The sequence below is a fragment of the Misgurnus anguillicaudatus genome, chromosome 5 (assembly GCF_027580225.2).
Source record: "Misgurnus anguillicaudatus chromosome 5, ASM2758022v2, whole genome shotgun sequence".
NCBI lineage: Eukaryota > Metazoa > Chordata > Actinopteri > Cypriniformes > Cobitidae > Misgurnus > Misgurnus anguillicaudatus.
Window position 1 is genome coordinate 2315379 of NC_073341.2, and position 66044 is coordinate 2381422.

The 66044-nt window shown below is 37.7% G+C and overlaps 1 protein-coding gene and 3 long non-coding RNA genes across 6 annotated transcripts; 2 read left to right on the top strand and 2 right to left on the bottom strand.

The window, feature by feature from the left end:
- Window positions 1–1972: 1972 nt before the first annotated feature.
- On the bottom strand, window positions 1973–3842 carry LOC141363886 (uncharacterized). Of its 2 annotated transcripts, XR_012369486.1 has the most exons (4): window positions 3734–3771; window positions 3410–3551; window positions 3119–3248; window positions 1973–2983 (listed from the first exon to the last, which is right to left on the bottom strand). It is a non-coding gene; the product is annotated as an uncharacterized lncRNA (long non-coding RNA). The 2 variants fall into 2 exon arrangements; XR_012369485.1 differs by having other exon boundaries at window positions 1979–2983; window positions 3410–3842.
- A 4495-nt stretch (window positions 3843–8337) lies between these two features.
- LOC141363887 (uncharacterized) lies at window positions 8338–11655 on the top strand. Its single transcript, XR_012369487.1, has 4 exons — window positions 8338–9686; window positions 9998–10110; window positions 10224–10303; window positions 11365–11655. It is a non-coding gene; the product is annotated as an uncharacterized lncRNA (long non-coding RNA).
- Window positions 11656–14828: 3173 nt separating this feature from the next.
- Window positions 14829–15407, bottom strand: LOC129413405 (uncharacterized). The gene is made up of 3 exons (XR_008633916.2): window positions 15272–15407; window positions 15088–15192; window positions 14829–14874 (listed from the first exon to the last, which is right to left on the bottom strand). It is a non-coding gene; the product is annotated as an uncharacterized lncRNA (long non-coding RNA).
- A 5942-nt stretch (window positions 15408–21349) lies between these two features.
- brpf1 (bromodomain and PHD finger containing, 1) lies at window positions 21350–55025 on the top strand. 2 transcript variants are annotated; one of them, XM_073867406.1, is made up of 16 exons: window positions 21351–21546; window positions 23326–24089; window positions 25998–26187; window positions 30914–31201; window positions 37351–37865; window positions 41100–41274; window positions 41356–41487; window positions 43368–43496; window positions 45654–46005; window positions 48032–48325; window positions 48740–49012; window positions 50761–50905; window positions 51291–51427; window positions 51524–51639; window positions 51858–52012; window positions 54103–55025. In XM_073867406.1, exons 2-16 carry the CDS (start codon window positions 23371–23373, stop codon window positions 54284–54286), a joined length of 3804 nt encoding a protein of 1267 aa, XP_073723507.1. In that variant the 5' UTR covers window positions 21351–21546; window positions 23326–23370; the 3' UTR covers window positions 54287–55025. The 2 variants fall into 2 exon arrangements, with proteins under 2 accessions (XP_073723506.1, XP_073723507.1); XM_073867405.1 differs by having other exon boundaries at window positions 21350–21546; window positions 41100–41487.
- Window positions 55026–66044: the final 11019 nt, after the last annotated feature.

A 66044-nucleotide genomic window follows, 5' to 3' on the forward strand; every position in this document is an offset into this window, starting at 1 on the left:
CTCACTATGTAGTCTCTCTCCCAGTGCAATGGCTTAGATCGTAATGGATCTTGGAAACAGTAACCAGTTAAAGGTGGTGTGTGTAGAATTTAGCAGTATCTAGTGGTGAGATTGCCACAGACAACTCACTTTTCAATTTTAAAACTCATATGGTAGCTGTCGCAGGACAAACATGTCATCGTCTCAGACAACGTAGGGAAGAAACGTGCTCTGTAGAGCAGTTTGTACGTTTAGGGCTACTGTAGAGATATGATGGCGACTTCCATATAAGGGGACCCGCGGTGTATGGAGATGAAAATAGGTAATAAAATCAATTCAGTTCATTATGTAAGGTCCTTATACACCACTGATAACATACTTATTTATATTATTGTCAAGGTCCCTTTTAAAAGTAACACAATGCACCTTTAACATATACAGCATTCGATTCGACTTGAAAATGACTACATTTCCTATAATGCCTCTAGTGCACTAAAGGATACGGAAGTCACAATAATCAAACTGCCGGTGTAACATGATGGACTACGTGAGATCTTTGATTTGTCTTGTGGAGCTGTATATAATAAAGTGAGGTATTTTTTATCTGAACTAACACTTAGATTTCACTCGTTGTTATACAACACACGATTACCAGTTTGTTTGTTACTGTTTTCTGTGATGTCATTTTTTGTTTTTATGCTGTAAGTACTATTATATTCTCTGTTGTCATTTAAAGCTAAACATAACGGCTAGCATGCCGGTTTACAGTGAACCAAGCATCATGTATAGGTAAGGGTTAAAATCAACTAGATATTGGAATCTTTCAAAATCAACTAGATGTTGGAATCTTTTAAAATAAATAAATAAGGTCAGATGTTTTGCGTACAACACAATAAATCAACATTAGTTGGTAATGATAGCAAAGTGTATCTTTATAGTATATACTGATTTATACATCTTATATTATGGTGTAACAAAACCAACTTCGCTTTAAGAATATACCTAGATGCTTCTGTGAGGGTATTTAAGTTGTAAGACTCATCAGTTAGCCTATGTCTTTAGTGATTGTCTTACTTTTTTATTTGACCATTTTAAAATAAAAAGTTTACTTGTGTTTTTATACATTGAAGAAATCATGCACATCGCTTTGTCAGCACCGAAGAAGTAGATGCTATTCTGGGTAAAGAGTAGTGTGAGTTTAATACACTTTATTAAAAAAACTTAACAGTTTACATAGCCAACAAATGTGTAAGGAGTTTGATTTTTAACTTTTGTCTTATAGACATTACTAACGGAGAACAGCAGAGACGGTAACATTAGGGCATCAAAGCATGTAATGAAGTAAGATTGTGTGTGTTCATAGACTCTATGCACTGTCACTTCCGCGTTTTGTCTCAGTTGTACTGTAGCTTCCGGCGCAGCGCTTATTGCATACTGTTTTAATAAGCGCTGTCAGCATGTCATTTTACACTCGCTGCTTGCAAGAGCTTCCCCGGATTACGGTGAACGACGTCAATCGAGTTGTGAGGTTGGCATCTGTCACTCCTTCTAGTAAAAAGGAGAAATGATTTAAATGGTACATTTCGAGTTACATCGACAACTTTGAGGGTAAGTATTCACAAGCATACAAACTAGCTAGGTAACGTTTGTAAACGTTCCTTAGAGTCAGAGTTTTGTTTTCTACCTATTTTACCTTTTCAGATTGTCTGTTTTTATATTTTTGCAAGTGGTGTTATCATGTTAATACACTGTAACTGTCACTTTGTGCATTTTTCAGTTTCTAATAAGGATCAGGTAACAGGAGAGATAAGTGTGAAGGCGACTTGTTTCAGATCTGAAGAAGACAGAGAAGCCACATAGAGAGTAGGCAGACAAACATAGACATGAATGATGACATGTTGTTCATATTTTAAGTTTATTGTCTTATTAAATTTATAACAATTTCTTTAGTACATGTATGCAAGTATCTTAAGTAAATGTTTAGCACTTTAAAAGCTAAATAAGTCATTGTTTATGCAAATGCTCGATAATTTGGGGTCTTTTAATTGACATTTTGTCATTTCTGTCATTGTCCATTTTTTTTTTATGAAATGTACTAAAATTTCTTCTTTAGTACCTCCTATGATAAACTTGAGAACGTGTAAGTGTACTCAACTGTGCAATTTTTTAGACATCAACAATATAAATTAAAACACACCTTTAAGATACTATCTCTCAAAACCTAAAGTAAACTCAAACCCTACTTTTAGACAAAAATGTGTTTAAGTTTACTACAATTGGTAACTACATACATTTCAGTTCATATTCATGGTCTCTCAAAGCAGAATACACAGTTGAATACACTTAGATGTTCTTAAGATTTTCCATAAATGATGACAGAATTTTCATTTTTGGGTGAACTATACCTTTACAAGCTGTATCAAAGTTATTTACATGTTTACATTAGTGGCGCACAGCTGTATCAAAGTTATTTACATACATTAGTGGTGCACTTTACAAGCTTTTTGAAAGTTGTTTATATTTTCATGTTTACAGAAACACTGTATCAGTTATGTACATGTTGTTTACAGAAACTGTATGAAAGTTATTTACATGTTTACATTAGTGGTGTACATTAAAACTGCATCAAAATTACTTATTTACATTGCTGCATTACAGTTTTTACATTAGCATTGTGAAAGAAATGCTTCTGTTACTCGAATACAAAAACATACATAGCAAATACATTTAATTTACATAGGATTCTCTGCCAATCAAAATGTATCCATCTCATACAAAGTCTTTAATCCGTTGCCCATGCTTTTACCAAGGGCCCATTCTGGTAGTTGACAAGAAGGCAAGCAACAGTGTATAGCTGGTTTATGCTTCGTGTGATTGAAAGAGGGATGACAGCATCAAACAGTTTGTGTTGCTTCACCCTGCGGATGATACCCTCAACGTGGACCCTCAGACGAGCAATGGACTGCGTCTTCCTTACCTCATCAGCCGACATTAGGGAGTGACCCTGTTAAAATAAAATGCAAAAAACAGTTTACATTCATAAAAAGTACTACATTTGTGTTCCTTACCCGTCCCCACACATAATATATATTTATAATGTAAATAAATTATAGGAAGAAATAAAAAATTATATATTTACAGATGCATTGCCTGTTGCTCCAACTTCACCACTTCTTGTAGCTGCTTTTGCCCTTGTCACACGAACCATTCTGTTGGTTGCAGGCTCAATGAGTCTCCAGAACGCCATGACATGACTGTAGGTCACAAACCTACATAAAACGTTGGGCATGTTTGAGATAATATACATCTAAGGTAATGTAAGCCCAACAGTTTTAGCTAACTTTCATAACGAAATGTAAAAATCACACCATGTCTTAATATGTCATCTTATAATAATGATATTAAAGCATCTGGTAATTTCCTATCTTACCTAGTAAAGAACCGTATGTCATCGTCAGCTGCAGCAAAACGCCCCAAGCAAAAACTGTGACGGACAGACAGCTCTTCCACCTACTTCTTCAAGCGCTCCACCTCCTTTCGGAGTTCTTCAGTTTGATCTAAAGAAAGATCGACTGCCGCCGGAACGGGACATGAACAGTAATCATGTTCGCACCTTAAAGCGTGTTGAACTCATAACTAAAATGTTGTATAAATATAACAAACTAAAACTATTTTGTAACTAAGGTTGATAATATGTATAATATTATAAATCGCAATCGCTAGTTAGTTGAAAATGACAAAAAGACCACACTACCACCACGTCTTGCTATCGGATAATGCTAGACCGGAAGCCAACGTAAAACTGAGATTTTGGCGGAAATACGTAGGCAGTCAGGCGTGCATAGAGTCTATTGAATGTATCTAATTTGTTTGTCTTAATATTATTAAATATTAAATTAAATACAAAAGCACTAAAAGTCTCAGTGTTTCGGCTAAGGAATGTGAGCATGTTTTAAAATGTTTTAGGTACTTGTATTTCAGGTACATTAATAAATACTAGAGTTGATAAGTTCTTTCTGGAAGTCTGAAAACTATACTAAACCTAATATACTAATAACCTAAAGTTAAAAGTCTCAGTTTTTAGACAGGCAATGTTTTGTAATATGTGTCTTTTTGTCTTTACTTATGCTGTACTTATTAGTATGATGAAAGCAACGCTCCATGGAGCGACTGACTAAGGCATAACGGAAGCGAAGGAATGTCTCTCCTGACCTATGGAGACCTCCACTAATGACTTTAGGATGGAGGGTCTTGAGATAATCGTATTAGGACGCTAATGATTTGCGAGTTAAAACAAAAACATTTCATCTTTGTTCAAATAACCCCGGCCAACCAGCGGACATCTCTCTCTCAGGACTGCAGCTTGAAGGAAAGGACCACACTCTGGGTATGTATCAGTATTATCACAGAGTGTATTGAACAATTTATTTGAAAAACATAATTTCTGTTTTGAGAATCAGGTCATCTTCACAAAAATGCAGAATTGGACATTTAAAATGACGCATTGTTTTTTACTCTCTGGAGAAAATACACCAAAAATGTTTATCTTGACAGAATTCATTGTTCATTATTCTTCTAGATTGTATTTCATCTACCGCCGTGAAAAAACTTTTTTATTCTGTTGATACTTTTGAAAATGTTTTTTAACCATACATAGTGCTAAGATTTTTAGAGGAAGTTAAATTTAAACATATTTTCTAGTCTTACTTTATTTAATTACAGTTTATTTTCACCATAAATATAGCTTAAGAAGCCAGGATGATGTTAAAAAGAAAATAAACTTAATTTCTTTGATCATTTCATCTAAAAATTTGTGTTTAATGAAACTATTCAATGAGAGGATTTCACAATATATATCGCGAGCCGCATTGGGCTATCCATGTTTGTGATTTTCGTAACTCTGATTTTCCCGGCTTTTATTATATATATTGGGGCCCCAACTTATATAATTTATGATGGGAGCACGGAATGTGGTTTTAACAATGGCCACTTGTGTAAACACTGTTTTTATTGTTTCAGCATAGGAGGACATGATTTAAGGGGCCCCGGAGATAACCCTGGTCATAAACATGTCAATGCTATGTGACCGTTCCGGTTAAAAGTTCAACGTGTCGATTAACCCTGCCAGAGGCCGGAAGCTTTGTAATGTTCCAGCTTGGATTAATAGGGTAGGAGTACATGATTTAACGTGCCCCGGAGATAACCCCGGTCATAAACATGTCAACGCTATGTGACCGTTCCGGTTAAAAGATCAACGCGTCGATTAACCCTGTCAGAGGCCGGAAGCTTTGTAATGTTCCAGCTTGGATTAATAGGGTAGGAGTACATGATTTAACGTGCCCCGGAGATAACCCCGGTCATAAACATGTCAACGCTATGTGACTGTTCCGGTTAAAAGTTCAACGCTTCGTGGGCGGTCCGGTAAAAAGTTCAATGCTTCGTGGGCGGTCCGGTCAAAAGTTCATGACGTGGGTGGTCCGGTCAAAAGGTTAGTCCCTCCCTCAGAGGTCAAAGGTTAACCCCTCCCTCGCAGGTCAAAAGGTTAGCCCCTCCCCTAAGGTCAAAGGTTAGCCCCTCCCCTGAGGTCACAGGTCACCATCAATCATTTTGACAGTATGTCCCCCATATTTACTACTGTGCCCTTTTTTCACTTGAGCATCTGCCCCCTGTGCAGGTCTTTGTGCAGGTCCCTGCTTGCAACAAAAATATCTACATGTATTGATATTGTCCTACAGCAGGGGTCTTCAACTACTTTTCTTCGGGGGCCAGATTTTAAAATTGTTAATATGACGCGGGCCAAACTTTTACCCCTATTTTTACTTTTGATATATTTTTTACTTTTACCATATATGTGTGTGTGTTGTTGTCATTTTTGTTACTTTTGTTGTACTATATTTGAAAAAAAACATATTAAAAACATGCATTTTCAAAAAAAATTAAATTAAAAGCCTTTTAATTGCTGAAAACTCATATTTTCTTTATTAATATTTAAAAACAATTGCAGTTTAACATGTAAGAGCCAAATGTTAATAGTAAAAGTGTAAAAGATCAACACTCCTAAACATATTTTGTTTATAACTGTTTACTTTCATTAATTGTTACATGTCAAGTATTCACAACATATAGCCAGTCTTCTCCTAATGAGTAAAATTGCACTACATGTTTTCTTTTTTAATATTTTATAGATACATGAGCTAAACAGCCTTTCCATTGTACATTACATACAGATATAAATGTCGGAAGTTCGCCCCCTAGTGGCAGTCGTGACGAAAATGTAGTTTAATCGTAAATCTGTCATGGGAGAGAACCTTTAATCTACGAATATATGTATTAATAATTTACTTACCAGTAATTAGAGTATTCAAGTGTTACTGATAAAGTAAAACAAAAAATAATTAATAATTTTAACTTTGCACACAGTTTTGATTGGAACACACTGAAATACATCACTTCCGGTCGCCGCGTCACATGCATGTAGTCGCATAACGTTATTTTCTTGAATGCATCCAAAGCTCAAATTGGATAAGATAATTACGCACCCGCAGATGGTTGGCACCACACACAGCCCCTTTCTGTGTTGTCTTGTACAGTGGTAAGGTAAAAGTAACCACGCTGAATTTAAATCAGACTATGGTCGTTTCTCAATAAGGCTGCAGCCTCCGGAGGTCACATTTTGCATACGTCATTAAGTCTAATTTCAGAATTTAACAATTATAAAGTTGACTATTATTCTTACTTAAACGTAAATTGTTGTAATATGCTTATGATTTGTGAATGTAATGCTCAGTTAACTTAAACTTGATGACGAATGAAGCCTGCATATGCGACCTCCGGAGGCTGCAGCCTTCCGATTGAAAAACGGCCAAGGTGACCAGCGGGCCGGATAAAGATGATTGGCGGGCCGCATTTGGCCCGCGGGCCGCCAGTTGACTAGCCCTGTCCTACAGGTAGTGATCACCAGCTGTAATGTGTCAGTGTAAATCCTGTAAAAGTAGAGGTGTTTCTAATAAAAAGAACCATATATATATATATATATATATATATATATATATATATATATATATATATATATATATATATATATATATATATATATATATATATATATATATAGTTTGATTGTGTGCGTGGGGCTACAAGAAATTGTGCCCAGGGGCCTCCGAATTCTTAATCCGGGCCTGATCGAGACGGGTGCTCGCTCGCAGCACGCCTCGGCCGCCTACGAGCGTCTGTGGTCAGGGTGATGTTAGGCACGCTGACTCTGCGAAGGCCGGGCATCAGCTCCTTCACAGCTTCCCGATCTGGTGTGGACAGATCAGAAAAGCATACATTGGATGAATCCGCCATTAGATCGCCAACGAAGGGAGGTTTAAGTAAACAGACGGTAAGAAATGCTCACCGACTGGTGATGCTAGCGGGCTATATGCTAACACTGGGTGATACTAGTGATAAAATCATATCGCTTAGTAATACAATTCAGTAATCGTCAAGGTAAAGTATTCCTAAGATAAACGAATAAGTTATATTATATAGATAGGAACAAGATAGTGAAAAAATAGGATTTAGCTGATAAGCTTAACGGAGCTCCGGGCTTGCGACTCCTCATCTCTCTCCAGTTAAAAACTGCACAATCTAACCATACCTATGAGCTTTGAATTTATACTTACAACTGTGAAATTAAATTAAGTCTCCATGACAACATACCAGGCAAATATAGCAAAGTTTGTACAATTCATTTTTCTGTGCATATGAGTTAAGCAAGCTAAATAAGAGAAAAAAAGGGAGAATCTTCTATTGCTAATATGACTCCCATTACGAAAACTTTAGGTGTAACTGAGTGGATGGTAAACAACTGACATTGTGCTGCCATTATTTTGACCTTGATGTTTGATTCCACAGTCAATGCCGTAATGTTGTTGAGGGAGCCCCTTTAAAAATAAATTGCAAAGTTTAAAAGCCGAGATGTGTGATAGAGTCTTGCTTGGTGGTTTGTAGAGTGTTCAAGTTGTAAGGGTGACATAGCAAATAAAGTAATAATAGCCCAAGTTTTGACAAAAATGAATAATTAATAAAAAAAATGCAGATGAATGTCCTTTTTAAATTATTACCTTAACATCCTGGCCTGTTCATTTTGTCAATGGTCCTGAAACAATGTGCTGTGCAACAGACCTGGTAAAACTGCATCAGTAACTTCTAGAAGTACTGGAACATGCACAACGAGTTCTGTTGAGGAACACATTGTTTTTAAGATGTAGAAGTCTTAGGAACATGACTGGGAAACAGCAGTAGTACAAAACAATTAAAACAATTGACCTTTCGCCGGCCCCTCCCCCAAAACTGCCATTGTACAATCACACATCACAGCAACCGTTACTATGTGAGCAGGTCCGACAAACATTGACTCAAAGCAAGATGGTGAAGCGGTGCGCTCACGGCGTTTGTAAATCGGATACAAGATACCCCGAGAGATTGTCTGGAGGAGTTGTGTTCTTTCCATTCCCAAAGCCGAAAACACAACGTGAGCGGTGTCTAGGCCTGGGGCGGTAACCGGATTACCAACATACCGCGGTCACGTGACCCATGCCGCGGGTCTAAGCTCCTCACCGTCATAACCGCAAAAAAAAAAACTTGAAACATTGGCCTGCACTTGTGTATACAGTATGTGGGGATGTTATACACGCAGCTTGTTAACAACCACAACTTGTTAACTGAATATTAAATTATATGATTTTAATATTAAATTTTCATTGAGTAGAAATACAGGTGACGTTGTCTGTCACTCGTTAAAAGTAATACAAACATTTTATCTAATTTGAACGTGCAAACAGCCTCAACAGATCAACAACAGAATCAGGTTTCATACATTATCAAATTTTCACGCAACATAAAGAGCACGCGATCAGTTTGGATTAATATCCAAAGAGGTTAGATTGTCTCTTTTTCATCTAGCCTACAACAGTGGCCATTTCTAAAGCAGGACACATTTCAAAAAGTTTTGCGTCTTCTTTCTCTGTTTGTGGAAAAAGACAGATGTTTATGGTAAAGGGTCGAGGAAAGAAGCGGTCTGTTCGAGCACGCGAGACAGAGGCGGACTGCCCAGGTGCGCGCGAGACAGACGCGGACTGCCCGGGTGCGCGCGAGACAGACGGACTGCATCATCTTGCACACACACACACACACGCGTCTCCGTGCGGCTTCCCAGCTATACTCAAGCACAGAGACATATGCAGTACAAGTGATCTCTCATACAAATGGTTATTTTAATTTACCAGACCGTCAGGGCAGCAATAATTTGCGTCATTTACAAGCCATTCACAAATTAAGGATAGAAAAGTGGCAAAATGTCTGTAGGCACGTGTGGACACGCACAATGCGTTAACATTTTTTTAACTCATAATATTAATTGTTCAAGTTGTTGAATGTTGAAATTGAAGAAATGTGGAAGAAAATAATATTTAGTTTACATGTTCCTTAAGTAATTTGCACGTGTTTTGTATTGAAGATAAATAAATCATGCATGTTATTTAACTCGTTGTCTTGCCAATAAACCGCAAAAACGCGGGAATTCGTTGATTTTCCGACCGCGGTAAAAAAAAAATACAAACCGGCCCAGCCCTAGCGGTGTCTACAATGGATAAAACAGTGGACGGCCCCACTCCCAGTTAAATGTGTCGAATATTACGAAGCATAAATACGTCTGCTCAAAGGTAAGGCTCACAGCTAACTAGTTACAGTGTTGTCTAGATCTACGAACTACAGGCAAGAACACAAATTGGACCAAAGTTCTGATTATAATGAATATAATTGCCAGAATGTTAACATACTCTCTAAGCTAAGTTTAATGACTTCTTTAGCCAACATTAGTTAACATGTTAGCTACCGCTAACATTAGCTACATTAGCTGCTGTTGTGTTGGGACTTTGAGCTCCCCAACTTCTTTTTCGTCAGTTTACAACAAAGTCGAACATAGCGCCCTAACAAGCAACTTTAAATAATTTTGTTTTTAACTTTCATGTAGCATTTTATGAATGGAAAACCTACCCGTGAGTTTCCCAATCCCGTAAATGCCGTTCAAAGGCCTAACCCAGCTAGGGTTGAGCTTGGAGGCTGTCGAAAGTCCCCCAAAAAACGGTAGGCCAATTTATAAATACTAATGGTAATAGTGCTTATCAACATGTTACATTTATATATTACTGTAAATAAGTTAAAGAGTAATGATGCTCTTGTACAAAATGTGTGTGCAGACGCAGAGTCTGTGTGCAGAATGCCTCCGATGGTCCCACCTCTACTACTGATGCAGGAGAACAACATGCTGTTGAAAGTGGTGAGTGAAATGCATTTTTTCACAGTACTACTGGCGTAAATGTATTTATTGTTTTCCATTTTCAGCTTAACTTTTGCCAAAAGCAACTCAGTGGTGTAACTCTTAAAAAATGAACAGTAAAATGTAATCCATATATAAGCTGTAATATAGAATATATTAGAATGTTGAAGTAACTTGCTGTTCTAATGTTAACCAAACAATAGAACAAATAAGAATCACATAATATAGTAGTTAAAGAAGAATACATCAAGCTTGCACTTAATTTGTTCCCATTTTGCAACATCAAAGTGTATTCTCTCTAGGTGGTAGTCTTTTTCACATTTAACAAAGAAATCACACCAGGACATACCTGTGAGACCAAGCTGCCCCATTATTTGATAATGATAGGCATGGCACTCTTTTAATTTATAGCAGCCATCAGCCTTCTTGCAAAGGTAGGGACACTCTGTGAAGCTATTCTTGGAAGGACACTTAATTTCTAAAAGCCCGTAGTTTGAGCTTTCACTCCCTCTCTCTATCGCCTTACGGTCAGGTGACGTACCAAGGTGTGGGGCATTGGGATTTACAACAAAACCACATGGATACACTAGATGACCTGTGACCTTGGTGTAATGTATCGCTGCCATAGGCTCTTGTTCTATCCCTCTTTTCATGGCCTTAGTTTGAACTGATCCTGTGCTTTTTAAACTTTTAGCTAGTTTTTCATGGTCAGCTTTCCTAGAGCAGATTCTGTGAAAAGAAGTTGATGTGATTCGGCCAGACCTTGCGTTAAACCATAAGTTGTTTGTGCTCTGTTCTCTGGTGTCCTGTTCCAGAGCTATAGAATCAGGCAAAGAAATGTTCAGTTCTGTGTAACGATGCATGGCACGTTCATTCAGCACTGTGCAGAAGCTGGTAGGTTGGGATGGCAGGGGAAAGTTGGGCAGGTCATCTGGTTGTCTAATTGTAACTGCTCCAGGGTCAACACAAGGCTCTCAAATTTGATGAACCATTGGCAGCTGTAAAAGGTGAGAACAATTAATTATAATCATTAGTGTGCAAACATATTTATTTCTTTACAGATAGTCCAGAGCACCCCCCACTTCCTGGATGCCAGCTGGAAAAGGAGCCTGAGGAGGAACAGTCCTGTCAGAGCACTGAAAAGGAGAAGGAATTGGAAGCAGAAAACAACAACATTAAATTGCAATTGTCTTTACAAGAAACTGAATTAAAAAGCCTTAAAGCACAAATTGGCACATTTAAAAAGAAAACTCTAACCCCTGAACTTCTTCAAAGCAGTGAAATCCACAAGATGTTGAAATACAGTAAAGGGTTTACATATGAACGATTCAATCAACGGTGCACAATATTTGACATTCACACACCCCTCAAATAAATGTACCCCTAAACTACAAGCACAATGATTGGTAAATAGCAGAGATGGCCCTCCGTACCCAGTTGCTGGGCCCTCCGTACCCAGTTGCTGTTTGTTTTAATGAAACTCCGCAACAACAAAGACTTAAAAAGCCTTGCCTTCAGATTTAATATAAACATGCAAGCAGCAAGTAATATAATATTTTTAATTCTTGGATTTATTATATGTTTGATGTATTAGGTGAATTACCAATTTGGCCTCACAGAGACGTCATAACACAAAACATGCCAGAAACGTACAAAGTAGACTACCCGAACACATATGCAATATTAGACTGCACTGAGCTAAAAATGGAAAGGCCAACATGACTGGTGTTGCAAAGCCAGAGCTATTCAAACTACAAAAGTACAAACACACTAAAATCACTAGTTGCCTGTGACCCCTGTGGTGCTGTGATTTTTTCCTCTGCCCTGTTTACAGGAGCAATGTCCGACAAGGAGCTAGTCAGACAGTGTGGCATCCTTCCGCTACTAGAGAAACTTATAGACAGTGGCTATTTGCAGAAAGGGGATGGCATTGTGGCTGATAATGGCTTTTTAATCAAGGAAGAGATGCAGGCACTTGGACTGCAGTTAAACCTGCCACCGTTTTCAAGGTCTAAGAGGCAAATGCCTGCTGGGGATGTGCTGGTGACAAAGCGCATTGCAAAGCACAGGGTGCATGTAGAGAGGGCCATCGCTAAGATAAAAAAGTTCAAGATAGTGTCGGGCAAAATTCCTAATACACGGTTAGGGATTGTAAATCACATCTAGTATGCTTTCAAACTTCCAGCCACACATACTAAAGTAAGAGTCAGTCAGGGATAGTTTAAACTGTTATTTTTACTGCATTTTGTAAGCCTGCAATAGTCCTATAAACAGATTTCAGGATACTATGTGGTTCAATCCTTGTTTAATGTGTTTTTGTGTCTGTGTGTATGTCAATAACACCGGTAAGCATTTGCCTCGATAGTAGTCGTGTCTCTTTCGCTGCAAATTTTTATATTGTGAATATATCCCTCTACTGCATACTGTAACCCCTTTTACCTCGATCTGGAGGATATCGCGGAGGTATTGCTCCAAAAGAGGTCACTGACATGCCCGGTATACCTCTTTCCGTCATGGCAATCGGTCACGCCGGTCATTTGTTTGTCGGTCGAAAAGAGCAATGCAACCACATACCAATTGTTCTTGAAGGAAAAGACTCTGTATTTGTGCCCATGAGGCACGACAGAGCCTGAGATTTGATTTTATAGTCAGAGTCTCACACTGCTCCCCACAATGGGATGCCATGTCAACATCTGTAGGAACATTCCAACCACATGCCAATTCCTCTTGAAGGCGATGATTTAGTCCAAAGGTACTTGAGGTGTGTCAGGGTCTGAGATTTGATTTCATGGTAGCCTGCTGTGGGGAGAAGTGTGAGACTGTCTCCACATCCGAAGGGACATCCGCATACACTGCTAGAAAAATGGATTTTGGATTATGCAGGCAAAATTTATAAAATGGTATCCTTCTGTGATGTTTTGTTAAATGGTAGTTGCAGACATTTTTAGGCATCTTTGTTGCCTTAAGTGATCACTGTACTAAAATAGATCTTAATGTAAATGCATAAAAAGGAAATTAGACAATAAATACCCAAAATGGCTTTTTCATGTGTGTCAAGGGTGACATCTCCATGAGAAACTTGTTTAAATTCCTCTAGCGCCTGCTGATTAACTCTCTCATTGTGGTGATGTAAAATGTTACGCATAAGGAAGATGTGGCTTCCTGGGGAGAGAGAGTTCATGAAATAGTTGTTCTTTCGCATGTTAGAGAACAGCTGCTCAGTTGTCTGAGAGTTGATCCACCCACACAACTCTGGCACAAGTCCAATAACTCTTAGAGCATCCTTTTCATCTTTTGTGTTGTACTGGTGAAAAGTGTCATACAGTGCATAGTGCTCTACAGCAGTGGTTTTCAAACGGGGGGCCGCGAGATGGTGCCAGGGGGGCCCCAGTTTTATGACATTTTATAAAATACATTAATTTATCATGAATTTCTGTGTAATTAAACCTAAAAAATAATAAGCCAACTAACCAACAGCACTACTAGGTATACTTTTAAATTAAAATATTACATTTTAAAACTGTTTCTGTCATAAATTTTCTTTCGGGGGGCCGCAAAAAAAAGCACTGATACAAGGGGAAAAAGTTTGGGAACCACTGCTCTACAGAACCAGTTGCTGGATGGCCATTAGGATCAGGTGGGTCTTTTTTCAACATCAACCATGGCAAATTTCTTTTTAGTTCCTCTCTCTTGGCAGATGCAATATTCTCTGGGGTAGCTGCAGCCACTCTTCCTTCATAAGGACTGAAGGGCAGTCTCTCTGGTTCCCAAAGGTTGGTGTGAGTTACTAATCCTCGTGCAAAATCATAAATGACAATGTTTGGAAAGTGTTGAATATCTGCATAATCATGTGGACTTTCAGCTCTTATGTTAAATTTGACAGAGTTCACAATGCCACAAGGACACATGATCCCTGGCCAGCCACCTTAAAATAGAAAAACACAAATGATTAGCATGGCCATTAACCTAGGTGTGTTCAAGTATATTTGCAACTCATAGTGACAGGTTTGCAACAATTCCATATTTTCTTATGTCATTTCATAAGTACATAAATATATAACATAAATGATAGAAATATATGAGAAAGACACTTACCGGATGCTACCCAAACTTTCTGAAACACCTTGTCATTGGTGCTCCTCGTCTTCATTTCCTCCCTAAAACGAAGGAGAAGATCCATTTTGAAGCTCTTTGAATCAACTCTTTTACAAGTTTCCTCAATGCATCAACCTGTGTAAATGCAGATGCAACAGCAGCCATTAATCAAAAAGGCAAATACATTACCATAATCTTCCTTGGTTTTTGGCTTTTAGTTAATTGCTGAATGTTTTTGAAAGAGCTTTCAGATTCAGCTTAGTAGACATAAGTATAGAATGTCTATAAATAAATAATGCATTGCTTTCACATTTACATAAAATGTTACAATTTACCTTTAGATCCATAAGTTCACTTGACAGCTGTTCCTCTGAAATATCAATGTCTACTTGTTCTGTGACAGACCTCTTTGCTTTGAGTTTGGCATACTCATTTTGCATATGAAGGTGAAACTTTAAATGGATTTTCACGGTTACCTTTTAAGATGAAAACAAAAGCTTTTTTAAATATTATTGCATTTAATACAGTATGTGACCATTCAAATTATATACACAACCATCAATGGCACTTAAAAAAAATCAAACATATACATAATTACAAAGCATTGAAGACAGAGACAGATCTTGGAAAAATTTTCTAATTGGCTACAGAATACTTCACTTACAGAACCATTCATATCTATAACTTACTTTTTAAAAAGCCTCTGCAAATCATTTCTTGGTCAACAGATTGCCAAAATTCTTCTATATCAACGTGACCTTCAAACTGTGGAGGGGGATCCTCAATATCACTCACTGCAAGACATTACATTTAGTGTAATTGGTGTTACTTGGTAGTACTAATCATGCTAAGAAAAGAGAGTCCACTACTTACCTGGCATACTAAAAACTCCCTTCTTGTGTAAGTCCATTATTACTATAGGTGGATGGACCCCACAGTGCACACATGAAAAATTAAAAGGTAACCATGAAGTGTGGAGTCATGGTTTGGATATTTGTTTTGGTTTGTCTGTTCCAAGATGTCCAAAGCCCTGACAACTGCAGTGTGATTCTATAATAGATTATAAGACATGTTTGCTGTTCTGTTGACAGAAAACAGGATTTTCAGAGAGAAACTTTTAAGACAAAAAAGCATAAATATGGTTTAATTTCTGCAATAATTCACTGATGACAAATGTGTGTGCTTCTCAACTTACTTCCTACATCATTACAGAATATTTAAAATAACTATTGAAATGGTACATGAGAAAATGCGTATACAAATAGGATGGGTGCATTAAAGTGTCTCCATGTTCTGTGGTGAACAAACATCTTTTGGCAAAACGTCTGGCACCTTTTTATTGTTCAGCAAGTAAAGGACAATTCCAGTCAAGGCTTTTCCGTCAGGTGGATATAGAAGACTTTCTTCCCTAGTGTGCACATCTTGACAACCAGATTTTGCAAAGCTGTCAAATACATCACTGTCTGTACATCTGACTTTTAGAAAACGTTAAGGTCAATTCTGATTTAGGTGCCATTTAGCAATGGATGTATGTGGACATGAATTCCTTGGCGCATGGGCAGTGCCAACTATTTATTTTTTTGTCAAAACATATAATTACTCTCCCTAACCAAGAATAATATGAAGTGCATGTTACCAGGACTGACACAAATATTTTCGATGTGCTATTGCCTAAGGAGACCTCTTTACTCAATGGGCAGCCCTTAGACTTTGCTTTTTGCTTTCTAGCGGGACATATTTTCTGTGTGTTGTCAGAAATCCACTTTCTTCTTACCATATCTGACAAAACCTCTTCCCTAAGTGAGATGCCTGGTTTGTTTGAAATTGGACAGTATGATATTGACTTTACATGAATGCACTGAAAGCCCATTAAGCCACTTCTTCTGGAAAATTCGGAAGCCTGTTTGCATTGCCCTAACGCACAGCACACTTGATGGTTGTTTCCCCAGGTGCATTTCTGTACGTGTATGGGGTTGCCAAATCCAGAAAAGTTCTTCCAACAGCAAAAATTGCCCTTACTATGGTTTATGCATTGGGATGGAAGATGATGATTTGCTATTACATCAACATTTGCTGATGAGTGACGTCTTTGAATGTGAACCTTTATGTTTTTCTTATTCACAATTAAATTACAGAATGTAGTGCATGTAGTTTTTTTTAGCCTTGACTTGAGTATTTTTGGGTTACTCATGCAGGTCATGTGAGATGGAGTCAATGAGGCTGATGTGTCATCATCACTATTAGACAGTGTAATGACTGTTGGATAGGAAGTTGTCCTCTAGGTTGTCAAGTGCACGCAAGCCGCTACTGGAGGACGACACGCAGCTGCTGATGGAGACGCTGCTGGAGGAGGCACAGGGGCCTGTTGATGCTTTAGCTAATCCACATTTTTGCAAATGGTTCACAAATAATTTTGGCTGAGTTACACTCCTTGCACAATAGCAGCAGTGGTAATGATGGCTTTTGCAGCATTCACCATTGCATCTGTAGATTTTGTACCCTACAAACAAAGAGAAATACAGGTTCAAAAAATTCTAATACTTTACTCTTATGGCAGTTTAAAAATAAAACTGTATAAAGCAGGTTCCCAGATAGGGTTTAGTTTAATACAGGACTAGGCCTTAGCTATATTAGGACGTTTAAGTAGTTTTTACTACCTTACAAAAAAAAACATTACTGGTGTGCATCTGAGACAAAACAATGGCACTGTCATATTAAGTAGAGCATGATCTAATAAATTGTGGGTACATTTTTAATGTGTACATTTTTTAATATTTTTAAAAACTGTGTGTGTGGACTGACATTGTCATACTCATAAACAAATAGTTTTCATAAACTCCCAAGAGTCAAAGGAAATGAAATATCCATTCCGAAACCAAAATGATTTGTCTACTTCACAACCTCGTTTCTGACCAAATTACGATATAAAATCTGAAAATAGTTCACTACCAAACACCGCAAACGCCTGAGTGGCAAAGTATATGGAAGCTGTACCACTTTTCATTTGGGTATGTCATTTAGACAAACAAAAACATGGACTTTCAGCCGTTTCATAAATGAACTTCATTTACGAGCCTCCAAAAAGGAGCTGGCATAGTTATATCCACGTTGTCATGCACATCGAGTTGCAATCAACAAATGCCTTGATCGCATTTCTCTGCTGATATCTTGACTCGATAGCAGAATCCACACAACTGAATTCTCCAGCAGCAGCCATTTTGCTGTAAACAGATTAAACACAAGCTCTCTTTGGTGACATGGTTGATTACATTACTGTTGATCATTTGCCCATCATCGTATAAAGCCCGCCCTGACAATTTGATTGGTTCGATCAGTTTTCGCTCGAGCATAGTATAGCGCCACAACGAAGCAACTCCAGACCGAACTTCCCGTCCAGAGGGTTATTGCACAAAAGTAGAATTAAGAAAGCCAGGATAACAGAAAAGGCCCAGCTTGACCTAGTTTAATCAGTTTAGTCTGTTGCACGATTGCTAAGCCAGGATGAGAATGTGCAGCTATGTCAAGCCAGGTGTAGCTAGCTAGGATAAGTGCATGCTCACGGCATTCTTAAACAGACCAAGGGATCCATCACAGAATCACTGATGCAAAAATGGATAACACTCATAAAAATCCATCATGAAACTACAAGCACTACTATGTGCATATACAGTATTTGATGCAAAAAAAGTGTGCATTATCTTAAAAAAGCTATTTATTTTTATAACAATTTAAATTTGGTGGAACTAAACAGAAATCATTTAAATATTATAAGATTTATGTACAGGATTTTTTAAGGAAAATATTAGGAAAAGGCAACAATAAAAATGCCACTGCTAAGAAGCAAACATGCTGGGGTCTCTGTAATAACAAGAAGCCCTCAATATGGGATCCTTCAGTGCATAAAAGTGGATTTCAACCCCACCCCCAAACTAAAGCTTCCAAAAATACTACATTTGCTGTGAGCTTCATGAAGTTTTCAAACAGTTTTATTCATCAACATGCCATAATACACTGAATATATATTCTGGATTGTTGGTGAATAGCCATCATGTTCAAACAAGGCTGGTTTGGACTGGAATATTGGGAAGTAAGATGGTAGGTCCCTTGAGGGGGCAAAAAGGACATCTGGAAGATATATAGAGTACCTTAAAGATGGGGAAAAAAGGACCATGTCTTCTGAAATTAATTTACTTTAATGCAGGATAATACACTATACTGCCCTACAAAGCGAAAGCGCAGTAACTACGCATTTGGTCAAAATTGAGTTAAGGGTTTAAAATGGGCTTTGTGAGATCTGTTGTGTCTTGTGACAAAGTCTCCTGGTTAAATTTTGTCCCATTTCAGAGAAATGTGTGTGCCAAAATTGCAGTAACATGTTTGACTGGCTGGTGTAAAAAACTTTAAAGCCATTTTTCTCAGTTTCAGTGTTTGCGTAGATACTGCACTTAGCCTTTGGAGGGCAGTATAGCATGCTGCAAAAAAGACCTTAGTCTCGGGAGTCTATGAAGCATCATTATATGTATGATCTGTGAGGTGGACAGCACTATAATTCATATTCAAACACCAACTTTGGGATGCAATACTAACATCTTCAAGTGAAATAACGACAGAAACTATAGACTTACAAGTTTACTGAATGGAAGAGTTAAAGTCATGTCAAAAACATGCTCATATATTATTATGTAACTTGTGTTACATTATTTGATTTACAATGTTTTTTTTTTTAATTATCTGTCCATACAGTACATTTGACAGATATCAGTTTTGTGGATCATTTTAACACAATGAATATTGATAAAGTACATTTTGCATAATAATTTGGAAAAGCATAATTTGCATATTTTTTTAAGTAATAAAGCATCTTTTGACATTTTAAATATGTCAAATTATGTATTTAAGTAGAATAATGTGCACACTGTCATATAACAGAGATTAAAAACGTATTGACTTTATTTTGAAAAACAAACAAAAATAGCATGTGCATAATAATTTGGACCATCCATCACTTTCAGAAAATCAAGATTAAGAACATTTTGCATGCTGATGACTTGATTGCAGAAATAAATCTACACATAAGGTATAGTGTCTGCTGACATATTGTGTCATCTGTACTAATTTTAACATTAAAAAAGTCTCATATATCTGGCAAAGGGGTGGTTGCAATCCATATGCTTCCAATGACAATAGGGAAAGCTGTAACACAAAATAATGCCTGTTTTACTGTGACTGCCCTAATGTAACACTTTATGGAGTAATCTCTTCCTGTTACTTGCAATCTTGTAGAAGTGATTTCAGTGCTAGACTGACATTTCTCACATCACCTGAGAATCTGTACCTTTCAGTCAGATATTTCTCATGCCTTAATGCTAGTATACATCTGTGCTTAATTGAAACCGCCTTTCAACCTCATGCATTAATAAATGTATTTATCAAACCCCTGACAGCAGTGTTCATAATAACACTAAAATAACAGTACACATACTTAGATAAATTACAGTATATCTAGTATTTTAATGCAGGACCATGAAGTGACTTAAACACATGAATATCTATTAGGATTGAAAGAGGAACTAGCCGATAAATCTGAAATGGTATAGTCTGCTACCATGCTGTGGATGTTTTATGAGTCTGTGGTGTCTAGCGAAAAAAAATTATGCATTGGTCTGTTGGGGAATTAGTATGAAGATGGTGAACAGAAATAAACTGGGCAAATTAATAAGAAGGTCTGGCTCTGTACTTGGTATGGAGCTGAACTCGGTTCATGTTGTGGCTGAGAAAACAATCCCTTTCACCCCCTATAGGGTGCTGGCCAACCGGAGAATTTAGTCAGAGACTGATCACTGCTAATTGTTTTACTGAGCGTTTTAGAAGATCCTTTATACCTTTGGTCATAAGGCTGTATAACTCCTCTTTGTAAGTGCTGGGACAATTCACTATTGTAGTATTTACCCTTTTTTATATGGGTATAGTTTATTATTATTATTTTTTCTTATCTATTAATTTTTAAATCATTGATGGGCATATAATTATGTTTTTATTTCTTTGTTTTTTTCTTCTTTTTTCTTACTATAATTGTAACATTAAAGCAATTTCCCCCTGGGATTAATTTAATTATTTTAATTGAATTAATCACTAGGATTAATCTTTGCCTGGTTGTTAGCCTGCTCTGGAGCAGGCTAGCTGCAAAGAGTAAATCTCCATAGTAACTTCATCTAGATTAATTTAGCCTCCCTTCATGCAACCGAGTCAGGGCTAAATTCAGCCAGGATAACTGGAAAATCCCAGCTTAATCCCTTATCTTGCTTTTGTGCAATCATGCCGTTCTTTAGATTATTATTTACCTATGATTGTGTTCAGCTAAAGAAAGGAATACATACACCTTGATGACACGAGGGTGAGTAAAGGATAAGATGTTTTTTTTATTTTGTGGTGATCTCTTTAAGACCCCCTTTAGGAAGAACAACCAAGCTCCTGTTTTATTATTTTTATTTTAGAATGTAAAGTGGCGCCACCTGTTGGTCTGTCCTGCCCACTGTACTAGTGCGACACATATCTGCTGCTGCAAAGCCTTTACACATCCAGAAGCAGTCCACTCATGCTCGTTCGTCCATAATGTAAACGAGATGTTTTTTTTACATAAACAGTCTAAATATTACATAGACACACCACAGTAATTCGACCTTAGTTCAACGTTACTCCTGCAGTAGGCTACTTATTTTTGTTCTTGCATAATAAATAGATATGCAGCGCGCAAACGTGTGACGGACAACTGCTGATTCGTCATTTTATGCACCATAAAGAGAAGCAGGACAAATTTAACCCAACACATGGATCGTACAAAGTTGCGTTAAACTGTCGTGTGGAATGAATACATAAATACAATGAATTGATTAATAAAAAAATATGAAAACAGGGTTTCATTTAAGATGGTTTGGCGAATGTGTTGACTGGAATCGTGTGCTAGCTCCTTTTGTTCGTTAGTTCCTGATGTTGTTGATTGTGTGAAGATCTGAATTTATGCGGGATCTATTAATTTTACTCACGTTTTCTCATCGGAGCTGAATTAAACACATCGGGTCTGAATTAAACTCATCATAGCGCGACTCGGCCTCGGAGTAAATGTGATTTCTGCTGCGGACTCTGAAGTAGTAAGGGTTTATCATGAAACACACTTTCACCTGTTAGAGATGTGTGTATGTGATGTTATTTAGATGTGATCATATACGCATATTTTTAGTATGGTCATATCTGTAATACATTTTTTCTAAAGAAACACGTGAAAGGTTTGTTTGTAAGCACCCATTAACACAAAGTAATGGTATAGCAATACCATGGTTTTAAAACATGTAAGTCGCCGTAGTAATGGAAATTTTGACATAGTTTGGGGTAACGTTTATCATTAAGTGTTATGGTTTACCATGATATTGCTATATGATACGGTGACTGTACCATGGTACCATCACAGTAACGTACTTTGTTAAGCAGATCTAGATGAATGTCACAATTTTACTACGCATGATCCTTATGACTTGATCCTTTATGACTTAAACTGTGATTTACAGTTCTGGTATAGAAATAGTAGTTAAACAAATCTTTAAATTATTTGGAGATCTGTAAGTTACCGCCAATTTAACTTTTTTAGTTAAGCTGCAGTAATCATGACTGTTACAGATGAAAGTAATAGGAACTAACTTAACGTTAAGTTAGAGAGCGGTGTAGTAAAGGGGGTTAGTTTAACACTTTTTTATCATCTGAAAATAATAGAGGGAAATAAATGGTGTTGCGTTTTTTTCTAAGCAATACTGTTACTTTAGTCAAGGCCTTTACTGCTGTTCCTGTTTATTTGGCTATAACTTTTGATATGAAGAGTTTGATATTTATAAAACTTGCATTTGAACCTGGGTGCTGTGGCTTAGTGTTAAAAAAGATCTAGTAACTGAAATGGTGTATGTTTAAACCCCACAAAGTATAAATAACCATAGGTGAACTTAATGAAGACACACAATCTCAAAGTTAACTCTACATAAGATTGTGCATGTCAGTTAAGATTATACAATGATCAGAAGTAAAAAAACACGTGTGAGCAGATGTTGTTTTCATCTGCATCTGTAAACTTATACAGCTGAATCTAAATTTTTATATCTAAAAAAGGTGCAAACAGTAAAGGCTTATTTAAAAACAGCTTTTTACAAGATGTTCCTCATGCGCTATTGGTCAAACAAATAGTTTTAACTCACATTGTTCTAGTAAATGTTGTCCTGTACAGGTTGCCTTAAAAAAAGCCTAAACAAAATACAGACACATTTTTCATAGGTTTCGTTGGTTTAAAGATTGTCTCTGCGTATGAACTGGGATAGGAGGTATAATTTAATAACATGCTGTTGACACCATATGTAAGACTTTTGCATAAAAAAAAAATATATATATATATATATACTAGCACAGTGTTACATATTTTGTCCATGTGTGCTTAAATTATTGCATCCCAAATGTTTTCAACAATGTTTGAATCCTGGGAATTCTCATTTTAAAAGTCCCATGTCTCTGTTATAAAGTTGCCTGTCAGTGGTGTTATGTCAACATTATTTTCGTTTTTAGTTTTAATACAGTAGACAGACATCATTGATGTTTTCAGTGCTGTGTATTTGTATGACGACCTCTAGCAGGGAAAATGATATATTGTGCCTTTAAGCAATTGTCCTGTGTCACAGTTGTCCTTATATTTAGTATAACTGCATGAATGCCACTTTGCCAGTGTGATATTGCTATTATTTTACAGTTCTGTAAGTAGACATTGCTATAGTCTAAGTGAGATTCCAGTCACTATTTGTTTTGTTTACATTATCTACTAAAAAGCATAAAATCAGAGTTCTGTATAGCTAGTGCAGACTTCAAGTTCAATCAAACTTTTTTTTTGCCTCTCATAGATGTAAGCCGGACCTTTTCCTGTCACTGCAGTGTCCATTGACAAAATGGGGCTGGACTTTGACGTTAAGACATTCTGCCACAACCTGCGGGCTACCAAACCCCCCTACGAGTGCCCGGTGGAAAGTTGCCGTAAGGTCTACAAAAGCTACAGTGGTATTGAGTATCACCTCTACCACTATGATCATGACAACCCACCCCCTCCCCAAGGCACCCCCCAGAAAAAGCGGAAGGGTCGACCGCCTAGGGTCTCCTTGGGGGGGTCAGGCGATGGCCCCGATTCTAGTACGGGTTCCGGAATTACCGGGCAAGGAGCTACACCAGGTAGCCCGGCCGAGCATTCCGAACACTCCCATTCACCCGTTAGAGAGACGATGACCTATGCTGAAGCTCAGCGAATGGTCGAACTGGAGATCCGTGGACGAGTTCACCGCATTAGCATCTTTGAGAACCTGGATGTGCTTTCAGAGGAGGACAGTGGGGCTGAAGATCCCCCATCCTCGGGAATGGGGGGCCCTACTGCTTGTAATGGCGGTGGAAGCGAGGCTGGCGGAATTGGTAAGGACAGATTGGATAGCTCTGCAACCAATGGGGAGAAAGGGCCTCAAAAAACAGGAAAGCACAAAAGCAAAGAGAAGAAAAAAGACAACAGCACACACCATCACTTGAACCCACCCGGACCAGCTGTGAAGCTTCCTGAAGTGGTTTTTCGAGAGCTGGACCAGGAGAGACCGGATGCCCCTACTCGACCCACATCTTACTACAGGTAAAGACCAACTAGACTGTATTGTCAGCAGAGCATGGATGAAACATTAATTAAGAGACCTAATTTAGAGAAAAAAACATCACCTGTTCATTTTATTTTTTTTAAATTCTTTTTAGTATTATTTTTGATACTCTTGGTCCGACAGTCCGAAGACATGCATGTTAAGTGAGCTGGAGATGTCAAATTGTCCTTACCCAACTTGTGTATAGATTAACTGGTTTTCACCATGACTATAGACGTAGATGCTGGAATGGCGTTTAAATAAATAAATAGAATTAAGGCTGATTTTGTTTTTGTTTACCTGTAATCTTATTCTCAAAATGCTTGGACTTTTCTCTTTGATGTTAAATAATATGAAAAAAGGGGCGAAGATGTTTGTTTTTGCACTATGAATGAAAAAAGTATTTTTTAGTTGCTGTGCCTTTCTTGTTAAATGTGTTTATATAAATCTTATGCCTGCCCGCTGCAGCTCAGTCGTGTAAACTTCCGAAATTTACCAGGATGCAATCGCATTTGCCTTCATGCACGAGCTGATGCACGCGCCCAGTGCGTGTGTCTGTGTGTGCGCGCGCGGGAGTGAGCGAACGAGGGAGAGAGAGAGGCAGCGTTGTGCAGATTTATATGCTTCTGATACTATTGTAATTTTCTTTCTAGTTTGTTTCACTAAACCGTATCTCCACTATTTTAAACAGTACTCGACATGTACTCCAGGATTTTTTTAAACTCCTAAAAAAAATAGAGTAATGATGACAGCCCTAAATCCAATGTAGAGATATATGCAGTATAGTCCACGCATTTAAAGTGTTTTTAGCATGTAGATCTTGTCTGCTTTATTATTTTAAAAGTAGATAACCACACAAAAAAGTCTGGACACCCCTGCTGCTGTATGCAATGAGAGTGAGGGCTGGGTGATGCGAGGGGGAGTTCAGGCCAAATTGTTCAACCAATTTGATCACCCACATAAAAAAGAAGCAGTTAATTGATGACATTTTGCACATGGGTAAAGGTGCCCAATCACTAATTTCTGGAAATAAATTACAAAAGTAAAAAAAAGTGTTTTGGAAAATAGCTCTTTATTTGATTATCATAAAAATGTATTTTCTATACAGAGATATCGGCATCGGCAAATATCGGTATCGGCCATAACAGACAAGAGTCATATCGGTTATCGGTATCGGCCAAAATGTTCACATCGGTGCATCACTATAAAAAAGTTAGCCCTTTGAGAACCATTTATTTACCAAAAAGGTCAGAATTGTGTTATAATTTTTTTGTTAACATCTTTCTCTACAATATCTGACAGATCATTGGGGATATACTCTGACACTGTTTTTTTTTATGAATTATAGCAAATATCATAATTCCAACCAAACATGTTTTTGTAATCTTTTATTCAAAATACATAGATACAAAATAGTACATTTTGTGCTTTCATAGGCCATGTGCTAATTAATGCAGATTTAACATGTAATGAAGATCACAGTTATTACCCTAATTGTTATTTAAAACACCCAATTTTATCATCTAATTTGTGCTGTATCTAAAATCACACATAAACGGGATAGTTCACCCAAAAATGAAATCTCTGTCATCATTTACTAAGGAAGGAAGATATTTTGAGAAATGTTTGTAACCAAACCGTTCGTGGACCCCATTCACTTCCAGAATAGGAAAAAAGAAACTATGGAAGTAAATGGGGTCCACAAACGGTTTGATTACAAACATTTCTTAAAAAATCTTTTTTTTTTGTTCATCAGGTCAAAGGAAATTTAGACAGGTTTGTAACAACATAAGAGTAAGGAAATGATGACAGAAATAAAAATTTTGGGTGAACTATCCCTCTAAAAAATTTTTTTTTTTTTTGACTTTGGTCCTGTTTGACTTGTTTATTTCTTCATCTTGTCTTAGGTACATTGATAAGTCTGCAGAAGAGCTGGATGAGGAGGTGGAGTATGATATAGATGAGGAAGACTACATCTGGCTAGGGATCATGAATGAAAAACGTGAAAAAGATGGAGTTGCCTCCATCCCTCAGGAGGTCTTCGAGTACCTAATGGATCGACTGGAGAAGGAGTCGTACTTTGAGAGTCACAACAAGGTGAGACTTCCTTGAGATACTCAGTTAGGGATATTACCAAGGCAAGCGTTACTATTACTATGTCTTTATACCATGGTCTGTTTAAATACTCAATTCTGATTGGCTGAAAGGTGTAAACCGTTTAATGCACAGGTAGTTCCAGTCAGTTTGATTACAGTTAGAAGTTAATCCCCTACTATAAACATTGGTAACCATTAGTGTTGGGCGATATGCCCCATTTTGAGATCGTCCTATCGTCAGCCTGTGAGATCGGCGATACACGATAGTATCGGGGGGTGTGGCAGTAGTTTACTCATTTATTTATTTGTTTATTCATTACTTATTATGACAAGTCACTTGATTGGTGGACAAAAAAGAACAAGAGCAACACTGTCATGACCGCAACCTTTTTAAAACTGATGCCATTAATCCAAGCGCATCATTAAAGCCCAGGCGCTCTTTCCTGCGTGCCAGGGAGCGAGAACAAGTCACGCGCTGGTTTTAACCCTCTGCACGCTAACAACCTCTCTAGTGCAAGGAAATGTCAGAGCAAGGGCTGCTCAATTAAGGTAAAAATCATAATCCTGATTATTTAACATGATTACTTAATGACTGTAAAAACATGCACCTAGGCACACACGCGTGCGCACATTAAAACAATTTAATGCATTTGTTTAGTGCTTTTGCAGAAGGCTACACGTCTCAAGAAGTGGTGCTCTCATAAGGTGCCTTTTTAAACACATTGGTCCAGCGGAACGCGATCATATTTTAAACACAAGGGATGTATTGCTACAACTCCTTGAAATACATATCATAAGCAGAATTACTACCTATTGACCTGACTACGGACAGAGGGCAGCTCTCTTCACGTACGCGAGAGTGAGAGAGGCGCCAAGATGCAGCGGGTTATAAAGGGATAGTTTGCCTCAGCTCGCATGAAACGCATTAAACTGAACAAATACATAAGAATTACTACTTTAGTTTATGTTTAGACTTCGGACAGATGCGAGAGAGCGTGCACGTGAGACATAGAGAAGCGCTGATTTATTTCGGTGCTAGGAGTCCGCGCGCATTAAGTCCATGTGCGTGCAAGAAGGAATCTTTCTAACAACATTCATTGCGTCACATCCACAAACCCTCATGCGGGGAAAGCATGCAATGTGCATGTAAATGTAAAACTATGATGATAATAATACATTCGCCAACTATCGTCATGACTATCGCCATGAAAGCCTGCCATTGGCGATATGTTTGAAGATCGTCGTTACACGATACTATCGCCTATCGGCACAACCCTAGTAACCATAGTATCACAGTTACACTTGCAGAGAGAGCGAGAGAGAGAGAGAGCGAACGAGCGAGAGAGATGTAAGTGTGTCTCTCTTTAAAGTGCGCCGGTTTTATTTCACACTTTACATAAATAAATAAATCACATGATTAGTTCAAATAAAGATTGCCTTGTCACTGTCAGTGTTGCATGTCATTCATAAATTATTTTAATAAATCAATTAAATAATCATTAAGTTAGCTATATGCTTAAGCAGAGGCATTTACAGCATTAAAGGACATCCGGGGCTTAGCCCAGACCATATAATACAGGGATTACTCAATGAGTGTATTGTATAATAAGAATATTAACGTGATCTGTAGCATATAAAAGTGTACTCACCTAATCGTGGCGGGTCGCAGGAGTAAAATGTCATAAGAACTTTTATCTTTCCTCTCAAGTAGATTTTTGCACGTGAGTTTTACTCAGACATGACCTGAATGAGCTGATGATGTCACAGAACCGCCAAAATTTTATTATTAAACTGCTGCGCCGAAGGAATAACGATCAAGTAATAAATAAACCTACAATACTGTATACCTACTGTATAACCATCTTATTTATGTACCATACAGAACGTCTAAAACGAACGTCTAAAACTAAATATAAATGTATTGCTGCTGGAGACTTGCCATTGGCTGTTGTAATTGAAAAAATAATAAGGGTCAGTGTAAGAAAAGATTACAGGGGCTATTTTGGGGATGTTTTTATAAATATTATTTGTTTCATGGTATTATGTTTTATATTATTAGGTTAAATGTAATAATGCGTTAAATTATCTGATTTAAATATGAAAGATACTTTTTCAAGTTACCGTTGTGGAGATCAGTGGTTCCATGCCTGTAGCTAAATAGTGCCCTTGTTAGCTCCTCCCCTACCTGTTGCATATTCAACAGAGTGGCAGAAACGGAGTAGCCCATAGGCTACCGACAGCAAAGAACCGTATTCTATAGGCTAGATTTTTTAAGACCTAGCCCTATGTCTATTTCTAACAGACTGTATGCAGTAAAGCCAAAGCACAATGAAATAAGACAACTTGATTTAAAAGGTTTACATAGGCTATTGTCCGGTTTCATATTTGTCAATCAACTTTTCAAAATACATTCGGGGCTAAACGCAAAACATTCAGGGCTGAAGCTCCGGGAAAATCGTCTGGCAACGCCCCTGTGCTTAAGCAACGAGGGGATAGACTTTAAAGAAGAGACGCACACAGCCACAGGTAACTCGCGCACGCATCTCTCTCTCTCTCTCTTTCTCTCTCTCTTTCTCTCTCTCGGGTCCTTCTCTTTCAGTTCTCTATCACTCTTTTAATAATGAATTTAAATAAATGTGAAAAAGCCTTAACTTAAAAAAATGACCGGCGGCCGATATATCATGCACCACTAGTGAGGACAAATGTATACATGTTTGTTTGAGGATTATTAAGTTAACAATATAATCAAAATAGAAATGAAGGTCAGTAGGACATTTTCAGTTTATTTGGAAACAAACCCTATTCAAAAACTTTGTATAAACTAAGAAACTGATACACAACAGAGCTGTAAACTTCATGTGCCTCATGTAACCATATAACTTTATGTTGAAAAAGTGTTTTTCCACTTCATAGTTTTGTACTGATGAGAGAGATGCAGACCTCTAAGAGAGTTATAAACAGCTGTTAGCATAAATTGTCCACAGAAATACCCTTACATATATAACTGATGGGTAAATATCACTGATACTACATTCATATAAACTATCTTGTACATAAACTAAATCTCAGATTAACATCTGCAGCAATTAGTTATATAAAAAGCTGTTTTCAGATGATTGTTTTCAGATGCCCATCCCCTTATCGTCTAGCTTCAGTTTTAAACGCGTTTCTGTAAGCGCGTATGAACTTTAAAAACACATCGCATATGGCGTCCATGTGCCTGAGCTCGCGTCTCCGTGTAACTCGGCGCTCATAAAAATGGTGTCGCGTGTAAAGTGCAATGTATGGAATTACCTTGCATGTAAATAATATGGAATCATTTTACAGCAAATCCCGCAGTGCAGCATTTACTCAAAGTTGCCATGAAGGATACGATCCTACGGCGTAGCCGCGACGGCGTAGGTTGGTTCCGCATCAGTTTTGATTTATACTTTTGCGTCGTCGTCCGCGTCGACGTGCAAACACACGCGCAGACCACTGGTTGGCAGTAACCACGCGTGTAACCACAGTAGCAGCGCGAAAGTCAAAGAAGAAGAAGCTTAGCAAGTTAACCCACAAACGAAGAAGAAACAGCAACTTGTGTATAATTTGAGAAGACCAGCAATGATGGAAGTAAATAAACAACGACTTTTGATGCAGTTTGAGTTAAATCACTCTAATTACAGTTAATTACAGTTATTGTTCAGAACTTGACTTGAGACGTGTATTTTTTGTTGATTCATTTTACAACTTCATAATTCCATAACTCTACGGGTTTTGTTTTTCTGTGGAACTAATTATTTGAAAGCTCAATTCGTGCACTGAATAAGCAAGGACTTTGTGGCCTGACCCCGACTCACTCCACTTATGACCAAAAGAATACCATCCCCACGGTCAAGCACGAAGGTGGATCATTGATGATGTGGGGCTGTTTTTCTGCGGCTTGGTGGTCATTGGATCTTCCAGCAAGACAATGATCCCAAGCACACCTCCAAATCAACAAAAGCTTGGTTGGGGAAAAGATGCTGGAGTGGCCTTCTCAGTCACCAGATTTAAATCCAATTGAAAATCTTTGGTGGGATTTGAAGAAGGCAGTTGCAGCACGGAAGCCATCAAACATCACTGAGTTACAGACTTTTGCATGTGAAGAATGGGCAAAGATTCCAATCGATAGGTGTAAGAAGCTTGTCAGCACTTATCGAAACCGTTTGTTAGAAGTTATAAAAAATAAAGGACACTCCACAAGGTACTGAAGCTGGGGGTTGAATAATAATGCACATGCTCATGTGTTACAAGAGTTACAATTTTCATTTGAACTTTAAAGTTAAGTCAACTTCTGTTGTCAAAATAACTTGTATGTATCAAATAAATATTTTTTTTATTTAACAAGGTCTTTTTTTCATTGATTTTCATTCTTTTATTAACATCACTATAGTGTCTTTTGAGGTGAGGGGCTTGAATATTTCTGATTGCAACTGTATTTATGCATGTCGAGTTTGGGTAAAAAGGCATTTCGTGTGTATATTTCTTTAGACCTCTAGCTCACACTAGTCAAATGAACCAGGCGTTGGGGATCAAACATGCTTAATTATAAACCGGATTATGGTTTGGAAGATTTCAATTTGTGAAACTAGTAAACACCACAAATAAGTCAACTGGGGTTGCTGTTTGTTTTCCATTGTGTCAACCCCACAGACAATTGACTGATGAAACTAACACCCATTCCTCTTACTCTCTGACTCTTGAAGGGTGACCCAAGCTCTCTGATCGATGAAGATGCGGTGTGCTGTATCTGTAATGACGGCGAGTGTCAGAACAGTAATGTCATCCTGTTCTGTGACATGTGCAACCTGGCAGTTCATCAGGAGTGTTACGGCGTTCCCTACATTCCAGAAGGCCAGTGGCTGTGTCGCCGCTGTCTGCAGTCGCCTTCCAGAGCAGTGGACTGTGCTCTCTGCCCCAACAAGGGTGGTGCTTTTAAACAGACGGACGATGCCCGCTGGGCACATGTAGTATGTGCCCTCTGGATCCCGGAGGTGAGTGTTGTGGAAATGTGTTTGATCAGGGCTTGCTGGTAGCCACTGAATGTATGTTTATGCGTTTAAGCTTCTTTCATACACTGTGACCTGGCCAGGTGTAATTTGTTAACGCAACAAGCAATATTTTTATTCATTCGCATTTTTTGCATAACCAGCAAGACATTTTATCTGTTAGTTGGTTTCAGTTTTTTTATTGAAGTGCACAATGAATTGCAGCAGCAATGCATAGGGAAATAATGACGAATAAGCAGTAGCAAATTACATAATTAATGCAGGGATGCCAGTTTTATTGTTTTTTTCTATGCATCATCACTATACACTTGAATTTATATAATGCATAAATATATTTTGAAATACAAAAATGTAAACAATAATTAGATATACGTTTCTTAACAAACGTTTGTTTTCATAAGCGCAATTTCTTTTTCTGGTGGTGGGTGGTTGTCGTCAAGCAATGCTTAGGTCACTTAGCAGGTCAAATAGTGCGGGCCGTTTGCGTTTATACGAACTTTAAGACATCTCACCGGGGGAGATTGTACTTTATATTGTTCATAGTTTGTGACATGCACACCACCACAGGTCCTACTCACACAATAGACACATCATACAATTTTTAACCCATTTTTGACCTTAACCTGGGAACCTACAGCTTGGTTGCAGTGTTTTATCTGTGCAGGTAGAAGGGTGTAGAAGTTTAATCAATCATCACTATTAAAATAGCATTAGAAAGCACAGGTGGTGCTACGTCAAAAAAACTAAATACAGCTCCAAATTTAACAACCGCTGAATGGAGGAATTTAATTTCTTATCTCACGCAGAGCAACTATATAGTAATATTGATAAATAATCCATGTTCATGAGTCCCTGTCTGGTCATGGGGGGCTTTGGTAGTTTAACATTATGATACAAGTGTATATTATCTTTTTTGTTGTTATTTCCCTGTGACATCTGTGAGCGATTGGACACGGAACCGGTGTGTGACGTCAGAATTAACAAGTGGATTGTCTCATCCCATATCCAGCTGAGAAAAATTACCTATATATATTACCAAAACTCAATATACTACCATGCCCTAATATATAGTATATATACAGTATCTAGTGATAAGCTGAGGAGCAACCTTACTATCTCTCTGATGAAGCCAATACGCAAATGACTTAAAGGGACAATGTGTAGTTTTTTGAGTACTTTATTAGTCAAAATCAATTCATATGTCCATTGGTGTCAAATCACCTCTGCCAGTGATCTGACGTTTCTTTGTAAGCTTAGAATTTCTTCTCTTTATTTACATTGAACGATTAAGTCCAAGGAGGGTTCCATGTCATTTCGTCATATCTAAAAACTATAATGGCAGAGAGGGACAAAAATCACTACCCTACCGCAATGCGTTTCCTCAACGCGTTTTCATTCAGAGCCAGCCTCAGATGAACCAGCTGAAACGTGACAAGGAGATCAGTCAGCTGCCGGGCATTCTCCTTCTCCTTTTCTTTGTCGTCCTTCTCCTCGCCTAGCTCCCACCGATCCACTGCCTCTTTGTCCTCTACCTCTTCCTCTCCCTACCGTTGGATCAACTGATGATATCTAACAATGCACGTACATCGAAAATCTATCACTAATAATTAACATAGTTAATGCTATTTACGTTTTGTGATTCATACTGTAACATAAATTTTTTTCGTTGTGTCAAGTTGCAGTTTGTTTCAAATAACGAACCTCATCACCAGAAAGAAAACTCGATGAAGTGCTATTGGAAGACATGTTGTCATAGCTTTTTGGTACATCACGGCTACCGTAGTTGCAACACGCATTTTGAAAAGCGAGGCGCTAGATAGCAATATTTGTTTGAATGCAAAATACAGTTTCACCACTAGATGGGAGAAAATCCTACTTGCTGTCCCTTTAAACTGCAATTTATTAACAGGCCGCAAGAGGCTGGCTCCAAAATGGATTTGTTAATTCCCATAGACCCCCATGTTAAAATGCCCAACTTTACAGTAGAAAATAATATGTTTAAAGCAGGGGTCTCAAACTCAGATTGGCTTGGGGCCATTTTTGAGATTCACATTTCATCGGAGGGCCGCAGAGCTATTTTAAGGTTAAAAAAGTACAATATTTCTGTAAATTTACTGTTTAAATTCTATTATTTAATATATAATAATAGCAGTGGTTTTTATCTTTTAAATATACATTTCATTTAAGTAAATAATTTCTTAACCTTCTCTTTAATAATTAAGGCCTATTAAAACCTTGCACTAAACTAACAAATACAATTTCTGTATACATTTATAAAGTATTATAAAAAATTACCATCAGTAAGTGTTTGTGTTTTGATTTATTTTGGATTGTTCTCAGTCATAATATTGACTTTATTATGTTCCATCTTTGTAATTCCACAGTTTTAATGAATTTGCTATAATATGTGGAAAAATATGAATAAGTGATTCTAAAACTTTTAAATGGGTAGTCAATGTTACATAAGCTAGTTAATCAGAAAAAAAAATACTGCTCTATGTAATTGCATAGCAAGCTACATAATAAAATATTATACTTCATTATAGCAGTACATACTTTTATCCTCTGTATGTTTCTCCTCATCTTTCCTCTTTTGTTAACCTGGGCACTTTGATGGCTCTTTTTCTTATCTGAATTTCATGTGTTGCATTACATCTACGGCTCTGCCTCATATATGCTGTGTCTCCAGAAGCTGTGACTTGTTGATGTGAACCCCACCGCAGCTCTTCTCTGAGTAACAGCTGATATTCACCCGGAAGTAACAATCTTCTCTAGACAAACACTACAAAGTCCCTTCCAGATTAACTGATTGCATGATATGATTGACGCGAGGTTCAACAGAGGAATTAAAGTCCGATCACGCATTCCGCTATCCTCGCAATCACGGAGCGCGCGCGGCTCATGGTTGCGTAGCAACGGGTGAGGCCACGCCACGGAGCGCAACTTCCGCTTCCGACCACTTTAGGAAGTAAGAAACGCCTTGACTCGTTTTAATCAGGGCCGGGTCTATGGTGCGGCTGAGGGGGCATTGCCCCCCAGATTTTCCTTCTGCCCCCCCCCAAAAAAATATCCCCCCCCCAAAAATATCCAGCCAACCATAAAATAACGGAATCTCTTTAAACATAAAACGTCTTCTGTTAACAAAGCTAGTGTTTATAGCTCCCGCCCACTATTGTCTGATTAGTTTATTTAAGCATTGGAGATCTCTTCCGCAGTATTTAACTCACAGGAAAAGTACTACTGTTCTCTATGACGGTAGCTCAAAAAACCGCATCTTTAAAATATATATCAGACACAATGGAATTTAGTATTACATAAACGTAATAACACAACACATATTAAAATGAAACTTTTTTTTATAGTAAAACATGCCCAAAATAGCCCCTTATTCTTTCTTAGACTCGCCTCATTATTTATTCATTCAAATACAACAGCAAATGGCAAGTCTCCAGCAACATTTAATGTGTTTGTTTTAGACGTAGTTCTGTTTATTAAAATTAGAATATGCCGTTTGGTTGTGGCATACTATATAGTAGATATAATTGATATAAGATGGTTATACAGTAAATATACAGCATTGTAACAGCTGAGCATCGCGTGCAGTTTTAAAATCAAATTTTAGCGTTTTTTTCATCGTCATTCATCAGCTCATTCAGCTCGCGTTTGAGAAAAACTTAACACGCAAAAATCTACAGACTTTTAAGTTCAGATGGAACTGTCACTCTGCAAGGTCATCGTAAGGTAAAACGTTGTATTTTATAATGTTGCGTTGTATTTAGTGGTGCACGATATATCGGCCGCCGATATGGTAATTTTTTTTTACACATCGACATGAACAGGCCGATAATCATTCCTGTGTATTTGACGTGTGTGTAGGAGATGTGAGTGTGGGGGTGAGGATGTTTGTTTTTGTACGAGCGCATATTTTTCACGTGTGCTGAAGCAGGTTCTGTCGTTTGCCTGGTCGTTCTTCAAAGTGTCTGAAAAGGATCCTCGCTATGCTGTATGACAGGGATGTCCAATACGTCGATCGCGATCGCAAAGGCAATGCCGGTAGATCGCACATAAGTTAACTCTGTATCCTCATGCTGCTCCATGCCTCCAAGAGTAATTGTGAAACACGTAAGTCTTTTTGCATTGCTGTGCCTTTCTTCTCAAATCTGTTTTTATAAATCTTATGCCTGCCCGCTGCAGCTCAGTCGTGTAAACTTCCGAAATTTACCAGGATGCAATCGCATCGCATTCTTGCAGGCACTGATGCACGTACCCAGTGTGTGTGTGTGTGTGTGTGTGTGTGTGTGCGCGCGAGCGAGGGAGAGAGAGAGAGAGCGGCAGAGTTGTGCTGATTTATATGCTTCTAATACTATTGTCATTTTACTTCTAGTTTGTTTCACTAAACTGTATCTCCGCTATTTTAAACAGTACTCGACATGTACTCCTTAAAAAATAGATTCATGGTGACAGCCCTAAATCCAATGTAGAGATATATGCAGTATAGTCCATGCAAATTGCTTTCATGATGTTTCAATATAGGTTATTTGAAACGTTAATATAGCTTTTCACACATCACATTGAAAATTCATTATTTTAAATTTAAAAAAATGTTTGAGAAGTGGAAATAAAGTGCCTAACAAGTGTTTATTTAGAAGAAAGGCATATGTTGGGTAGGTATAAGAATGGCTTTAATTTATCTATAAGTGAAATAATATATTAAATGCAGTGTACACATTATTAAAATATAGCTATAAGTACAGCTTTGTATTCATATCACCTGCTTGCCTGATTTCATTAACTTTGACTTAATGTGTAAAACTACATTAAGTGTAATCATTAAAACATTATAAATCATTATAAATCTAATCGCAGCTACTTTTAAAATTTGAACGTGCAAAAGGACATATAAATGGGCCTTTGTTTTAAGACATAGCCTATGCAAAATAATATGGGATTGAAACATCCATAATTTTAGTATATGAATCATTTTAGTCGAGAAATGGCTGCCCACCCAAAAATCCTGACTGCCCCCCCAGTCCAGCAAGCCCAGTACCGGGCCTGGTTTTAACACGTGTTGTTAGACGCGACATGTGAACGAACCCTTAAACGTTTAAATAAAAAATGAAATGAATATGAAACAAAGTGAATAAAAATCTTTCTGCGGGCCAGATTATGTTATATTATTGAAAGGTGCCGCAAATGGCCCGCGGGCCGGGAGTTTGAGACCACTGGTTTAAAGCCTGGTACAAAATGTGAGTTTGGTCTATAGCTAATTTTGCCCTTCATAACAACTGAGGGGGTGATTTTTTTTTTAAACTCATCTGTTTAAATGATATTAAGCTTTAAAGTTTTGCATTATTAAGGGCATGGCCACTTGAGTGACGGGTGAACTGCCACTGCTGTCAATACCCTCGAGCTAGGCCAGTCTGGTTTCAGCAACCAGCCACCTCAGCATCCCCTATGTCCGCCTCTTTATCCATTTTCAGTTATCCGTGAGTGATGTACAGTGACACGTGGCCAAGATGGCGACGGCAAGCCCCTCCAACTATTGGCTTAAAAAAAGCTCTTTACAAACCTATGGGTGACGTCACGGACACTATGTCCATATTTTTTACAATCTGTGTGATAAGACAGGAGTAGAGAGACTTTGAAATAATTTATCCTAAATGGGGAAATGCTGGGTTGAATGTTTTCCAGTGATCCTTGGTTGCCCGTTTTGGGCTCAATGAAGTTCTTTACAAATGCAATCATATCATTACAAAATGTAGCAAATTCACAGCAAACAGTCAGTGACGCATCTTGTTAGTATTAAATATCTTTGCTTTATTCAGACCGTCTGGTGTTTTTGTTTTGAGCAGGGGTTTTGTTTTATTTAGCCTAATTTCACATAGCTGAAGTCAGACCACGTAATTTTTTACTTTTAATCCTGAATGATAGAACAATTGTAATTCTTACGTATACATTAAAGAAAAATTTAATCTAATTTGAAACAAAAATATGACACAAGTATGTTGCATTTTTTAATCATTGTGCTTCATTGTGATGTAATTGGTGCCTCTTATTTTAAAAAGGGTGTTAAAGTCTATTTAAGACTGTTAACAAGCAAACAAACATCTTGTTCATGTACTCTTTCTCTGCAGGTATGTTTTGCCAATACGGTCTTCCTTGAGCCTATAGACAGCATTGAGCATATCCCCCCAGCCCGCTGGAAGCTAACCTGCTACATTTGTAAACAACGTGGCTCTGGTGCCTGCATCCAGTGCCACAAAGCAAACTGCTACACTGCCTTCCATGTCACCTGCGCCCAGCAGGCCGGCCTTTACATGAAAATGGAGCCAGTGCGTGAAACGGGTGCTAATGGGACTTCATTTAGCGTACGCAAGACTGCATACTGCGACATCCACACCCCGCCTGGCTCTGCCCGCCCACTGGGAGGAGTGGGAGGGGCCAGTATTGACTCCTCACACAGTGAGGGGGAGGCAGAGGATGAGGATGATATGGTGGGTGGTGAGGAGGAAGGAAAGGGATGGAGCTCAGAGCGGGTAAGGAGGGTAAAAGCGAAATCACGGCTGAAGATGAAAAAGGCAAGAAAGATATTGGCTGAGAGGAGAGCAGCCGCACCTGTGGTGTCCGTGCCGTGCATACCACCCCACAAGTATGCACATTTTATACATTTATACATATTCACACCATGCATTGTGTTGCCAGTCATTTTTATTTATATATTTTTTACTGTTCTTAAATGCCAAGTTAAAGACACATTGGTTTGTTTGTTTGAAAGACAAAACATTCATGGGGCAAGGAAAGCTCTGAAAATAGTCTAATGCAAACAAATAGTCTAAAACACACTTTCAAAAGACCACCTTTTCAAGTTGATTTACATCTGGTTCACACCACTTAAGTTCGGGAAAACATTTTTACACAATCAGATGAACCATACATCGGGGAAAGTGGGTATTTGACACATCGGCATTTTTGTCAGTGGGGGGATTTCGGGGTGGGCTGTTGACACGGGATTTCCACCAGATGTGGCCATCAAGCCAAATGTTGAATTCATGCAGGGAAATCAGAACATTTAAAGGAACAGTATGTAGGATTGTGGCCAAAACTGGTATTGCAATCACAAAACTTGTGGCTAAAACTGGTACTGCAATCACACAACTGGTGGCCAATACACAAAATGACAACATAAGGATCAGTTTTGGGCTGCAACTCCACTTTTTAAATTACAATATTCTGGCCATACCACTGTTGTCAGTGATATAAGAACTTGAAATGAAAATGATTTCTTAATGTCTAGTGACATATCAGGGCCATTTTATGATTAATTGACATACATTTCTTACATACTGTTCCTTTAAGTATGCAAGTTGAGTCATAATAAATGGGGTGAGATGACCCAGGGAATAAGTATTGAACACACTTTATTTAATACTTTGTAGAAAAGCTTTTAGAAGCCTCTTGTATGGAGAGACCAGTAGTCTGCATTGCTCAGGAGTGATTCGGGCCCAATCTTCCACATAAATGGTATTTAAATCTTGAAGGTTCCTTGGGCCTCTTATATAAACTTTGATCTTCAGTTCTCTGCATAGATTTTCTATGGGATTTAGGTCAGGCGATTGACTGGGCCATTCAAGCAACTTGATTTTCTTTCTTTGAAACCACTTCATTGTTTCCTTGGCCTTGTGTTTTCATTTTCAGCTTTCTGGTAGATGGCAGCAGATTTTTATCCAGAATGTCCTGGTACATTTCTCCATTCATCCTGCCATCAATATGAAGTCTGCCAGTACCCCTTGCTAAAAAACAGCCCCCAAACCATGATGCTTCTACCCCAAAACTTAACTGTTGGTATGGTGTTTTGGGGGTGGTGGGCAGTGCCATGTCTTCTCCAAACATGGTGTGTAGAATGACTGCCAAAAAGTTCAATTTTGCTTTCATCTGACCATACTTTAGTCTCCCAATAATCCACAGGCTTCTCCAAATGCTCTTTTGCAAACTTTAACAGAGTTGCGTGGTGAGCGTGCATGGATGGCATGGCGGTGCAGTGCATTGCTTATAGTTTTCTTTGAAACAACAGTACCTGCTGATGCAAGGTCTTCCTGAAGTTCTGCCTGAGTGGTTCTTGGCTCTTGGAGAACTCTCCTGATTATTCTTTGGACTCCTTGTACAGGGATCTTAAGCATTCTGGAAATGCGCCTATAACCATTCCCATCAAAATGCTTTTCAACAATAAGATTACGAAGATCTTGAGAGAGTTCTTCAGTTTTACTCATCATGAAGTTTTTCCTGTGTGCCTCCTGAGTAATGAGAAGCCTTTATAGGCCATCAATTAGGACTAAAGCAGCTGATATCTGTTAGTACTGATAGGGGGCAGGGTTTCTCTCTCAATACTGACAGATTTCAGGTGATCTCCTTTCTATGCCATTTTGCACCTTGTTCTCTTCATGTGTTCAATGCTTGTTCCCGGTGTCATTTCACTTTGTTTATTATGACTCAACTTGTATACTTAAATGTTCTGATATCTTTGTGTGAATTCGGGGTTTCGCTTGATGGCTGCATCTGGTTGAAGTTTTGTGTCGGTGGCCTACTTGGAAGTCCCCTTGCTGATGGGAGTGCTGATGTGTCAAATACTTATTTTCCCCACTGTATTTAAGTATTAAAGTGCATCACACATAGTCGTATTCTAATGATGTAGTGTGAAGATGCCCTTTTAGTAAGGGTGTAACGGTACGCAAAAATCACGGTTCGGTGCGAACCCCGGTTTTGAAGCCACGGTTCGGTTCATTTTCGGTACAGTAAGGGAGAAATGCAAACATTAAACTGCAGGTTGTTTATTACTTTAAACTTTTTTTTACAATTTGTTTACACTTTTTTAAACACTTTATTAAAATATAACAGATAAAATATATATAAAATGAAAAAATAATAAATAAAATACTACTGCAAAGTTATTTTTTACATTATTTTATAACAGAAGGTAACTCTTATCTTAACCTTCTCTTAAACTTTTTCTACTAAAACCTTGAACAAACAAATTCAATTCCTGAATACATTTATGAACTATTAGCCTACATTTTTGCCACTAAAAATTTTCTGTTTTGATTTATTTTGGATTGTTTAACTCACAGAATTGAATTGGCTATGTACCATCTCTGTATAAAAATAATATTACTGCTCTATGTGTAACTGCATAGCAAGCAACATGATGATATACTTATTATACACTCATTTTGAGATTAGTGAGCTGCATACATAGCATCTTTGATCTTTTGCACGTTTCTCCTAATCTTTGCTTGTGTCATCAATGTAAGCTGTAACTTTACTTACGAACCCCTCCGCAGCTGAGTAACAGCGGAGTAAGCCCGGGTTACAGCTCTTCTCTGTCCCGACCAGCTGATCGCATTGTGACAATGATATGATTGACGTGATGTGCAGATGAAAAATCTGATCACGCATTCCTTATTCTTGCTGTCACAGAAAGCGCGTCTCATGAATGCGTAGCAACGAAAGACGTGCATCCTCTCACGCACTTTTGAAAGAACAAAGCAGCGCGTTGACACGCGTTTAACATGCGCTTTTAGATACGACACGTAAACGTTTACATCAATAATCAAACGGATATACAACTAAGTAAATAAAAATCTTTCTGCGGGCAGAATTATGTTATATGTTTGATAGAAGACTTGCGCTGAACGCGGAGACTTCCGCCACTTAATATGTTCGTGCGGAAACGCACGTATTATGTTCCGCACAGGCGCACACAAAAATGCATTCGGCATTTCGGTGCACGTGCGCACCGTGCCGAAAGCCCTGAACCGAAACGGTCCGGTTCGAATACACGTACCGTTACACCCCTACCTTTTAGTAAATCAAACTTGTTCTGGTTTAGGTTAAGTAAGATCACGAGTAACCTGACAGTGCAAAGAAAAAGTCAATTTATGCAGAGACTGCACAGCTACTGGACACTAAAGAGACAGAGCCGCAATGGAGTTCCTCTCCTCCGACGTCTCCAGACGCACCTGCAGTCCCAACGCAATGCTGAGCCGCTCACCACCGTCAACACAGTTAGTGCATTACACTGTCGTTATTATGGTGAAAACTGTGAAGAAACATTTTCTTTGTTGATGTTAAGTGTTTGTGCACAGGGGGCCTGTGAAGAGAAACACTCAGTGTTGAAGGAGCAGTTAAAAGCGTGGCAGAGACTTCGTCATGACCTGGAAAGAGCCCGATTGCTGGTGGAACTCATACGCAAGAGAGAGAAGCTCAAGAGAGAGACAGTAAGACTAGTTTTCTGCTTTCCTACAGATAGGTCCTTGCTTTTATGCAGTATCTTTGAACGTATTATGTTTTCTGAAATAAATATGCTTATGTTGTAGTTTTTGGAAGTACTTTAATTAAAATTGCACAATTCATGAACACGAAACCAGAAAACAGGATATGGCATTGCATAATTTTTAAACATTTTATTTCACGTTTACATTAAATTTGTTTAAGGTGCCGTAGAATGTAAAACTGTATTTGCCTAGGCATAGATGAATAAGAAGTGTTCTGTACAATGTAACGACATATCATGAGCCTCAAACACGATTGTTTCCTCCTTATGTAAACCTCATGCATGCAAAAGATCACTGGACAACAGGCCAATCTTAACATAACACCAACTTTGACGTTACAGTCGATATGTACGTCCCAACATTAAATTACACATTACATTAAAGCGGAATTGAACCCTAGACATTCTAGCCTGTTATCACGGGTAATTTATTTCCATTTTGCATTTTACTTGAGAATTATTTATTTATTTTTTTGCACGATTTCGATAAATTAGATTGATAGTGTGTTAGAGCAGAATTTTCGTAACGGTCTTTGATGGACTCATTTAACCAGAATGCACTGCGTTAAACTGAGTCATTCGCTTCACCCACTAACCACTGATCGATGCAGCCTTCTGGCTTGTTCAACTTCATGCAGTGCCACAAGGGCAGACAGCCAGATGATGTCAAAGTTTTGCGTTTCTCTATATGATTTCGGTGCTTTGACATCATCCATCTGTCGATTCTTGCGGCACCGCATAAAGTCGAACAAGCCTAATAGCTTCTTTTACCGCTCAACCTGCTCTCAAATCAATTCAAGTCAATTTGAAGTTAGCCAGCAGACGAACCCGATTAAAGAGTAACTCCGCTTTTACTGTCTTTAAAGGCTGAAGTTCTACTATTAACATTACAGTTAAGTTTTGCAGGTCCATACTAAAAAAACACAAACTTACCACTCAGAAACGTCCATTAACAATCTCCAAACAATTGATTATTCCTCAAAATCTGTATCTTCGTCTAATACAGGCTCAAACATAAGGCTCTGTTTACACACACACAGAGAGGGCTACTGAAAAAAACTGCTCTGTAAAACAGCCAATCAGAGCAGAGCTCAACATTATTATTCATGACCCTTTCATATGAGGTAGTAATAGACCATTTAATTCCATAGACCCATCTCAACATTTCAAACCAAAGTTATGAAATTAATTCTGTAACACTTTACAATAAGGTTGTATTAGTAAACATTAGTAAATGCCTTAACCAACATGAACAAATAATGAGCGATATAGTTTGTTAATTTCTGTTAAAGGTGCAGTGTGTAATTTTTAGAAGGATCTCTTGAAAGAAATGCTAAATAATATACAAAACTATATTATCAGGGGTGTATAATGACCTTTCATAATGAACCTTTATATGTTTATTACCTTAGAACGAGACCTTTTTATCTACATACACCGAGGGTCCCCTTACACAGAAGTCGCCATTTTTCTACAGAAGCCCTTAACAGAAATTATTTTACTAAGTTGTCTCTGACGATGACATGTTTGTCTGGTGGCGGCTACCGTAGCTTCTCTATGTGTTTTAAAAGCGAGGGGTGAGCAGTGGCAGTTGCAATTCGCAACCTCACCACTAGATGCCGCTAAAATTTACACACTGCACCTTTAAGGTTGTCAATAGTTATTTATGTTGTGGTGCATTAATAAATGTTAACAGTTACAACGCTTGATTTTATAAATGTATTAGTAAATGTTGAAATGAACATGAACAAAGATATTTAGAGTGTGTGCGTGTGCGTGTAAAATGTATTTAAATGACTTATGACTTCTTTCATGCATGTTCAGATAAAGGTTCAGGAGATGATGTTAGAGATGCAGTTGACTCCATTCCTGATTTTATTACGTAACACACTGGAACAGCTGCAGGAGAGAGACATCAGCAATTTCTTCACTGAGCCTGTACGATTAAGTGAGGTAAAACACACACTCTCATAGGTTTTTCTTAAATAGTTGTCATTAAGGTCACGTAGTGTGACAGAATATACCATGTGATGGTGGAAATGTGTGAACAGTAGAGGTTTTGCTGTAACGTTTCGCCTTAATAGATGTACGGTGCTTAACAAATTTATTAGATCACCTTTTTTTGTCTTAAATGGTCAAACTCTCCTTTTTTAGTTCCAGTCTACCTCAGTATTGTTTTGAAAAATGTAACTTAAATGGGCACTGTTAGAAAAAGGGCGAGGAGTGACTGGGCCATGGGAGAAATAGAGGGGATGCCAACCGTCATACTGTATGTCAGTCGCCTCTGTAAATATCATTGTGTAACAAATGTCAAGTATTATAGTTGAAATATGGAGGTACCGTATTTTACTAGCGAATCCTCAGGACATGGTTCCGAATACTTGCCTAGACGCAAACTGTCTTCATGAGAAAAGTTCAAGTCCACCTTGATTGCCAATCAACTGCCAGCCGACAAATCGAGTCTGCCCCTGACAAAATCACGTCAGTGAGTGTGAAGCTGGTTTCTTGATTAGTAGTAAATCTCCATCACCTGATTTCAGCCGTAGTTCACTTACAATCGTGGCAATTTTTCATCAATTATCGCAGACGTATCACCTGCGATATGTATGCGATATGAACCAGTTTGTCAGTGAACACTACAGCTTTAGTCCTATTCGCACGGGATTAGTATTACCTGGTGACCTCTAGTGATTTGTTATAATTACGAAGGTTGTCTGTGATCTTAATCCCGTGCGAATCTGCCATGTCTGTAATTTGGCCAGCATTTGTTACCTGTGCGCCTTTTTTATTTATTTTTTCTCCATTTCTGCACCTCTCGCACTGCATCTGTGAAGCGCACATACAGAGACACATCCCTCCAATTTTTTTAGCTTTCATGGTGAAACTTGAGGGCTTTATTTCTCAACACTTGGTTACCATTCACTGCTTTGACCAAAATAATATTACAGCATTATCTTCTTTATTTGAATAAACCTCCATCTTGATGTTGTGAGGCTGCTTCACAGAGCGCTGTCTGGTAGTGTTGCCATGTACACGGATTTTGTTGGGCTTACATATCGTTGTGGCGCTTAACTATTTATCAAGTTTGTAGTTTTATTAAAGGATGAAGGTGCTGGTCCCAATGTTTTGGTTTTTGAGGTAAAGCATTTGGATTTATTGCGGTTTATCATTTGAATTTTTTTGTTTGCTTTCTTATGTGCAAGATCTAGCAACACATGTGAGAAACACCACACATACAGAAGACATTTTCCTCTTCTAGGCATTTATTTTTCAAAAACTAGTTACTCAGATCAGTTCTGCACAGACTGTGTATGTAGAGTTTCTGCAAATACAGCTGTCACTACATGCATTTTGCCGGAGTTCATTTGGTTGTAGAATGCAGTTGTCAGTCTTGTAAATTACTGAAGTGTGTGTGTGTGTGTGTGTGTGTGTGTGTGTGTGTGTGTGTGTGTGTGTGTGTGTGTGTGTGTGCAGAACAAAATTAAGCATTAAAAGGTGAAGGGACAACCAAATTTAGTTGCAGTGTGTATGAAGCCCATGTGTTGAAATAAAATGCATTTTCAAAACAGTACATTTTATAATATTACTTTTCAATCTTTGAGTGTTTTGTTTTTTACTCGCATTACGTTTTTGGACTGGTGCCATTTTTTACATTTCTTATTATATCTGTGTCTTTCTCTATGAAGTTTCAAATACATTTGAAAATAGTTAAGTAAAATAAATTATAAATCACTAGTAATCTGGATTATCCAAAAGTAGAGATTACTGTGTTTTTTATATTTAAGATGTATTAGATAACTAAAAAAAGTATTGTTATTGTAATTATTGTATTTGAAGACTTCATGTGGCTCACTCTTAAATAACAGATTTGTGAAAAAATACTGCAAAAACACATAGGTTTGCAAGAACAGTACATCAAGTCATCACTTTCATCAAGTCGTGTGTTGTAAGTGTTGGAAATGATGTCAAACTTTCCAGGAACAGGCAGATCTTGTGCATGTAGGGAGGATAAATAAGTCCCACACAGAGCCCTAGATGCATTACCAACTACGGCTTGATTTCTTTTATCCGATCACTGCTCTGCATCTGTGTTTTCTTGTATTTTTCCAGGTTCCAGATTACCTGGACCACATTGAGCGGCCAATGGACTTTCAGACGATGTGGAAATGTTTAGAGTCACATCGATATCTCAGCTTTGAAGCTTTTGAGGGTGACTTTCTGCTTATTGTCAACAACTGTCTGAAATACAACGCCAAAGACACCATCTTCTACCGCGCTGCGCTGCGATTACGAGAAGCAGGTAGTGCTGTTTTACGGCAAGCTCGCAGGCAAGCGGAGAGAATCGGCTATGATTACGAGACGGGCATGCATCTTCCCAGAGAGCCAAGCCCAGAGTCACCGCATGAACATGAGAGGGAGAGAGACCGAGACCGAGAGAGATCTGCATCAGCTGCTGAAGACGGTCAGTTGTTGTTTTTTCTCAGTCTTTTCCATCTTAAACCTATTAAACCGGACATACTGTACATGTGTACTGTGGCTCAAATACACATTTTACATGCAACATATTTTTAGTGTTTAATTATTAAATTATTAAAGAAAATTACAAAAATTAACTTTTTATTTTTATAAGACATTAAATAAAAAACAACAAGGCAGCAGTGTTCATTACCAGTTAATAAACGGCAACATTGTTTAAAATAAAATGTGTTTTGCAGTCTTTGGTGATAGCTCTGTCATCCTTTCCTCCGCTTTTGTCAAAGAAAACTATTGTTCCTGTCTTTTTTGCTTAATATAATAAACATTTTTTTTTGTTAAGATCCTAATCCTTTGCTTGATCTAATAATAGTGTTATATTTAATAAATAATAATTATTTGAAGGTCTTATATTTATTAGGCTAGTATTGCTGAATTTGGTTAAACTAGCAGCTGTGGCTTCTATCATTGCTTTTATATAAATGCATCGCAACATGCCAGTCAAAACGTCAGTTTTTTTAGATAAATAATGAAGTAACCAACTTGTCAACAGTTCGTCAATAATAAGCATTATTTGCGCTAAGGCTTACTAATAAATCTTATTAAATGCTGGGAAAAGCTCGTTCACGTCCCCAAGTCGATTGGTGACCGAATTGTTTTAATCGTTCTTTAAAAAGAAACGGTTGTTGTATTAAACGGCTCTGTGGTCATGTTGTGTTCAACGTCATTGCGATGTTGAACCATTGAACATTTTGATGGAGGAAACATTAATGAATCAGCTTGTGTCTGTAGTGATTCACATGTAAAAAATCCACGAAATATAGCATATATTGCACATAATAGCTCAGGAGGAAACTGTTCATAACTAGAGGCACTAAAAATCTTAAAAATCAAATAGCCACCTTTCGATCACATGTGGTCAAGAAGATCGCTAATCTGACGTTAGCACAAGTTTGTTGCACAATTTTTTTTGGCTTAAAAAGTTACAAAATGTGCACTTTATATTTTATGCAATACAACTTTGTTGGGTATGAATGTTAAAAGCTATTATTTTGCACAAAATAGAGGAGACAATAACGTATCTCCTGATACTTTAGCTGACCTTACCTTTAGATTTTGCCAACATTAGCAAACATGTCTCTTTGGGGCAAGTTGTCTCACATGCTTTTCACAATGGAAATAGTTATTCTAAACCCTGAGTTAACTAAATCCTGGGTTATCTGTTTCACACTTTTCGTGCTTTACCAGGGGTTAAGAGATAACCCTGGGCAGGGTGTCCGTGCGGTAGTAAAAGGTAGTAAAAAAATCTGCCAAAATTAAGGCCCTTGAAAGGTAGTAAAAGGTAACATGTAGTTAATCATACATTGTTGCTGAGTTAACATAAAGGAACAGTATGTAGGATTGTGGCCAAAACTGGTATTGCAATCACAAAACTTGTGGCTGAAACTGGTACTGCAATCACACAACTGGTGGCCAATACACAAAATGACAACATAAACATCAGTTGAGGGCTGCAACTCCACTTTTTAAAATGACAATATCCTGACCATAACACTGTTGTCAGTGATATTAAGTATTTTAAATGAAAATGATTTCTTAATGTCTAGTGACATATCAGGGCCATTTTATGATTAATTGATATACATTTCTTACATACTGTTCCTTTAAATAAACCAGGCTTGATGACATATGCAGCTTTCCTATTAAGAGCCGGCCTGAGTGCACGGATTGTTTGTGTTTTCCGTGAAGAAATGTGCCAGAGGCCGCATGAAATTTGGTCACGGCAGCGGCCTCCAAAATCTCTATGCAGGAAAAACTCAAAAATCAGGTTGTTTGTCAAGTGGGTAACAGGGAAATGTAAAACAACTTGTGTAATTTTTAGTGTGGCATCTGAGACTTTTTTAAAGCTATACTCACAGTCAGTGTTCATTACACTTTGTTTTATAAAAGCCTAAGGACCTATTTTGTTACACCTGTGGTGTTCACTGCCCTTTGTGTATTTTTTCCTCACACAGATCTCATGCTGGAGAACCGTCGGCGTTTACCTTTGGAGGAACAGTTGCAGATCCTGCAGGCACGTTATGATGAAGTCATGTCAGGAAAGCACAGCATCGGTCAGTCCCGCCGAGCAAAAGCCTTGAAGAAGGAGATGACGGTTATTAAGCGGAAACTGGCCCAGGGTGTCTGTGGTTTGGGCAATCACGAGTCAGGTGTGTCGCTGGAACGTGACTCAGTCCTCGCACATCACGCCTCTATGAGTGGCCGTCATGATGATGAAGAGAGCAGCAGTCATGAGATCAGTGGAAAAGGTCAGAAAAACGTGCACAGATGTTTTACTGATTTTCAACTAAAGCCAACTGATTTGCTGCTGTAAGCCCTAAATACAACAGATGAATGTGAAAGTGACACAGACACGCAGAGCAGTGGAGTGGGGTGGGGTGGGGGGGGTGTGCCCCTTGCTTTGCTGATGTAATTATAGAGACATATAGACAATTGGTGAAACATATCAGATGTTATAAACGTAAAAAAAAAACTATAAAACAAACTGAGAAGCATTCAGGAATGACTTTACTGCTATTCAGACTGGGAATTAATAGTATAGTAATAGAATTATTTAGTAATAGTACAAATATCAGATTAATAAATGAATAATAGTTACATTCTTGGCTTTCTCATCATCATCATCATCTTTAAATAAAAAATGAGTTTTTTTTGCTTTGTAGATCTTATTGTGTCCTCTTCTGCTCTGGCCCCTGAAGTTGGTCGTCGTACATCTGTCCTCTTCTCGAAGAAAAATCCCAAAGCCGCGGGCCCTCCTAAGCGTCCAGGTCGACCCCCTAAGAACCGAGACTTGTTGCATGGACCGGGGGTGCTGAGCTCCAGTCAAGTTGGTCCACCTCAGCTGCCCTCCCTCACCCAATCACGCAAGAGACCCCACAGCCCACAGTCCAGCTCAAGCTCGGAGTCTGACAGTGAACATGATCACCTCATACTGGGTACATTTTTAACTAAAGTCTGCAAGATAGAAAGCTGTATTAATGTAAATAGTTAAAAGCATAAAAAATCATAGCAATAAAGCCCAAGTGCCAAAGTTAATGTAAGCCACAATATTTTCAGGAAATTACAATGGTTTTTATGGATAGTTATACATGAAGAGTTTGGTTCCAAAACGCAATAAATCCATTTTGACAAATTTGTGTAAAAACATGTTTTCTATACCAAGAAAGTGACAAGATGAAAACCACTATTTTCTGTTACAAACTTTCACATAGCATCTTTAGGTTATAAAAACATAAAAAATTCAAATCCATAACTTGATTTTCAAAGCTTTATTATAAAAACGGATTAGTTTTTCCACAAAATGCAATAAATCCATGACAAGTTTTTATTCAAAATGCTATAAATCTATTAAATCAATCGCCTATATAAATGTGCATTCATCTTTGCCATGTTATATTCATTTAGTTGACTAGTTGTACACACTAATTGAAAATATAAACATTAATGTCATTAATCAAAACACTTACTTTGTGATATTAAGATCACTGTCATTGCTGCGGTTATACTCGATGTTTTTCACAGCGATCAGCTGTAAAATCTTTTGGTCCTGCTCGATTTTCGTTGGCTTTGAGTAAAATAATGGAAAGTTTTTCATAAGATCCCCTGGGGTCAATGTGTTATCATGACAGAAACTTGATGCTGTCGGCCAGGGCAAACAATAAGTCTCTTGCGTAAATTATTAGATGCTGATTTCTTACCTTTCTTTCCCGTCACAGAAAACCACCACAGGTTTATCAATGCTATTAAAGTATTATTTTGCTTTTGTTTGTTTGTTGATCACGAAGTATAAAGTAGATGAGGAAAACTAGATTCCGTGTACTCAACGCGCCGCCATTGTTTGTTTACATTGCGTGAAATGGTGCGCTGTAATCTGTGGAGTGGATTTATTGCATTCTGCAGAAAAGGGGGAGTGGCGTTTATTGCATTTTGGGAAAAAAGGGAGAAAAGATGACAGAATAACACGGCGGATATTGCATTTTGCGTAAAATTAAGAATTTACTTTTTAATACTGACCTGATATAATACTGATTATGGCAGTAACTCATTTTTTTCAAAAATGGCATTTATTGCGTTTTGGAACCAAACTCTTCACATGTATTCCCAATATCCCCGTAGTGGCTTGGGTATGCAAAGCTGCTTAAATGGGCTGCATGCCGCTTTCGTTAAAAAAATGTCCAAAAGATGTTTGCTCCCTTTATAAATAAGATTGTGATGGATGAAGATTTAGGTTTTATCCTTGTAATATCTTCAAGACATTTTATAGTTATTTTCAAAAAGTTATGGGGATGTGTCTCACTTGCAAATTACGCCCATGTCGACTACAGAAGAGACTTTATGCCACCATTTAAGAGGATTTACCAGTGCTTATCTTATCTAAATCATGTCTTAACTTAGTGTGTATGGCAATACTGAACCAATTTGTTTAGCATTTGTGCATGCTTACAAGTTTACATTTATAATTCTTTGGAATAATATTTGTCTTATTTGTTCATTTAATAAAGAACTAGATTTTATATATCTCATTGGTTATAATTCAATATGGAAACTTGCACGGTGCTTTTAAGAAACAGGCTGGAAAACCCCTGCCAGTGTCAGATAATAGTTTGCTTTATGTTAATATGTTATAGATGTACTTTGTAGAAGTTGGTTTACTCTATAGTGAAGTGTTGTGTTCTTCTGTCAGATCTCCACAGTAATGGTTTTGGTGAAAGCAGTCGCCCGGTGACCGAGAGTTTTCTGGTATACAGGAATGAACGCAGTCTGCCACGCTCCAGCTCCGACTCTGAATCCACCAGCAGTAGCAGTAGCAGCGCTGCATCTGACAGGACCAGTACGCATTTTACTGAGAAGTATAAGATAACTCAAATACAGTCAAAATCTGGAATATAGTCATCAAAGCATGAACAGAAGAAAAACTCATCCTACATAATGTACGTTCTGTGAAACTTAATCCTTATATCTTTAACACTGACTGAAACCCCATTCATACAGTCGTTGATCCCAGACAATTCCCCCAAAATTGCCAGCGTGGCTTCCGTGTGAAACCAAACACTAGGGGGACCTAGTAACATTGCCGTAACACTTACGGAACGCAGGAATTATGCAGAACAACAGTCACGATGAGAAATGTCTGCAATCTGGAATGAAAAAAAATAGATTAGCTGTAGTTAAAGAGAATTCAAGCGTTATGTGAGTATGTTGCTTTTTCTATTGCAGTACTACTCCCTCTAAACAGGGCCGTGGGAAAGCCTCATTCTCCCGCTCAACATTTCAGGAGGACAGCAGTGAGGAGACATCTGGGACAGAAAATGACTCTTACTCCATGGGCGGAGCCAGAGGAGTTTCTCACTGTATGTACAGTAGACACACCATCAAATGACCTGGACTGTCTGTAAACTCTTCATAGACTGAAGAATGACGTGATGTGTGTGTGTTTTTGTATGCAGTGGTTCGAGGCAGAGGTCGCTCGGGATGCTGGATGAGTTCTGATGAGTACAGTTCTCTAGACGCTCTTGTTCTGGTGTGGGCCAAATGCCGAGGATACCCCTCTTATCCTGCACTGGTGAGTCTTACCTTGTACTGTATTAAGGTATTAACATATGAAATGGGGTAGTTGTGGTTCTTTTAAAAGTCTGTTTTATGTATTACCCTGGTTTCACTTAACTAACTTGGTAAAGTAAAATGACGGGTATGAGAATTTTGCGTGTGTTACTCTCTTTGACCAGCAGAGGGCTTCTTCAGTCCATGTCTAACTACCTCATCTGCATATGTTCCCCACAGATCATTGATCCTAAGATGCCACGAGAAGGTGTGTTTCACAGGGGTGTCCCGATCCCCGTCCCACCTCTAGAGGTGCTAAAACTAGGAGAGCAGATGACCCAGGAGGCGCGGGAACATCTATTCCTAGTGCTGTTCTTTGACAACAAGAGAACCTGGTTAGTCATGCACACACACTTATGTTTTTTATTTATTATGAAGTTTCTAAGTAAAAGGCACAAATTACACAACCTCATGCACTCGGCATATTAAAAATGATTTTAGTTGTGGTTTATCCCTGCATATTTGTGATAAATATGCACATTTATGATTTCATGTTGACAAAGGAAGCTGATCTTGATTGGTACTCTTGTGTGCATTGGAAGTGCTGATTAGCTCACAAATATATTATTATACCACGGGGCTGTTGAATGCTTTATTCTGATTGGCAGAGAAATGATCCATGGGTGATTATTATTTTTCTGTTAACCGCACACCTAACCTTTAAAATGTCTTAAAAGTAGGCACCAGAGCAATGTTTGTGGTAACCGTGGTATAAGCCGAATAATTGACTTTGAATTATTTGAAAATATTATTTGACGCTTATTAATTATTTGACCCTTCGCGTCGTGCCGCATTACCACCTTTGGTGTGCATTATTTTTGAATAATTCAATGGCCTGTCGACAATTATTCCTTACTTAAAACTAAGTTAGTGTTCTGCTTTGTAGATTGAACCTTCTTGATTAAAAGAAAGTCCAAAAAGGTACACAATTTAACAATCCCAGTTTTTCAACTTCTGCCGTGACCAACGGCACTGACGCGGCACCGACGGATCCACAATTCAGTATGACATCACCCATTAAAAATTAATGGGAAGCGTCAACGCGTACACCCCGTGTGAATGTACCTTCAGAATTTGTATCTTACACATGTATCAGACATCCTAGACAAAATTTTAACAACTTTAGTCTTTTTCTGGCTGGGCAATTCCATTATAAACCTAACTTTTTATCCATATTGATATCTTAAATGTCAATATTTGATGGTTTACACCTACCCATGCAAAGTTTCTGTTTTTTAAGCAGTTTTTATTTATTTTCCATAGTTAAATAAGTGCTAATTGTCATGCCTATAACGGAGAAATGTATTTTCCTCATAAATGCACATACACAAGTTAAATTATAATAGTTGATCTTTGAAGATCCGTCACTTCTCCATTTGTAGGGTATTATTGCTTTTGGTTTGTGCATTTTAATTCACAGAATTTATACAATGTATGTTGTTTGCCAGAGTCCAGACATTTTTTTCTGACTCTATAATCAGGGGTTTAGGAAAATGTAAACAAATGGTTCAATATATTGGTAATAAATCCATCCTCTGAGAAATAATATTTCAAGTTTTGACTGCAAATGTCAATTGCTCAGCTGAGCTGTCTTTGATTCCAAGTCTGCATCCTTCACTCTATAAGTAAAAATGTAAAAACCTTTATTTCATTAAAATCATTGTGATATAATGGCTTACATCTAAGTGCTTAAATATAAATTGTGTATGATTTTCTTTAGGTAAGAACTTTTTGAACGAATAATGTGTAGTGGATGAAAGTCCATGACAAGCTAAAATAGTAATACTGCCAAAATTTGCAAAAACTGTAAAATTGTGACAAAAAAACACAAATATTTAAGATTTGGCTAATCTATCACAAGCCTATACAAGAAAAAAATGGACATTTGAAAATGTGTCAAATTTACCTCTTGTGCACATGTGTTATTAAATTGTAGAAAATATTTTTTGCCTGAAATGTGAAAAAATGCTTTGATCAGTTCTAATTCTAATGTCCATAGTAACTTATTCTTTTGACTGGTTGTGTACAATAAAATGCCATCGGACGGTAACATTTGATATTACAATTCCAAATAAAAAGGTACCTGTACCTGTTTTTTTACATGCCTGTGGCCATTTTTGCACACTTTAATTACCTGTATGATTACACTTTGCAATATGTAAAAGGTTTTGTTGATGTTCGAAGATGCTGACAGCTCCAAAACTCATTCTTCTTAAACTCTCAAGTGGGTCATGAGCGTTTGAGAACAATGGGTTTTGGAGCTGTCAGCATCTTTGAACGTCCTCATCCTGTGCTCGCAAACAACAAGAAATAGGCCAGAGGAAATGAAAATGCTTTTAAGAGCTGAAATGATGTCTGCATGGAAAAAGAGAACATTGTGTAAAACAAAAAGCATTAATGTGTGTCTGTGTGTGTTTGTGTACAGGCAGTGGCTGCCACGCTCCAAACTGGTTCCTCTCGGTGTCAATCAGGATCTAGACAAGGAGAAGATGTTGGAAGGGAGAAAGTCAAACATCAGGAAGTCCGTTCAGGTGGCGTACCACCGTGCCATGCAGCACCGCAATAAAGTCCAAGGCGACCCGAGCAGCGATACTAGTGACACCGACTGAACACGTGCACACACATGAACCGATTTCATGTCACAAACAGAAAGGACTGCGATGCTTTTGATTTGAAATACACACTTTAATACTTTCTCTACTCTGGTGCTAAACTATCGGGTGGTCATGGACACAGGATGGTTGTTTTTACATGTACACAGACGAAATGCAGCTGTATGTGATGTTTTTCAGGTACAGCCACAAATGTAGGACAAATGTGGTCCATTTACCTCACACTACAGCCAGTATTGTGTATATCATGAACACACTTTTGATGCTTGCAACAAATGTGATTTTAAAATCAACCACACAATATTCCATGTGTACTGCTGGCTGGCTGACTGACTGTGTGTGTGTGTGTGTGTGTGTGTGTGTGTGTGTGTGTGTGTGTGTGTGTGTGTGTGTGTGTGTGTGTGTGTGTGTGTGTGTGGTTGTGTGAGAGAGAATTCATGTAAATGTTGATAAATGAGCTTAAAACGGAAAGCATGCTGTGCATTTCATACAGAGGACCCAAACAACGCTTAATAGTATTTATTATGTTCTTCCAAATTCATAAATGCATCCATATACACAGTCTTAGCTTGCGAGGCCGTGTGTCTGTCTATGTTTGTTGTGTATATTTCTCTTACACTTTGTTTATTGAGAATGAATGAATACATTGATGACTAACTGTATTGTCTGCTCATGTGACGGATCTAGCACTGTAGAACATACATGCCATAGACTTTCATTAAAAATGTTTGGTTTTGTACACGTTTCTCCAGTTTTTCTTTGTTTTGAGTGGTGAATTTGCAAGCATGTTTATAAAGATGTTACATAACCAAGTCACCAAGCTAATAAGTCAGCTTGTAAACAAAAAAAAAAACAGCAGCCCTGAGGCACGAAGCATTGATTTGACATGGTGGCAATTGGGGAATCTGATACCATAATGTCAACCGCAGGTCCGGCAGTGCCTGTATATTGTGGGATGGTGGTGATGTAGCGGAAACCTGTTCAATTTGGTTCATGTCAGGTGAATTTGGAGGCCAAGGCATTAACAGAAATTCACCATCATGTTCTTCAAACTTCTCCTTGATGATTGGGGAATGACACAATTTCCTGTTGGTAATGGCCATCACTGGCAGGAAACACAGTTGCCATGAATGTCTGCACTTGGTCCATAATGAGGTTCAGATAACAGCTATCAGGAATGGTGCAGTTGTGATAACGGCCTAAAACATTACCCAGCCTGCGTCCGTCCAACAGCTCATCCAGGTGCCGTAGCCTCTGCACTTGATGTGATGCACCAGGAGGTCACTCTCTTTCAACCGTCCACACCCCATCACAATGATCGGGGCCCTTACATGCATTTTTGGCAATTGCATTCAGTTAGCAAGGAGACCTGGTTGGGTCGTCAGCCCATATGCTGAAGGCTGCCATGAACTGTGTGCTCTGACACATCGCACTGGTCACCACTGTTGTAGCTGCTGGTGATTTCCCATTGTGAATAATGGGCGATAGTCTCTAGTCCCGCATTAATGAGCTTCAGATGACACACAAGCTGGGTTTGTCATTTGACCATCTGTGCACCACTATTGATATGAACTCACTACAGTGGCATGCAAACAACCCACAAGGTGCGCCGTTTCTGAGATCGAAGTTATCAATAAAATTTTTGTATGCTTTCATTGATTTAACATTATTATTTTAATGTGTAATATAGCTGTTTGAGATCTGCAAAGTTACAAAGTCCAGGCTAAAGTAAATTATTGAAATTACTAAAGCTAACGGCCAACTTTAATCCTGTAGTTATTTCTGTTACACAGCTACTTACTGTAGACATGTCAAACATCTGCATTATTCCTGCCTGCAGCTTCTTTCATCCAATGGATGAAAATATACATGCATAGATACAGGTCATTGAAAGTACTTGAATCTATTTTATGCTAGAAGTTTTCTGGATAAAATCCATATTATTCGATGTGTAAACATTCTAGACTTTTTAAGCACCCGTGCTAAACTGTTCGCTTTAAATGCTTATATCTTCTGTATGCGAATGTTGATTTATACCAAAATGTTTTTTTGCATAGTTGGTTTGGACACATGAAAACGTCTCTGGTTACGTATGTAACTCTTGTTCCTTGAGAAGGGAACGAGACGCTGCGTCTCCCTTGCCATACTTCCTGCATCCCTGTAACGCCGTCTTTGGGAATATTTCAGATAGCGATATACTTCCTGGTTCTTGCATCACCCTGTCTTTGTCATTAAGCCTCACCATTGGTTGAATTTGATATACACATTCAGACGCACTTAGCCTTGGAGGCGTCCCCAAAGTGTCACCGCAGTGACGCAGTGCGAGTTCCCTCGAAAGGGAACTGTAAGGTAACACGATGTAACCTTGCTCTCACTTGAAATGTGTCCCCACATTTAGTCCTAGGGTATTGGACCCAGAAAGTACTTGAAAGGTCCTTGAATTTGAAGTTAACTAAGGTGTGGGAACCCTGATATAAAGTTAAATGCTGGTTTTCCATTGTTTACAACCTTTTTTACATTTATCTATTAGACAGACACTTTTGTGCATTTAATTGACACATTTTCAGATTATATCTAAAGGGACTGTGCTGTTACACTGAAGGTAGACTGAATGTTTATACTGTCATATATGACTTTGAATATTGAGATGGACTTCATGTTAACAGGCTGTTGTGTAACATCTGCTAACTTGCTATGTAAACACGAGAGAAGCACACATTGGTAAAGAACCACTCGCCATCTCTGATGTGTCCACCTGTCTATTTGGATAAGGATGTGATCTCTTGCATCAAGATGATGTTATCTAATATTGCCATAGACTGGGTCTACAGCAAGCACTTCTCTACCTTGACAAAGACCTATAATTCTCCAGAAGCCTCTGAAGCAAACGCTAAATGTGTACCTGGAGGGAGTGAGACAAAGTGTTTCTGGACTGTGTGTAGAAATTGCAGTATTACTGGCAGGTGTTTGCCAGCAACTTACTGTAGATTTAAATTGAGGTTATTTACTGGTAACAGTCCGCTCAAAGTCAAATGAACATGAAACACCCACAAGTCCCTATCCTTACAGAATAAAACCATAACATATCAGCCGGGAACCAAACTCTGAAGGGAAAAAACAGAAAAGGGTAGATGAGGATTTCTGGTTCACAGAATGCTTTGCATGAGGCTGTTATTTAATAGTTTTATTGTGCAAAGACAAAGACTGGTTAATGTTTAATGTTAAATTAACTTTGAACAAACTGTTGCCATTAAATAACATAAATCTAAATGTAAGTTACTGGCAAACAGCTGCATAATTACAGCCACGTTTTATAGTGTGTTGCTAAGCAGGGGTTTCCTGTTCCCAACAATTCATTAAACATTGGTCAAAGGCATGACATGATTTAGAGTGATTTATAGCATCATAATGTGTCTCCTCATTACGACACAATCTGAGGTATAATTCCTCTCCATTGCAGTGTACACTAAAGTTTAATATTTGTTCAAATCAGATATCAAACAAGTAATGATACTTGTCTTGGCAAACACTAATATTAATAAAGCAATATGTTTGTGCTACTTCAGAAACAAAAAAAAAATGCTTTTTTTTACAGATTTGACATTTTTTTACAGTATTGCAACAGCATAAGTTAGTCACCTCACCTGTGAGACAACCTAACCCAGACACCCTCAGGCTACAAGGCGTTCATGTAAACCAAGCCATCCATAGGAGTACAGGTAGTTGCTCAGAGGTCGGCTGTCTGGTTTTCTGATATTTGTTTGCATGGTAACACTGTATGCATATCCCCTTAAAACAATTATGATAAACTTACACAATAATTCAGTCAAAACTGCTCAATGTGCCTATTATAGCTAGATTTGTGCACATTTGACTAAAAAACTGAATACATTTTTTTATTGACGTAATAAAGTTTTCAGCATTAAAATGTCACTGACAATGATGACATCATCATAGTAGTCACACATTTATTTTCTATCATGAGCTCGCTTCCTGATAAGTGTTATTGTCTCCTGTACACAGTCAGAGCATGTCTGTTAAAATAAGAAATGTATAAAGAGGAAATTGCACTTTCAAAATAAAATGTCTAGAATCTTCAAAGGACAGTAAAATTATCATTCAAAACTATCATTCAAAAATGTATACCGGTATGTTATTAGATAAATGGTATGGTACAACTTTGTAATTAATTCAATTTTGTTTTGAAAACAAAAGGGTTTGTTTTAGTAACTGTTGCTGCATGACCAGCCCTAGGGTACAGGTTTTGTGAGTTTTTAGTAGACCTGACCTTCCAAGGAGACACCATCTGCCTAAAAACCCATGGAATTCACAAATTCAGCCTAAAATTTACTTATTTTTACTACTTGGTAAAAAAAAGCTACAGAAAAACACCATTCATCCTCCATACTGCTTATATCGCTATCGGGAGGCACAGGTAATACATTAACTTACTGTATAAATAAACCTATGCTGGGTTGTTTTTAAGCCAACCATGAGTTGAAGCAACCCATCATATTATTTATTAACCCAATGTGTGTTCTGTCCAATATTTACTTAGCATTGGGGTAAAAAAAACTGGGTTTACCTTGAGCTAAAAGAAGGAAAACCCCTGAACAGGCCAGTCTCAATAAAAATATGGCAGTGGCTATTTACACTAAGTGACAATATCAGCATTTTCTTAGTGGTATGCTATTTACTATTTAATAAATAAAATCAATTTAAAGCAACACCAAAGAGTTTTTTTTACCTTAAAATAACGTTTCCAAAAACGTTTCAGTTGTTCATCCACTCGAAACAGGCTGAACGGCACTTTCACATTCGCTTTGCAGCCCTCTATTGGCCAACCATCTTTCCAACCATTGGGTCGCGGTCCTGTAGTTCGAGTAAAAACTATAAAAACTTGCTTTACGGCAGACCTACAATCCAATCAGAGCCAGCTTTGCTGCAGTAGGCTACATTATTTACAACAGTGGTAATGGACAATTCCGCTTCCAATCTGTAGGGGGAGCAAAGAGCAAAAACTCTTTAGTGTAAGTAAAAATCTCAAAAATGCAATAACTGTAGTAATTAGATGCTATCTATTTTGGCAGATAATATTTGCACCTTCGTATGTTTGTACATTATCCGGATCCAATAATCTGCAAAAGGCGGATTCAATTTCAGGACGTCTTTTTTTTATTTAGTGCTCCAACCAGACATTGGTGGGTGAAACTAGTGTTAATGGTGTTTGCAAAAAAGATATTTTGGTAAATGATGAAACCACTGACTTCCACAATAGTCAAAAACAAAACAAATATGATGAAATGTAATGGTTACCATCAGCCGGGTGCTTACCATCATTTATCAAAATGTCTTCTTCTGTGATCATCAGAATTTTACAACAACATGAGGGTGAGAGAAAATGATGACAGAATTTTCATTTTGGGGTGATTTCATTTGAAAGTGATTTATCTGGTTCACTTTAAACCGTACCTATTTTATCAAACATGCTCTTTATTACAAGCAGTTGTTGGTCCTGGTTTCAAAATAATTTTCACACAATACACACTGAAAAAGATTTCCAAGTTTTTATGTGACCTTTGTTTAACAAGAAAAACTAATACAAATCCGCATGTTTGTTGCCTTTTAGCACGGGTACATAATCTGATAATCTTTTTACACATCTAAGCCTACGTCTTCAGATCAAAGGTTTTAAAGATCATGAGAAACATCTGAGGGAAGTGACTCTAAACTTTTGACCTGTGCTGTTTGTATACAGACACCACTCATTGTCGAGAGATTTTTTCTTATATGCTTCTTTATAAAGATAAAACAGGTGACTTTGAATATTTAAAATACAAATCTTCAGTTATGGGAAAGTCAATGATAAAATCTAATGGTCTAACCAAGATTACATACAGGCAGTAGTATTTTGTCAGGCTGTAGCTGTGGTGAGATTATCACTCCTGGTGAATTGTTGGTCTGTTATCTAGTTTTCGTGTAGTACAGTGTCGTTGTACAGCATTAGTAGTGCAAGCTCTTGTGTTTTAGCGTGGTGCACCTGCTACCTCAAAAAGATCTCGAGATAAACTGCACAAAACATTGCGCTTGCAGCACAAACCTTTTTCCTGTGGTAGACTTTGATGTTTTTATGCATACTGTATTACTTTAGATTTGCTAACTGTGAGAACTTGTATGTCACTGCACATTTTACAAATATGTACACATGCATTGAATAAGGGAAAGCAAACTGCAAAATAAATGATACGTTTGTTTGTTTTTTGGATGGGGGAAAGGGCACTGTTTCTTGTTTAAGTCAATTCTTATAAGTCAATGTTATGAAGCTCTTTTATCCCTTACTCTTAAGTCTTATGCCAAGTTTAGACTTCAAATCCTTTTAATGCTGTAGGCATACAACTGTGTAGAATGATGATCATATACAAAATGCAAAATACAATGTAATTTACAATTTACGTTACATTTATGATGATCTTGCTTGCAGTTTTCTTGATGATTGGTTTACCTTTAAATTGTTTTTCTCCATTAAACTTTTGACCATATTAAATGTAGCATGTTATGTGTCACATGTCTCTCATGTGTACTTGGTCAAGTGGGCTCATTACATGGATGAATAATATCACAGTCATATCATCACAAACCTTCAGCAGGAAATGTATCACTTACAATATACATCGAAATGCCCCTCTTTTATTTCAGTGCTTAAATTCATGTGCCCATGTTCATTGCTTCTGAGAGCCGTCCTGTAGCAGTGGCGTCATAGTGCTTAGACCCATCTTTGTTGCTTGCAGCTATGTTTGTCATCTTTACTGCTTGTTATATTAAACCTGGATCCTTATCACTAGTGTGTATGACATTTCTTTCATGACAGCATGAAACCATAATAAAAATGTTAAGAACATTTTCCCAAGGAACACACTGATTAAAAATGTATAACTTGAACGCACTATAAGTTAGCATCTGTCAAATGCGACAACGTGAATGCATTGTAAATACTTGCAATGTTCACAATTTTTATTAACGTATATAAACATGGACGATTGATGGTTATTTTTAACATAAAGATGTTTATTTTACAATATGGAATCTCTGGAAGATACATTTGGCACTGAGGCACTCATCATCTTAGTTCATGTTTAGTTGTGCTGGAATAGTTGCTGTAAATGTGCCGCTTCCCTACTAAAAGAAGCAGCTAAAACCAGAAGCTGGTGAGCTGGTTTTTTCTGATCTCCCAGCTTGGTTGTAGCTGGTGTAGCAAGCTAGTTTAGCTGTGTTTTGGTCACTTTTTAAGCTGGAAGACCAGCTGACCAACCAGTTTTTCCAGGCTTGGAGGACCAGTTTAAACCAGCTACTGCCACCTATTTTTTCAGTAGGGTTTGCGTAATATTTCTTTCTTTTCTGGCCATCAAAACTTTTTGAACACTAAAGGAGATGATTTAATTCCTGTTGGGTGGCTTCAATACTATGTTGATGCAGTCCAGTACAATTCTCTGATGTGAATGACGTTGCACTTCTGCATATCATTAATTTATTCAAGACTTTATTTAAGAAACATGATTAAGATCATACTGGCTACTCCAGGTTTGGCACAACAATTCCCTTTGTTCCATTTGTTTTATTCTATTTTAGATCCCTTACTATTATTCTTGCAAGGATTTCATTCTTATGGGGGCTTAGCCATTGGTGACAATGTGACAAGAGCATTGTGATGCCTTTTTGTGAAGTAGGACCAGTATTATTATATTAATTAGTATTAATATTAAATTCATATACTTATACTACTCTTTTATACAGTTCCAAGGTCTAATGTTTTTTTAATCTTAAGTAAAAAAAAACAATTTCACAGTTGTAGTAATGATGACCAAAACTCTAGCTATAATAGTATAAAAGTTATTCATTACTATTATTTATTATAGACCCTTTTACTGTTTGTATTCACCTTATTCCGCCACGCCCCTTTTTAATTCTTCGCTCTTCCGCATTTTGTCAACAGACTTCCGCTGCTAATATGGCACAGTGCATTCGGTAGTTAGTTTGGTGGTTAGATGATTGTTTGTAGTTCACTATAACTTAAGCGAAATGACAAATATCGCTACTGCTGTAAATGTTTTAAATTAGGAGCACGGTTAAAACTTCATACGACGCTCGGATAGTCTTTTATTGTCCCATCAATCGTCTCGTGGTTAGACGATATGAAGCGTCCGCGGCAAGTAACCTATGGGACATATTAAGTTACCTTGTCCTGTCAGGAGTTGATGGAGCAGCATTGAAAATCATTAAACTACTTATGCCTACTAATATTTACACAGTGATTTCGTCTTTTTTAAAGCAAATGTGCACCTTAGCCAGTCCAATAACTTTTTCGTTTTTATGTGGTAATGTACCATGATAGAATTCATTTGCAAACTTGCCAACACTTATTCCTTCAAATCAGGAGACTTAAATCCTTTTAAGTGGAATCTAAAGCTCACATATGGTTTAAGAAATTCCTTACAGATCATATCTGATCACATTGTAGGCTAAAGGTTTATATAACTGTATGACAGGTAACATCTGATCACATAGTAAAGGTTTAATATAACTGCACAACATCTGATCACATTGTAAAGGTTTAATATAACTGCATGGCAGGTAACATCTGATCACATTATGAAGGTTTAATATAAATGCATGGCATCATACCACATTGTAAATGTTTAATATCACTGCATGACATCTGATCACATATGAAGGTTTAATGTAACTTTACAACAGGTAAAATCAGGTCACATTGTAAAGGTTTATAAAAATAACTATGGACTAAGAAACAGCTAACTTTTCAGCAAGACCACCCTGCAATAAATTAAGATGCAGCTTTATTAGAGTCATCAGGAGCTGATCCCAAGTGTATATCTGGAAGCTGTTGGTGTATGTACTGGTAAAGTGCTTGGCGACTGTGTAATGGATGCAATATCAACCCTGTGTAAAGCTGACAAGGATGGTTGTTTCTGTACATTTGTGCCAGCTCAACACATTGGAGCAGTTTCTCGGACAGGGTTTACAGGACTAGGATTTAATTATATTAGGACATTTTAGTTTTTACAAACAAACCCTACAAAAAAACAAGACTGGTGCGTACAATGGCACTCGTTGAGGTATGTGAGTACAAGGTGTTTTTAAATTATTGTAGCTCAAATATGCATTTTAGCCTGGTACCAGAATAAGCCCTGTCCGGGAAACCGCACCATTGTTTTCCCATATCAGATGTAGGTTGCTTCAGGTTGAGTTGTGATTTTAAAGTGTAGTTGTGGTCAGAGACGGATGGATCCTCCCATTGTGTTTCTGCATCACAGTTTAGGAACATGTTGATTGTATCATCCTCACAGTTGTTCACTGCATCACTACACATCAATGCATCTGTTAAAACAATATAACCATAAACATTTTTATGTTAGTATTTAAAATAAACGTGCATCATGAGAATTAATATATAAATGGCACCCATACTTAAACCGAACAGTGTGTAAGAGAGAGATGCATTAAAAAGAGACAGTAACATTATACACACAACCTTTAACTTCAGTGTTAAATAATACGTTGTTTAATAGGTCATTATCAATATCTGAATGAGGAATGAACTGACATTCTAGCATCTGAAATCTCAGTAACTTGTAGGAATCACGTGGGCTACTGTAATAATATGATGTATGTAATATCTCGTTGTACTATCGTAAATATATAATGTGGACAATTAAAATCATTCAAAATAGTTGCATTTTATAAACTAACGTTACTGATCTTAAGTGTATTTGTAGAACGGAGTTCACAAATCTAACTTTAGGCGAACGAGCACAGTTAGCTAAGATAGCTTACCTGAAACTGGCCACCTTTGCAACACCCGCCGTGGTTTAAATTTACCGGAACATCGTAGTCGAACCTTTACTTGGGATAAGGGTGTTCCTCAGTCGGCTTCCCGTTCGTTATAATTTGTAAGATTGATACATAAAGGCAGTTGAGTGAGCTTTTTAAGTTTAACACGTCGCCTTCAGCGACTGCCTCAGCTTCTCATCATGTATGCGGCCGGAAGAACGTTGACAAAATGAGCGAAATGGCGCCGCCCTTGTTGTCGTGAAAAATAAGGTGAATACAATGATGACATGGCAGCGTATGCGCGCGCAGTTTGGCAACGGAAGTACGCTGGAAGTACGGTAAGAATCAGCTGGAAGCGACACAGACAGACAACACAGACAGAGAAAGTTATTATAAAAAGTTGACTTATTGGCCTATTAGTATATTATATTCGTGCAACCAAACGCAACAATCAGACATTTTTATGCTGGGAAACCGTTTAAACTTTCTGAGTTGCTAACACGTTAGAAGAACCACTGGGTAATAACACCATTTCTGTTGCCTAAATGCGCGCGTAGGCTATTTGATTACGTGGGCTGTAAAGGGGTCTATTGCGTCAAAATGTATATATTATGTAAGCAATAAGGTACGAGAGGCTGTGCTGTATCGTGAATAAGTAACGGCTGAAGGGCGTTGTTAGGCACGACGCGAAGCGGAGTGCCTGCAACCCCTTCAGCCGTTACTTATTCACGATACAGCACTTGCCTCGAGTACCTTATTGCTTTTATAAAACGGTTACATTAAAGTAAAAAAAATATTAGTGCAACTTTCATGAAGTTAAATCAATAAAAGCATTCCTTCCGCTAGAAAAAATAGTCCCTGACTGCAAACAACAACATGAAAGCTCAAATAAAAACAACAAACTGTTCTCAGACTTTGTCTCATTATATGTTTATGTGTTGCTAAGGGTGTTGCTAAGGGCGCAGTAATTTTAAATAGAACCGTTGGGTGAAGCGGTCATAGCAGTGTTTTATCATGAATAAAGCACACCTATTGACCAATCAGAATCAAGGATTGGAACTAACCGTTTTATAAGTTTATTTAAAGTTTACTGTATAAAACTTCATGTCTTATTTTAATTTTCCCATACGTGCTCATGAATTTATCACTGTTTGTAAAGACATTCCCTCTGGTATTCTACAACTTACGAAATGTCATTCCTCATATTTACAAAAGAGTTGTTATAATCCTACACTCACCATTGATTGATATTTGCTCACTGATAGAAAATGTAACAACAAATTCATTAGAAACGTGATAAATAGTAAGAATAAGAGCTCTCCTTGAGGAATTTTTTTTTGGGACAATCTGATTCCAGATGTTGATTGGAAAAAGACGTGGTTGTTACCATTTTGCATCTCTAACATGATACTAGAGACTCAGTTTAAAATACTTCATAAGATGTAACTTATTGCTTTCCAAATACATAGACATTGACCAAAAATGCTCATTGTGTAACAAAGATGATGAATCCATTTTGCATATTTTTTATGAATGTGAGTACGTAATTTCTGGTTGATGTTATCTAATCACATTGCGTTTTTCTTGATAATTCTTACACTTTTACAAAAAGAGATGTTGTTTTTTATTTTACACACAAACAGAAATGTATTGAATTGTTACCAATTTTTTTATACTTGTATCCAAACATTACATTCACAAACAGAAATTCAAAAAAGAAAAACCTATATTTAAAATGTTTCTCATTGAATTTCAGTATCCACGCTTCGAAGAATTAACAACAAAGAAAACAACATGATGCTTCTTTTTTTCTATGATGAACTCTTTACTACACAAACTTGATATGAAATGACTTATTGATACCACCTCCCTTCCTTCCCCTTCCCTTGTAGGTTCCTGTGACATAATT

Coding starts and splice junctions, on each gene's coding strand:
- brpf1 (XM_073867405.1), top strand. CDS start 23,371: ATGGGGCTGGACTTTGACGTTAAGACATTCTGCCACAACCTGCGGGCT. Junction 49,013..50,760: donor ACATGATCACCTCATACTGG/GTACATTTTTAA, acceptor TTCTTCTGTCAG/ATCTCCACAGTAATGGTTTT. Junction 52,013..54,102: donor TTTGACAACAAGAGAACCTG/GTTAGTCATGCA, acceptor GTTTGTGTACAG/GCAGTGGCTGCCACGCTCCA.